This window comes from Aquarana catesbeiana, linkage group LG04 (assembly GCF_042186555.1).
Source record: "Aquarana catesbeiana isolate 2022-GZ linkage group LG04, ASM4218655v1, whole genome shotgun sequence".
Classification (NCBI taxonomy): Eukaryota; Metazoa; Chordata; class Amphibia; order Anura; family Ranidae; genus Aquarana; species Aquarana catesbeiana.
The window spans coordinates 100,081,307-100,153,395 of NC_133327.1; positions in this window are offsets into that span (position 1 = coordinate 100,081,307).

A 72,089-nucleotide genomic window follows, 5' to 3' on the forward strand; every position below is an offset into this window, starting at 1 on the left:
GATATTAAATTTTTTGTAGATTTGAGTATGCAGTTTACCACCCAGAAGGATACTCTGTATTCAGAGTCATTGGGTCCTTTTGCCTCAGCTCAAGAAGCAGAGCTCCATGTTTTAGCAAAGCCTGTGAGCTATAAAAAGAGTGTATATTTATATAGATAGTCGAGATATAGAGAGTTTTTGGTTCCATTTAAAGGGCCAGAAGTTTGTTTTTACTTCGGCAGGTAAACCAACCAAGCATGCCAAGTTAATTTGATCGGCTGTTTTCAGCCTTCCAGGTTCTTGCTGAGGTAGCCATATTAACTTTCACACATGGAAGCAGACCAGGTGACTAAGGATGCTGCATTTACAGCCCTGGACACTTGATGGGTCTGTGCAACTCACAGATTCCACCCTAGTTCTGGCCCAGTATAGCTGGGATTAATAATTCAACTTTAAGGACCCCAGAACGAGAAGAACAAGTGGTCCACAGGGGGCAACTTCTTATGAAACAGGACTTTGGAAAAGGTGATCATTTATGTCTGCCAGCTACTCTTTTCCCTCCAGCTTGACACATGGACCGTGTCATCAGTCACAAGAAGTTATGGCTGCCTTAGTAAATGAGCGTGGGATAGAGCCAGGGTTCCCCACAGTTGTTTTTATAACATACCACTTCTTGTTTTACCTGTTACCAAAGGTGTTACCAAAAGCTGAACATCCCTCCCAGAGATTACAAAAAGATATATCCAGATGCCCAAGTTAGGATCTTACGAGTATGCATTTTGTCTGTATGGACATGTTTTTTGGATGTCCAGTGGCAAATGCTACTGCAAAGGCCACAGTAAAAAGTGTTATCAGAAGTAGTTTGTAAGTACAGAGTGCCAGAAAGTACAGAGAGTAACAGAGGAAATCATTTTTTATAGGAGAGTCCTTACTAGAAGTTTTGAGGTTTTATTTTTACATCCCCTACTGTCTACAATGTAGCGGACAAAGTAGAGTAAGAAACTAGAAAACTTTTGCCTGAATGTTTTCTTATATTTTTTTCAAGCCTCTAAGGGGGATGTTGGACTCTCTCCCTATGGGATTTGGTTTGGGAGTGTGTTACTCACTTGCTAATATTTTGTCTCAGCAGCTGAAGTCCTCCATTCGGATCTCATAGAGAATGTTGCTGATCTTTTTTTTACAAACTCATTTATGTGTTTTCTCCCCAATTCCAGATCCTAAAAGTTTGGAAGGATCTAAAACTAAAGCCAGGTGACTTGTGGATTGTTAAGAGACATTTATATATAAGGAAATGTTTGGAGACTCAATACAGCATCTATTTCATGTAAAGTTTTTGCAAAACTTGAAGGAAAAGTCACCTGGATCCACACCAGACACTGCAAAAATGAAAATGAAAATTAAGAAAATCTCTGTGTTTGATTTGTTTCCCTCTTGTGATCACATTCTAGGGTACTTTTTGATTCAACTACTTTAATTGTAAGGTATATATATATTTGAAAAGTAGTTTAGCCATGTTGAAGTCATATTTGTCTTTTGTATGTCTTCCATTTTATGTAGAATTGTCTGTGTTTACATGTGCTGATAAGTCAGCATGCCCACAATTCAGCTAGAAGGCCATTCTGGCCACAGGAGTGTACAGCCAGTACTCTGTAAATATGTCTTATCAATCATTTGTTTTTCACAATGAAAAGTCATTTTGTAATGAAAAAGTTGCTCAGCTATTATTTTCTCCACAATGGAGTTTTTTGCCTCTTTGGCCAGGACTACCTCTACCTAAGCGTTTGGAGGTTCCAGGTTAAAGGTGATAGCAGGTATGGTTAGTGATCAAAATATTGATCAAAAGAGGGGAGACTGTAATGGAAATTTGTAAGTTCTGTATATAATTGTATTGTATTTTGTATGTATTGCACACTGCCCTCACTGTGCACACAGCACTAATAATGTTTTCAGTAAATGTTTACATTCTTTTGAGTCCTGATTAGAATTAGCCTGCCTATGTAACACCCCTTGTTACCATAAATGTACAATTGTAATATTAATGTGATACCTACGTAATCATGTGCATAAAAACCTTCAATTGCGTCATAATAAAGCAGAACAGTTATTTGGAAAGATGCTGAGCGTATCTTTTGTGTCTGTTCCCTACTGCAGTAGTTATTATTAATTTGGAACCACTAATCAATATGAGGATAGGAGTTGCCTATCATCAATTTAACCGAGTCAGCATGTATTTTCTCCTGAGAAAAGGAGATTAAGGGGGGATATGATCAACATGTATAAATACATAAGTGAGAACTAAAAAAGCGCACTAGGACTGTATTTGAAATTAAAAACATAGCAGCTAGCACAATACCATAATTCAGAGCATAATAAACATCACAAAACAATGCAGTGCTAAGATAAATTAAGTAGTATGTGCAATACAATAGTGCAATGCAAATATATCAAACTATTATGTGTCTCCACAAATTGAAATAATAAAACAAGGAAATCCAAATGTGAAGCCAAAAACTGTGAATTCAGTGATTCTTTGATTATGAGGAAAATAACAAATGTGGATATCAAACGCCACCAAACTTCCTAATGATAAACCACACAGCATCTCGGTGTACAACAGAGGGAGGCTTCCCAGAATTATACAGTATGACCCCCAATGAAGTGTGGTCAACCAGTGATTGTTTATCAATCCAAAATATCTGGCTTTCCTCAAAACCACATGTCAAACGATGGTACTGATGGTAATAGATCACTGTGCTTATATACTCAGTTGGACATAGTACCATGAAAAAGAAAAAGACACGCTCTCCATGGTGTAATCCCAATTAAAATACCAATTTAATGCAGTAAATGCACTTACAATGAAGAGATGACAACCAGGTATTTCATATCATATAAACAACTCATATTTGATGAAACAAGTAGGGCAGAGCCACCACACGCCACCACTACACATATGCGATCCTGCCACGGCCATCTTGGATTCTGGAATATGCGTTGTTTATATGATATGAAGTGCCTGTTTGTGCAAATTTGTTCCTCTAGGGAGGTTTCAACCACATGATAGCCTTTAAAAAGAATATTGTCCATTTAGAGTTTATCATGGCAAAGATAGCCGAGCATGGAACCTCAAAGATACTCAGGTTTAAACCTAGATCCTGGACCACCTGTAGAAAATCCAGTAGTTAAAGAGTCTGCAGATGGAAACGCTGAAAAGCTCTACCCGCTGCAAAGGCAACAAACTTCTCCAAAACTACATAATAAATCAAACTGGTAGATACTTTTCTGGCTCTGAGCAAGGTAAAGGCCACTAGAATAACACTCTAAGGCCTTAAGATGCAGTTCTGGGTGGGAGTGAAGAACGTGGCCCTGAACCAGCTCTGTTAGGGTTAACAGAGAGCAGTAATAAGAGAGCAGATGCTGAACTGGATGAGAAGGGAGAACCACATATTCAGATGCCAGTATGGAAAAATGGCCAAGACTTCTGCATTTTGAATAGGTGATGTACAAATTATCTCATTATTAGGGGCACTGAAGGAAACACAACCCAGGCAGAATGACTAGGGCTGGACAAAGGTGTCTGTTCTCACTGATGCTTGGTTCTAGTACTTGGAGAAGAACCAGGGAAGCTTGTTGTTGCAAGGGATCCACTTGAGGTTGACTCCACTGAGACAGATCTGGTTACTGCCCTGAGGGACCACTTGTTATTTATGAAGTGGCGGGATAGATAGATAGCTTGCTCTAACATTGTTGTAGGCTAGTACACAGATGGCTTCAGGTCTTCAAGATTTCTCTCTGCCCATTCCAGGATGGGGGGGCCACCTCCCTTAACAAACTTCGCCTTGGTGCTGTGCCTTAAACATGGGAGAAGGACCACCTCCCCCCTGAGATTTGGGGCAAAGGTACCCAGGTCTTCCGAAGCTTCTCTGAATTCCAAGATGTTGGAGCTTGTCCCAGTTCTTAGTGCCACCTTCTTTGTGCCATGAGGTCTTACAGATGGGCACCCAATTTGGTAGGCTGCTGGCATCTAAGAATGATCCACTGTAGGAAACCTAAAAAGTAACAGCAATAAAAATTCTGGGGGTTTGTCACCAACTAGCGACTCTTTTGCATAGCAGGAGACATACTAATGAGCTGATAGAGAAAGAGACTTGATCCTACTGGGCTAGAAATGCCCTGTGGAAAGGCCTCAGATGCTAGTGGGCCCACTTCACCATTGAGATGAGAACCAGAGAGTGCCTGTAAGCCTCAAGCATTGAGATGCTAAAAAAATATTGTTGGAGAGAGCTCTCTGAAGCTGACTTCGAACTCCTGTGATCTAGGCTTCAGCCAATAAGACTGTACCATTGTCAAATAGGGCACCTAGATAGATGAGCTGGGTCCAGTTGGCTCTTCTGCCAGTTTAGAAGCAAGCTACATTTCTGTAGACCTGAGATCAAGATCTGCCTGTGGAAAACAGCATCTTTATCCCTTGCTGGCAAAAGGATGTCATGCAGCTAGTGTGCCTAATCCCCATTCTCTCAGAACTTTGATAAATATTCTTGGGTATATTGACAGGCTGATGAGAAGGAAGATTAATTTCAGGAGGAGGAGGAGACCTCTCACTGCAAACTGAAGGAAACACTAAAAATCCTGAAAGATGTGAATGTATAGATGTGCATTAGGAGTGTTTATGGATTGCATCCAATCCTCCAACTGTACAGCAAGAAAGATGGAATGCAAATATTATTGTTTGAATTTCTTTAACTTGATTAGTGTGTTGAAAATCATTAGGTCTGTGACTGGCCTCCACCCTCCAGACTTTTTTTCTGCAAAGAAATATGGACATTAGTAGCCCATAAACTTTTCTGATAGAGGGACAGGGCACATTGCTTATTGGAGACAAAGGTGGTACTGAGGTACTGCCAGAGGATGCTAACTTTTTCCTTGGAGCTGGGAAGTGAAGTAGCATTGAAAAAAACAGTGAGTAGGGGGTTTCTTGAATGGCCAGTGATTTTTTGGGGTAATTGTGGCCAATCTTGCAATGCTGTGCTTTAAAGTAATATCTGCCACTCAGGACTTCTGTCAGAGAACTCTGTGACCCATGACTAACTGTAACATTGGCTTTGCTGAAACCCATCGCCTCCCTGATAAAATCAGAGAACACTCCAAGATCCTCCAGAGACTGCAGCAACTGGTCACTGCTAGCTCCTGCTACGTCCATCCACACATGAAGGACCCTGACCACCGAAGAAAAGGCAACTGAAGTTCTGTGTCAATATTTCTGTCAAGGACACTCCTAGAAGATACCAAATTTTCCATAGGGGGAGTTATATTCCTAGAGTATCACATTACAGTTTCCACAGTCAGGGGAAAGTAAAGAGATGATGATTCTGGATAAAGTTTAGAAAATTTAAACTCAAAAAGCCTGTAGCATACATGGAAAAGCTACTGAATGTCTCTCCAGTTGTGTGTAATAGTGGCTGGGTACTGAGGAGTTCACAGAGCATCCCTGATCCTGCCCTTCTCGGGTCCTTCGCTGTTGCTCCTGGCTCCTCCCCCTACCAAGTGCCCTCCATAGCAAGCTGCTTGCTATGGGAGCACTCATGCATGCTCGCTCCAAAGCCCTGCTCTGTTTGTCTATTGACACACAGAGTGGGTCTCAACCCAGCCCCATGCTCCCTCCTCGCTGGCTGTGATTGACAGCAGCGAGAGATAATGGTTGAACCTGGAAATGGCTGGCAAAAAACTTCAGACTGTGACAAAGTTGAGAACAAAAAATAGAATGAGAATACTCTGATGGAAACATTTATAATTATCACTAGACCTGTGGGTACACTTGGCAGGAGTTTTTATCTTTCCCTACTCTATTCAAAACAAAGTGACAAAAAAAGTTTTGTCTATACCAGGGGTCAGCAACCTCAGCCCTCCAGGTGTGGTGAAACTACAAGTCCCATGAGACATTGAAAGACCCTGACAATCACGGCATGACTCCTAGAGGCTGAGGCATAATAGGATTTGTAGTTTCACCACAGCTGGAGTGCCAAGGTTGCCTACCCCTGGTCTATACAGTAGATACATTGTAGCATTGATACACTGTAACAATTATTCAAAAAGTGAACAGTAGTTTCCCTTTAATAGAAATAAAAGAAGTTGCATCATATTCTGTTGTACATTACACAGCATCCTGTTTGCATATGTACTGGGGTTGTGCAGTTTTTGGGCACACTTCACAGATATCATTTGACAAGTGCCTTAGAGAGTATAGTGCTACTTTTGGCAATTGCTTTAAACTTGGCAGGATTGCAAATGGGCACTCATGCATGCTAAACCACAGTGCCATCCAGAATTAATTAATCCCAAAACATCTTATATAAAATCTGTATTTTTCTAACTATCGTATACTTATGCTAATGATCTGATTCCAGCCAAATTTTCTGCACGCTATTTTGTAAAACTACATAGATGGTAACGCGAACATTAATGTCTTCTCTTTCTTTTTAATGTTTCTCCTGTAGTATTTTTATGAATTGCTCATACATGAAAAATGCAGTCTGAACACCCAACAGAATTATATTAATTCAGTTAAACGTGAAAACTATTATCATTTAAACTCACAGGATACAGCCTAGTATATTCTACTTGGAAATTCCTGCAGCACGCATATTTACATTCTCAATTACCCTAATGGCCAAAAAACACCTTTTGCAATGCAGTACGTTGTAGTAATGCATGCATTACTGTAATGCACATTAACACGTGCACTAACACATGCACTAAGGAAATGCAGCTTTAGTGTACATGCTGCAATACACCACAATGCACAGTAATATGTTACCATGCATTGGCATGCGTGGTCGGAAAATTACTGCCTGTCCCTTTTTGGTCCGTTCTTTTGCCCATTTTTAATGGGCTGCCTTAACGCATCACACGTTGACACTTGATAGAACACATTAATGAGTGTGCATTGACCCAACACACAAAAGACACAAAAGTGTGACTAGGCCCATAAACTGCAAATAATAAACTACATGTTAATGGTAGACAACTCGCCCCTTTTGTACGACTCTGATGGTCTGATGGACAATCTGCTGTCAATTATCTATAAACAATTGAATTTGTCCCCAGAGAAGTATACCCCCCCCCCCATACATTTGGTGGGAAACAGACCTACAAGTCACTTTCACAAAACAGCATAGGGACTCTTGCAAACAAATCCTCCGTTGCTAACCATTTTCTGCAAAAGGATTACAAACGCTTCTCTAGATTGTACAGAGCCCCGGTGGCCCTTAATAAAATCTACTCTCAAGTCTCCAGGATGTGCTGACGATGAAAAAAGGAGCCCGGCACACTTGTACACATCTTCTGGCAGTGTCCTATGCTTATACAGTTTTGCACAGAGGTGAAGAACTTGATCTTACAATTGACCTCTGCCGATCGTGGCATGGACCCCTTGGGTTATCTTTTACACTTTAATCAGGTGCACCATTACAAAATGTAATTGGCAGTGCACCTATTAAGTGCAGCCCATGCATGCATCCAGGATCTATGGAAACAAACCTCTCGACCAAAATCTGCTAATCTCGTGTTAGTAGCAGTTTGGTGAGAGACGATTCGCGTATTTCAGCCTCGTGCTTTTCAGTTCGTTACTGCTCTTCAGTTTGTGCTTGTGGGTTTGTATCTGATTTTCAGTGCGTGTAGTCAGTTTGTATCTGTTTTTCAGTGCGTTCTTGTCCACTCGTTTCTGATTTTTAGCTCGCTCTTCTCAGGCCTTTCTGATTTTCAGTGCGTTCTGTTCGTTCATTCTGACCAGTCGACCGTTTTGAAGCCATGTTGCTTTTACGTACTCGTCATAGAGTTCGTGCTATGCAGGGGCTTGGTGTTGGGGTTCTTACTTTGACCCAAGCCCAGGCCATGAACAGGGGGAGGAGGGGTTCATGGACCAAGAATTGGTTGCTCCAGCGTGACCAGTTCCCGCACATGCCTTTGTTGAGAATAATCCTGATGATTTCAGGAATTATCTCCGGATGATGGACCCCGTGTTTCACTGTTTGTTGGCTTTGCTGTCCCCCTATATTACCAAGCAGGACACCTGCATGCGGCAAGCCATCACTCCGGAACAAAGTCTAGTTGCCACCTTGCGGTACTTGGCGACGGGGAGGAGTCTGCAGGACATCAAGTTCTCGACAGGCATCTCCACCCAGGCTCTGGGAATCATTATTCCAGAGACCTGTTCTGCCATCATACAGGTCCTACAGAAGGACTATATTAAGGTAAGTTTTATCCTTTAACATCACATTATATGTATTTAATGTTTGCTAATGTATTGGATTTATTTCATCATTCCCTAAATACCATGATTGTAATTTGCTGTGAATGTTCTCATTGCCCTCATGCATGCTGGAAGCTTTTAAAGCTCCTGTTTTGTCCTTCATGCAAATTTGCCTTCACTAACCTCCCCAGCATGCTATCCTAGGCCCATATACACCTAGCCTAGTCACATAACAATGTATTTTGTCAGTTCCATTGTAGTGCTTTACCCTAAACACCCCCTAAAATGTATACAAATGTTATTTTTGTCCTTAAATTCATGTATAGTGCAAAAGGCTTTTTTTTGGCGCCCAAACTCATTTGGAACCCTCCCTCCCCCCCAACCATTGCTGACTTTGCCAAACTCATACACACTATACCTACCTTTTTTGTGGTCAGATTTATGGATGAATTCATTAAAGCATGTAGTGCAAGGGCATGCCTGAATACTTTCAAATGGTACTGTTTAAAGTTTTGTTCTCCTATTATCTTGATATGTAAAATTGTACTTCAATTTGGACAGTGTGTATTCATATGTATGTATTATGACACTTCTTACCTGTCCAGTGGGCTGCCAATAGTATAAGTAAGGAGGGGCTGGCCAAAGTAATCCACATTATTTATGCATTCATCTCTCAATGAAGTGGAGACAGTTACCTGTCCAAAACATATCACACCCCCCCCCACCATAAAATTTTTACACTGGGCCATTAGAGGGGAGGAGGAATCTGATAAGTGGACCTTATACTTTTGTCTTTAAATACTCCTTAAAATAAATGTTATACTTATGTTGGCCAAGAATGTTTGTGTCTAATCTGCTTGCAATGTTTATGTGCAATAGTACTATTTTTTTTTCTTGTTTGACTCCACAGTTTCCTTCAACCCCACAGGAATTGCAGACTGTGGCATCCCACTTTGCCCAGCGGTGGGACTTTCCCAACTGCGGAGGGGCAATCAATGGGAAACATGTCCACATCGTCCCACCCCCCAACTTGGGGTCATACTATTATAATTACAAGGGATTTAATAGTATAGTGATGTTGGCGGTGGTGTCGGTGACATACGAGTTCTTGTATGTGGACGTGGGGAAGAATGGCCAGATGTCGGATGGTGGAGTCATCGATGGCTTGGGCTTGCCACCTGCATAAGACAACGTGGCTGGTCTTCCGTTTGTGTTCATCGCTGATGAAGTGTTTGGGCTAGGTGACCATCTCATGAGGCCATTCCTGATGAGGACCCTCACCCCGGACCAGAGGGTTTTTAACTACCAGCTGACCAGAGCCAGAAGAGTGGTGGAGAATGCATTCGGCATAATGGCCAGCCAGTTCCGCCTATTTCTAACACCCATACACATGGCGGAATATAAACTCAACCATATAGTGCTTGCCTGCTGCATTTTTTACAATTTCCTAAGGAAAAATGCTACGAACTATGTGGCCTCAGTTGGGCCTGAGGCCGGATTTCCAGATCAAGCAACCCTGAAGGCACTTGAAGCTGGCTGTCCTGGCTTCCCCCCCCAAAGCACCTGCAAAGTCAGACAAAAATATGTGGAGTACTTTACGGCTAGGGGGGCCATTGATATGCCAGCAAATGTATAAAACATTTTTCAAATACATTTTTATTTTAAAATGAACTAATATTTAATTTGATTTCCTGCTTGTGTTTCTTTTAGCTGTCTCCTAGGTTCTCCATTGGGCTTTTTTTTTGGACATTTTCTTCAATAGTAAATGTAATTTATTTGATACGAGAAGTGACAACCTCTTCTTCAGCTAACTATTATGTTGTGGGTCTGCTACACACACACACATTGTTTTTGTTGTTACTGTATGTAATGCATTAATGATAAAAATAAACATCCTTTTCAGCACCATGAATTAATTGTTTGGAGTCCCTAAAATGGCCTGATTGGAGCCAATTTTAGAGCACTGTGTGGGTTATATACTAAAGGCAAATCCACTTCGCACTACAAGTGCACTTGTAGTGCAAAGTGGATTTGCCTTTTGTAAATAACCCCCATTGTCACTGTAAACACAAACTTACTCCAAAAACTGGCATTGAGCATTGAAAGAAGAAGCCACACATTATTGAGTATAAAACATTTTACTCTGTACACATTCACATGTGCGTTAGAAAAGGGTTTTTGAACAAACCAACATCTTTGGTGTATAACATTTTTATGGTTGACATTATAAATATCCTTTTTTTTGGTTAAACAGGTATATTTAAAACCATAACATACACAACTCAGGAACTTACAAAGTTCAACTTTGAAAAAGTGAAGGCAATATCAGACATTAGTATGTTAAAACTGTGTTGATCTTGCCTTCATCAGATGGGGTGATGTCACCCCTGTAAAAGCCAAATTTTGAGCATGCACACAAATTGGGAGTGAAAATGTGGATTTCCCTCCTGATCTCATGCCTAATGTCAACATTCATGGGGGATCAATGGACGTGTTTCGGGGGGTGCAACCCCTTCCTCTCACCCACTTGAGTTGCGAGGAAGGGGTTGCACCCCCAAAACACATACCTTGATATCCCGTGATGGCAGATAGCACATGTTGACACACTGGGGGTTATTTACTAAAGGAAAATCCACTTTGCACTGCAAGTGCACTTGAAGTCGCTGTAGATCCGAGGGGGGACATGCAAGGAAAATAAAAAACAGCATTTTAGCTTGCACATGATTGGATGATAAAATCAGCAGAGCTTCCACTCATTTCAGATTTACCCCTTAGATTTAGAGCGACTGCACTTCCAAGTGCACTTTCAGTGCAAAGTGGATTTGCCTTTCGTAAATAACCCCCACTGTATGCATCTTCTAAATTTGGCTTTTAAAATACTTTAAAACTTGAATCAAAATAAAAAAGTCCTCAACAAAACGGTACAATTTTTGTGTGTTTTAGATTCTGCCTAAAACATCAATGATGTTCTTAATTTTTTGTTGAACATCATTGATGTTTTCCTTTATCTTTTCTAAATCCCGGAGGGGAGATTATGGTGTTCCACGGCCTCCTCCACGGCCTCCTCCTGGCTGAGACTTTCCACGCCCTCCTCCTGGCTGAGACTTTCCTGTGTAGGAAAATGGGACATAGTTTTAGTTTTTTGGTCATCAATCACACACAATTTTGAGCTCATGACTGTTGCAAATTGAATGTTAACAAATAGAAAAGATTATCCTTCTGACACCAGCATTTGTCATTCTTGTCCCAATCATTTTTGGCTACTACTGTCTATTGATATGTAAACCACTTTGTTAAATCAGAAATTAGTAATCAATAATACATCTAGTTAACATCATTAATTTTTGACAAGAAATATGTTGAACAAAGCTATACCTGGCTCAAGCTGGGCTCCTCCACATCTTCCTGGGTGGAAGACCCAGGTTGGACTTCTGAAGCCTCATCTGAGGTGGAAGGAAGAGTGGTAGGAAGAGTGGAAGGAAGGGTTGAGAGTGATGGCCTGATTTCAGTCCGGTCTGGCAAAAAACGCAGCCTGGGGACATAAATGTCATCTGCTGCTGCTCCTGATCTCATGGAATCCTGGACCTTTTTGCCCTCCCTATTATATGTGCTCCTCAGGCCACCAATTTTGCACTTCAAGTAGGGGATGGTTGCCGTGGGAATCACCGGCTTCACCAATTCCAGCAAGTGATACAGCGCTGCCTTTCTCTTTATTATAAAAAGGGTGTTTCACCTGCCACAGACAGGGCAGCTCCCTGTATTTACCAATGAAGTTGGGGAGGAAGTCATGTTCGTCGAATCTATCTATTTTATCTGCAAGACAAACCATAATGTCAGGCTAAACTCTCCTAATCTTGTCCCAATATAGGCCTCAATCTATAAGCTGTATAGGCCACTGATGCCCCAAGTTAAAATTGTATCTTCGTTAGCATGATCGATGCTTACGCTACTCTGTCCGCCGCTCACAGATCGTACGTACGACGCAGGCATATTACGCTTTATATACAAATATGGACCGTACAGAAACCAAAATGTGAGAAAGGCCAAAATCATGAGTAAAGTTGTGAAAGTCTGCAGGACACTCCACAGCTGTTTACACATCTGGACACAGGAGCACTAGTGTGGGACACCAGAACACCCTTTTTAGGGTGTCCCACACAGGTGTTCCAGTGGATACTAAGGGTGTCTCCATGTGGGAAACTTTACCAAAAAAGTTAAGTATTCTAGCTTGAAGAAAGGGAAAAAATCATGTCTTCAGCTTGGAACTCTGCCAAAACAGACAATTGCACAACACTTCAAATGATTTTTCATATTCATATTTCTTGCCTCAAATATCTGTGTGCTAAGTATACCTTTTTTTTATTCACATAGGGGAGAAAAGACTCGGGACAGTAGAAGAAAATCCTTTCACAAGTGCAAGTGCAATCCTGGACCGGATTGTGCTCCCTATTAAATGGACTCCTCAGGCTACCAATTTGGCCTGTCAAATAATTGATGTCTGCCCTGGGGTACAAAGGCTTCACCAATTTCAACAGTTTATCCAGCGTTGCCTTCCTCTTTATTTTGTTATGATCCCTAATAAATGTCTAGTTTTTTTCACAAATACTTGGCTATGTGTTTTAGTTCAAAAAGGACAGTTTGTTTGTGAGTAGGCAGGTACATTTCAAAAATACAATGTCAAATTAACAAGGGACACCAACCAATCTCCTTGAGGTTAACAAATATAACATAATAATGGTGTTGACACACAAAACGAAAAAAAATATTATGGAGATCACTAGAAAAAAACATTAAAAAAACAATCAGGAGATCATGATTAAAAAAGAAAAAAAGGAGATCACTATAAAAAAAACAGAAACATTATTCTGGAGATCTGGCGGAAAAAAAAAATAGATTATTCAGGAGATCACGAGAAATAATAAAGAAATCAGTGTGTCAGAACTCTGTGTGAATATCAGCAGCAAAACAACTTCATTATTCTAGCATTATAAAGAAGAAGAGAATGCGCTGCATTAAAAGATTAAAAAATATGCAGTGTGATGAATGTGCTATCTCCATTACGAACGCTAGTTTTACCAGACTGCGCGCTTCCATCTCGTACTTGATTCAGAGCATGCGTGGAATTTTGTGCATCGGAATTGTCTATACACGCTCGGAAGTTACGACAACGGATTTTGTTGTCAAAAAATTTGAGATCCAGCTCTCAAACATCTGTTGTCGGAAATTCCGACACAAATTGTCCAATGGAGCCGACACACGGTCGGAACTTCCGACAACAAGCTCACATCGAACATCTGTGGTCGGAAATTCCGATCATGTGTACGCGGCATTACCTGCTATGTTGCTCTTGGAACTTGTTTTGCACTAAATTTAAAAAAAATATTAAGGGTTCCCAGCACCACCCTCTGACTGTGAGCTGCAGCTCTACTGGCAATAAATTTTACATAGTTACATAGTAGGTGAGGTTGAAAAAAGATACAAGTCCATCAAGTCCAAACTATGTGTGATTATATGTCAGTATTACATTGTATATCCCTGTATGCTGCGGTCGTTCAGGTGCTCATCTAGTTTTTTAAAACTATCGATGCTCCCTGCTGAGACCACCGCCTGTGGAAGGGAATTCCACACCCTTGACGCTCTTACAGTAAAGAACCCTCTATGTTGTTTAGCGTTAAACCTCTTTTCTAATGAGTGGCCACGTTTCTCGTTAAACTCCCTTCCGCTAAAAAGTTTTATCCCTATTGTGGGGTCACCAGTATGGTATTTATAAATTGAAATCATATCCCCTCTCAAGCGTCTCTTCTCCAGGGAGAATAAGTTCAGTGCTTGCAACCTTTCTTCATAACTAATTTCCTCCAGACCCTTTATTAGCTTAGTTGCACTTCTTTGTACTCGCTCCATTTCCAGTACAGCCTTCCTGAGGACTGGTGCCCAGAACTGGACAGCATACTCTAGGTGTGGCCCAACCAGAGTCTTGTAGAGCGGGAGAATTATCATTTTATCTCTGGAGTTGATCCCCTTTTTAATGCATGCCAAAATTCTGTTTGCTTTGTGAGCAGCAGCTTGGCATTGCATGCCATTGCTGAGCCTATCTCCTAGGACCCCCGGGTCCTTTTCCATCCTAGATTCCCCCAGAGGTTCGCCACCCAGTGTATAGATCAAATTCATATTTTTGCCACCCAAATGCATTTTTTTACATTTTTCTACATTAAACCTCATTTGCCATGTAGTTGCCCACCTCATTCATTTTTTTGCAAGGTTTCCACATCCTGCAGGGAAGTGATTGCCCTGCTTAGCTTAGTATCATCCGCAAATACAGAGATTGAACTGTTTACCCCATTGTCCAGGTCATTTATGAACAAAATAAATAGGATTGGTCCCAGCATAGAACCCTGGGGGACCCCACTACCCACCTCTGACCATTCCGAGTACTCCCCATTTATCACCACCCTCTGAACTAGCCCTTGTAGCCAGTTTTCAATCTATATACTCACCCTATGGTCCATGCCATTTGACCTTATTTTGTACAGTAAACGTTTATGGTGAACTGTGTCAAATGCTTTTGCAAAATCCAGATACACCATGTCTACGGGCCTTCCTTTATCTAGATGGCAACTCACCTCCTCATAGAAGGTTAATAGATTGCTTTGGCAAGAACGATTCTTCATGAATCCATGCTGATTACTGCTAATGATACCGTTCTCGTTACTAAAATCTTGTATATCGTCTCTTATCATCCCCTCCAAAGCTTGCATACTATTGATGTTGGGCTAACTGGTCTGTAATACCCAGGGATGTATTTTGGGCCCTTTTGAAATATTGGTGCTACATTGGCTTTTCTCCAATCACCTGGTATCACTCCAGTCAGTAGACTGTCAGTAAAAATGAGGAACAATGGTCTGGCAATTACTTGACTGAGTTCCCTAAGTACCCTCCGATGCAAGCCATCTGGTCCCGGTGATTTATTAATGTTAAGTTTCCCTAGTTTAATTTTAGAGGTGCTTCCTGTGATGTGTCATAAGGATAAACACTGCAGTTTTGGTTACTAAAGCCCCCCGATTCTATTGTGAAGACTGATGAGAAGAATAAATTCAATACCTTCTCCATCTCCCCATCCTTTGTAACCAGTTGTCCTTCCTCATTCTTTATGGGGCCAAAATGGTCTGTCCTTTTTTTTTGTACTGTTTATATACTTAAAAAATTTCTTGGGATTTTTTTTTGCTCTCCTCTGCTATGTGTCTTTCGTGTTCTATCTCAGTTGCCCTAATTGCACCCTTACATTTTTTATTGCATTTTTACATTGGAGTTAAGCCATCCAGGACTTTTGTTCGCTCTTTTAAATGTATTACCCAATGAGATGCATTGGCTAATGCCCTTTTTTAATATGCTCTTAAAGCAAACCCATCTCTCATCCGTGTTCTTTGTTCCTAAGATTTTATCCCAGTTCATGCCTTCTAGCAAGGTTTGTAGTTTAGGGAAGTTGGTTCTTTTGAAATTCGGTGTCTTTGTATTCCCCTTATGTTTCCTATTTGTGTGATTTATATTGAAGCCAATTGACCTGTAATCACTGTTTCCTAAATTGCCCCATGAAAGTACAAATACTATCACAGCAACATGATCATGCTGGATCAAACAAAACTGTGTTTAATGACAAATGTGGAGTCTTCCCTGAAATTCAAAGACATTGTTTATTGTGATTGATATATATCTCCATCGCTGGATGACATGATTGATGGTGGAGTTACAGTACATTGTGGAACTTTTTAAGGGGCCTTTTTTTAATAACGGACAATGTCCTTCTAGTGTTCTTCGTAAAAAAAGGACTAAAACTCGAATGTGTGTTTACTGTCTTTTTTTGTGAAAGAGCAGGGGTACTATGTATTGTTGTTAAAGGGGACTTCCAGATTCCAATAAGTCTCCAGCCCACAGACCCACACAGCCACCATTAACATGGTGACAAAGTGTTTTGCCAAGAGGCTCCCCCCATGCTGAAAGTATGTGGCCTGTTATGGTTCAGTAGAAGGGGAGCATATGCTCATCCCCCCTTTCCTGGTCTTCCAGGTTGCATGCTTGGATAAGGGTCTGGTGTAGATTTTAAACAAGAGGGGCGCCTCTGGGAATTTATTGTAGAAACAATATCCACTCATCAAATTCTGTGAGCCACAATGATCTTATGCCTTGCTTGTGCTACCTCCAGCTGCATGCGCTAATCACGCTTCATATAACGTGCATAGGATAAATTTACAAGTTATGCGCTGCGCTTGGGTGACCCCAAAAACAAAATTAATAATAACCAACTCTGTGCTTACTAGTGCGATAATATTAAATACAAATAGTATGAATGTTGAATAAATAAACAAGGTGTGAAAAAACAAGTGCTTGTTACACCATAAATTAGTGCTTAATAGTGCTTGTTACACCATACATAGTGTCTTAATCAACATAAAAAGTGCTTAGTGCTCAATATAAAGTATACTGCTTTTTTAAATGAAAAAATTAATAAATAATGAAAAAAAGTTCTCTTTGGCACTCTAAATAGTGCGTGCAAATAATGTCCAGCAGTGATAATAAAACAATGCGCGCAGGTGGTGTTCAGCTGTGACAACAATCCAACATCATGCTGAAGATATCCTGAGTGCTGCAAAACATGCTCCTGTGCTCCTTCATGACCCCCTTAAGCTAATGTGCTCACCTCAGAGCGTGTGACTCAGCTACTACCCTGAGTCCAAATACGCTTTGGAGCCACCCCTGGGCTCAGTCTCAGTGTCTGCTGCATTCCTCCAGCTGGAAACAATGTGGCTCCATACATATAAATGAAAAGGAAACTATATAGTGTAATATAGTCAAAATATTTTATTAAAAGAAAATGCTCCCCACACCGGGGTACTCACATGGCACTGGTGCGTCAGTGCACCATACTATAAAGGCTTTCTATGCAAAATCACTAGATGTTTGGTGTGGTATGCTGTGCTGGGACAGCGCTGGTGTAAAGTCTGTGTCAGTCTCTCCGTCCTGGCCCCTCCCCTATGCGTCTTCAACACAGGGATCACGTGTCCCACGTGCGCTGTCCCAGCACAGCATACCGCACCAAACATCCAGTGATTTTGCATAGAAAGCTGTTATAGTATGGTGCACTGACGCACCAGTGCCATGTGAGTACCCCGGTGTGGGGAGCGTTTTCTTTTAATAAAAGTATTTTGACTATATTACACTATATAGTTTCCTTTTCATGTATATATGTATGGAGCCACATTGTTTCCAGCTGGAGGAGTGCAGCAGACACTGAGACTGAGCTCAGGGGTGGCTCCAAAGCGTATTTGGACTCAGGGTAGAAGCTGAGTCACATGCTCTGAGGTGAGCACATTAGCTTAAGGGGGTCATGAAGGAGCACAGGGGCATGTTTTGCAGCACTCAGGATATCTTCGGCATGATGTTGGATTGTTGTCACAGCTGAACACCACCTGCACGCATTGTTTTATTATCACTGCTGGACATTATTTGCACGCACTATTTAGAGTGCCAAAGAGAACTTTTTTCATTATTTATTAATTTTTTCATTTAAAAAAGCAGGATACTTTATATTGAGCACTAAGCACTTTTTATGTTGATTAAGACACTATGTATGGTGTAACAAGCACTATTAAGCACTAATTTATGGTGTAACAAGCACTTGTTTTTTCACACCTTGTTTATTTATTCAGCATTCATATTATTTGTATTTAATATTATCGCACTAGTAAGCACAGAGTTGGTTATTATTAATTTTGTTTTTGGGGTCACCCAAGCGCAGCGCATAACTTGTAAATTTAACAATATCCACTCACATGGAAATAAATGGCTTTGGGTACATCTCTGGGATGAGCAGGTGGGACTACAGGTAGCAGAGTCCTGGTGTAGGTTTTAGAGGGGGGTCACTTTTGACTTGAAGGGCCTGGTATGAATTTTTTTGAAAACCTACACTGGTTTCCTTGACATGTCGTTAACATGGCCAGGGATTCTCAGGCCAGTAAATGTATGTGGATAATGTCAACTGTTGCTAAGGACACAGAGTGTCCCTGCACCTGCTGCTTCCTATAATAACCGTGACAGAGGAGAAAGCTGTCATATATAGTATTAGGCAAAAAAAACACGCTAGTGTACCAGCATAAATAAATAATGAAACCTGGCTTCATGAATCGGATACTATTTCTCCTGCTTCCCTCTCCCATGGGGGCCTTCTCTGGACTCACTCCCCCAGACCAAGTGGACGGAAGGGAGGTGGAGTGGGAATCCTTCTAGCCCCATGCAGCACCTATCAGGTTCTTCACCCACCTCCCTCTCTGACACTCTCCTCTTTTGAGGCACACTGCATTCGTCTTTTCTCTCCCATTTCTCTAAGAATTGCTGTCATCTACCGGCCCCCTGGACCGGTATCAGCCTTTCTTGATGACTTCTCTGCCTGGCTACCCTACTTTCTCTCTTCTGAAATCCCCACAATTATTCTTGGGGACTTCAACATCCCTGTCAACACTAACACTACTATTACTTCTAAACTTCTCAGTCTAACCTCATCGCTTGACCTGAAGCAATGGATACAGGCTCCTACCCACTCCAATGGCAACACCCTTGACCTTGCCTTCTCCTATCTGTGCACTCCGTGCAACCTTTCCAACAATCCACTCCCACTCTCTGATCACCACCTTATTAGTTTTGCTCTCTCCTTGTCTTCCACCTCTTCTCCCTCCAACCGCCTAACAGTTACACGCAGAAACCTTCGCCACCTCAACCCTTCTCTTCTCTACTCTGCTACTGATCACCTCTATGACAAAATCTCCCCCCTGTCCTGCCCCAACCTAGCTACTTTCATTTACAACAGCTCACTGTCTTCCTCCCTAGACAAGCTGGCCCCCCTCACTACACGCAGAATTAGGCCCCGACTGCTACAACCCTGGCAAACAGATGACACCAGAAGTCTCAGAAAACGTAGCCGCGCTCTTGAGCGCCTGTGGCACAAGACTAAGACTCAGGAAGACTTCACACAATATAAATTTGCCCTCCTAAAATACTACTCCTGCCTTCACACTGCCAAACAGACCTACTTTATCACACTCATCAACACCTTCTCATCCAGTCCACGTCAACTCTTCTCTACCTTCAACACTCTACTCTGTCCTCCACTGCCTCCACCCACCAACTCACTCACTGCCCAGGAGATTGCCAATCACTTCAAAACTAAGATTGATACAATTCATGAGGAGATCGCCAATGTGCAAAAACCTCCCCCATGCAACACCCCATGTCCACAGATACAATCATTACTTCCCTCATTCAACCCTGCTACTACTACTGAGGTTGCTAAACTTTTATCTAGCACTCATCTAACCACTTGCCCCCTGGATCCTGTTCCCTCGCAAATGCTACACTCACCCTCTGACTCGATTCTACGCTCTCTAACTCACATTTTCAACCTCTCCCTCTCTTGTGGCATCTTCCCAAACTCTCTAAAACATGCGCTAGTCACCCCCATACTAAAAAAGCCCTCACTGGATCCCACCAATCTCAACAACTTACGTCCCATCTCCTTACTCTCCTTCTCCTCCAAACTTCTTGAAAGACTGGTCTACAACCGATTAAGCGACCATCTGACCATGAATAAACTTCTTGATCCCCTTCAGTCCGGTTTTCGCCCTCAACACTCCACGGAAACTGCTCTCCTTAAACTCTCAAATGACCTACTAATGGCTAAAGCCAATGGACACTATTCTGTACTACTTCTCCTGGATCTCTCTGCTGCCTTTGACACAGTGGACCACCCCCTCCTCCTCAAAAAACTCCACTCCTTTGGTCTCCGTGACTGTACTCTTCGCTGGTTCTCATCCTACCTATCCCACCGCTCCTTCATTGTCACTTACAACTCTACTTCCTCCTCTCCTCTTCCTTTTTCCGTTGGGGTCCCCCAAGGTTCTGTTCTCGGACCTCTCCTTTTCTCAATCTACACCACCTCCTTGGGTCAGTTGATTGCCTCCCACGGCTTTAAATATCATCTCTACGCTGATGACACCCAAATCTATCTCTCCACCCCCCAGCTCTCTCCATCTGTCTCCTCACGCATTACCAACTTATTAGCAGACATATCAGCCTGGATGTCACATCACTTTCTCAAACTCAACCTATCCAAAACCGAGCTCATGATATTTCCTCCCTCAGGTGCCACTTCCCCTGATCTCCCTGTCAAGATCAACGGCTCAACTATCAACCCATCTCCCCACGCCAAGGTCCTAGGTGTAATCCTGGACTCTGAACTAACCTTTCGACCCCACATTCTATCACTATCCAAAGCTTGCCGCCTCTGTCTTCGCAACATCTCCAAGATACGCCCCTTCCTAACCAATGACACCACAAAGCTTCTAATCCACTCCCTGGTCATCTCCCGCCTTGACTACTGCAACTCCCTCCTCATTGGTTTACCTTTAAATAGGCTATCCCCACTTCAGTCCATCATGAACGCTGCGGCCAGGCTCATCCACCACACAAACCGCTCAGCGTCTGCTACACCCCTCTGCCAATCCCTCCATTGGCTGCCACTCAGTCACCGAATTAAATACTAACTATAACCTACAAAGCCATCCACAACCTGGCCCCTAGCTACATCTCTAACCTAGTCACAAAATACCAACCTAATCGTTCTCTTCGCTCCTCCCAAGATCTCCTGCTCTCAAACTCCCTTGTCACCTCATCCCATGCTCGCCTTCAGGACTTCTCCAGAGCCTCCCCCATCCTCTGGAATGCTCTACCCCAATCCGTCCGATTTTCTCCTACTTTATCCACTTTCAGACGATCCCTGAAAACTCATCTCTTCAGAGAAGCCTATCTGGCCCCCACCTAACAACTGTACATTTATCTTCTCAATCAGCACATCACCCACAGTTATTACCTCTTGTATCTCTTGACCTTCCCTCTTAGATTGTAAGCTCTAAGGAGCAGGGCCCTCTGATTCCTACTGTATCAAATTGTATTGTATTTGTACTGTCTACCCTCAAGTTGTAAAGCGCTACGTAAACTGTTGGCGCTATATAAATACTGTATAATAATAATAATAATAATAATAATAATAATAAACAAAGCCGCAGCTTGAAGTGAGATACACACAATAATAGATAGAAAATGAGAGAAGCTGTGCAGCTTCTCTCATTTTCTGTCATATGTAGTAACAGGAGAAAAACCCACTTCTATATATGATATTCGGCTCCTGCTGGATGGGTTGAAAGGCTGATGTTCAGACAAACACCCAAACAAGCAAATTTCAGTCCAAACATGTGTTGGGACCAAACCAGGAGTCTAATGACGGTAAGATCATATGCACTGTAGGCACACCTTCACATGCACTCCTTTGAGAACAAGGACATTTATAAACAGCCTCAGAACTGTTATGCTCTCTACACACATGAGTGGAATGTCCGACAGAAAAAGTCAGACGGGAGCTTTTCATTGTATATTCTGATTGTGTGTATGCCCCATCAGACTTTTTACATCGAAAATTCTGATGGACCTAGAAAGAGAACATGTTCTAAATTTTTCCGACGGAACCAATTCCTATAGGGAAAACCGATCGTCTGTATGCTGTTCCGACATACCAAAAATGATGCATGCTTTGAAGCAAGTACGAGACGGAAACTATTGGCTACTGGCTATTGAACTTCCATTTTCTAGTCCTGTTGTATGTGTTGTACGTCACCGTGTTCTGGACGGTTGGAATTTGGTGTGACCATGTGTATGCAAGACAGCTTGAGCAGAATTCCGTCGGAACTCCGTTGGAAAAACCTTCAGAGTTTATTCCGACGGGAAAACCGGTCATGCATACAGGGCCTTACACCTACATTTTAAGTACACTGAGCAAAATTATAAACACAACACTTTTGTGTTTGCCCCATCTATCATGAGCTGAACTCAAAGATTTATGACTTTTTCTATGTACACAAATGGCCTATTTATCTCAAATATTGTTCACAAATCTGTCTAAATCTGTGTTAGTGAGCACTTCTCCTTTGCCGAGATAATCCATCCACCTCACAGGTGTGGCATATCAAGATGCTGATTAGACAGCATGATTATTGCACAGGTGTGCTTTAGGCATGCCACAATATCCAGCAACTTTGCACAGGCCACAATCAACAAAATGATCAACTCTATGCGAAGGGGATGTGCTGCACTGCGTGAGGCAAATGGTGGTCACACCAGATACTGACTGGTTTTCGGACCCCCCAATACAGTAAAGCTGCACATTTTAGAGTGGCCTTTTATTGTGGTCAGCCTAAGGCACACCTGTGCAATAATCATGCTGTCTAATCAGCATCCTGATATTCCACACCTGTGAGGTGGATGGATTATCTCGGCAAAGGAGAAGTGCTCACTAACACAGATTTAGACAGATTTGTGAACAATACTTGAGAGAAATAGGCCTTTTTTGTACATAGAAAAAGTCGTAGATCTTTAAGTTCAGCTCATGATAAATAGGGGCAAACACAAAAGTGTTGCATTTTATAATTTTGCTCAGTGTATAATGGCCAGTCAAGAGGTGATAAAATGATGCTGTGTTTTTTGGGCTGTAAAAAACAGCAAACAATAAAACAGTTGTACAAACCCACAGATTTTGAGTTTCATAAGTTGTCATTTTCTACAATTCAATGTCATTTTCTAACACCATTCAAAAGTTGGCGTTTGTTTCTTTCTTTTTATTTATTTATTTATTTATTTTTTTTACTGTGCTTATTTTAAAACCACTATGTAAATAGTAAATACCCAAATGTGAAAACAATCTTTTTATACTATACTCTATACTTAAAAAGTTTACACTTTTTGTGCAGAAAATATATCTTCTTTCCTTGCTGAACAAAGGAATGTCAGGCTTTATTGAGCATGTCAGTAACAATGTATCCCGCGTTAAACGTTCTATTTTGTAACTGTTGCTGTATATTTTGCTGTGATTATCACCCTTTAGATCTACATCCTATAAAAAGATTTTATTCTGTTTGCTTAATTATAAAGCTCCTTATGAACAGGCTTGGCTGTAAATAGCTTGTTGCAGCTGAAATAGAAATATAATTATAACGAAAGCAGATGTTTGTGATCCACTTTTCATGAAACTTGATTTGAATTTACCAAGTGAAAAGTGTTTTTGTGCAGCCAACTGTTTCTCTCTTCTGTCGAAGAGGGTGATATTTATCCCTGTGACCTTCTGCGTACTGTGGAATGATTAAAGAAGCGACAAAAAGCATAGTGAATCAGATTAAATAAAAAAAATAAAATAGGACAAATAAGCTTACAAAGAATGTTTCAGTGACAGTTAATTTAGAAAGGAAGAAAATGTTACTTGCTTTTTTTCTTAATTATTGGCATAAAGGTCAAAAAAAGAACTTTGACCAGTTAGAAAAGTAGAATATTTTTTTAAAATAGGGATAACTGATTTAGAGCTAGTTGAAAAACCTAAGTGGTATTAAACACAAAAACAAAAATTTTTTTGTAACACATTGCAGCTTACCAATAAATAGGTGTAGTGGCTATTTTTTTCCCCTTTATTTCCCCTGGTGATCCTACCAGTAACACACCTTCTGTATTGAGGTGTCTGCATTCTGAATGAAGTAGTCAAGCAAACACCTTTGGACAGCAGCATGGTCAGTCTGGGAAGAGGGTAGTGTTATATGTTCTAGAATATTTAGATAGACTTAACTAACAAATTGAAGTTGAACTCCAGCTAACACTTTATAAGCAGTTACAGCAAACAGGTTTTTTCTTTTTAGGATAAAGGTTTTTCCTAAATAAATAAAAGATGACTTCTGTAAGCACCCCAGTCCATGTTAAATGGTTTGTCTCAACCATCTAAATGCCACTTTGCCTGGACAGCTTGGTCTGGTAAAGTAAGTGGAAAAATAACAGACTTACTGGCCAGCTCACCAGTTGAAAAAAAAAGGTTAAAAAAAGAAAAAAAATGCAGCCATCATATCTGAAAATTGGTGAGCTGTAATGTATACATTTTGGGTTTTGAGTTTAATACCACTTTAAAATATGACTAAAGGCAAAACTTTTTTCAGTTTTGGATAAAGTGTAGAGGTAACACCTATTAGACTTTTACTGCCATCAGTTGCCCAGATCCTTTCTATTTGGCCTGTTTACCATTTTTACCAAAAGTGAAAGTAAAAGAAAATCCCAAATTTTGAGTTGCCCCCAGAACAGTAATAGAGGTCAAGCTGTTCTGGTGACCCTGGTGATCACCTGAAATTCTCTCACATTGGCCGTTTTTTTAGCTCACTTCTTGTTTTAGCTATTGCAAAAGAAAACACCTAGTTCCGAAGGCACAGTGAACCCCTCAGGGACTGTTAAATAGACCGACCAGGTAAGTAAAAAAATACAAATTTTATTGAAACATCATAAAAATAAATGACAAATTGTACCAAAAAAACAAAACAAAAAGACATGTACTGTATAGTATAACATCAGATAAAAATCAAATGTGAGTGCGATACAAAGTACCCAAAAATCATCATGTATGTCAGAGAGTGGTTGCCCTCGTGGAGCTAACGGGCTAGCCTAAGCGCACACAGGCATGGACACCTTACATGTTTCAGACCATTGTAAGTCCTTCTTCAGAGAGTTTTAAGTTGCATGGGTAATAGATTCCACAATGTAAATATATACTATTAGTATCATAGCAACATAAAGAACAAGAAACCATATATATATATATATATATATATATATATATATATATATATATATATATATATGTTACTTCACTTGTTACTTGTTACTTGTTACAGCTATGGAACAGAAAGTGAAGGAAAATCTCCCCAATAGGACTAAAAATAGGACTAAAAACTATAACAGAGGTTATAACTATCCCTTACTCTATGCAAAATTAAAAAAATAGGTTAGTTATTAGTTCTATTTTAAAGTATATCTACATCTAAATCTAGAACAAGAAAGTAATACTGTATATTGCTGCATTTTGGTCCTTAAATGCGGTACCTTCATTAGTTTTCTTTTTTAGGTTAAGTATATTTGATGCAAGTACAGAAATTACCTGTTGATCTTGCTAGACTTCCAGTGTTCTTCTAACTTACTGTGTACAAAACTGAAATCTTAGATAATGTTGTCAGCTTTCCTAGCTAGCGTCACAACCCCTCCTCTCTATGTAATGGAGATGAGGACAAAAAGGAAGTGTTTGTAGTCAAAATCAGGAGTGAATCCCAGGTTGACAACATTGCTTTTCCATAGATAGAATCAGGGCTTTTTTTTCTCAGAGAATAGGTGCAGGAACTCCCCCCTTCTGAGTCCCCCCTTGTCTCCGCCCCCTTCCCACCTCCAAGCACTGTCCCTTGATTCCACCCCCTACCCACCTCCCAGTACTGCCCCAAGTATCATTTGCTAAATAATTTGTATGGAATTTGTTCTTGTCTAATAACAAGAAAAGCAGTAAAAAATAGATGCACTGGAGCCAGCAACAGTAATAATAGATCCTCCCAAGAAACAATAGATTCCCCTCCCACCAATAATAGACCCCACCCCAACAACAATAGGTCCTCCCAAGCAACAAAAATTCCCCTCCCAGCAATAATAGACCCCACCCCATCAACAATAGCTCCCTCACTCAACAATAGACTACCCCAGCAACAATGGACTCCAAGCCAACAACAATAGGTTCCCCTCCCAGCAACAATAGAGCCCTCACCCAACAATAGACTCCCCCAGCAACAATGGTCCCCACCCCAGTAACAATAGTTCCCCCCAGCAACAATAGACCCCACCCCAGAAACAATAGTTCTCCACACAACAATAGACCCCCCACACAGAAACAATGGACCATCCACAACAAAATACCACACTTAGAAACATTAGAACCCCCCCAGCAGTATCAACAGATCTCCCAGCGGTCAGCATTAATAGACCAGCCAGCAACAATAGACCTCTCCCTCAACAGTAGATCCCTACAAACACCCCTCTCCAGCAACAACAGATCCCCCACAAGCAATAATAGACCATCACACAAAAACAGATCCCCACCAATGACCATAAATCCCCCAGCAGACAGCATCAATAGACCCTCCTGCACACCCCTTGCTATTACATACATTTGGTGCTGGAGGTGCAGGAACTGCGTTCCAAGCCCTGGATAGCATACAGTAAATGAGTGCTGACACCCTAACACAGAAAGTGTGTTACTAACCGTTTCACTGAGTAAAAAGAAAGAAAAATTATGCTGCCTCCAAATCCAATATATATTGGATTTTTGTTTTTTGGGTTTAGATAAGCTCTAAAGGCTAAAAAAAATATTTCCTTTCCTAAGGAACTGTTTACCTTAAACAACTGACAAATAAAATACTTGTTTTCACCTTTTTTTATCCTCTGTTGCATTTCAGCTCTTCTGATCTCCTGCAGTCTCTTTGAAGACACTTCCAGAATACATATTTGCTCTTCAGTGATGGCTGCATGGCATTTCTAGGGTGGGATTTTCCAACAATAACAGAGGTGGACCATGTCTGCTCAATGTGTGTTGGCATTTGCATTTTCCATTGGGGTATTGTGTCAAGGTGGTATCGCAAGAGAATTATTAGGTGAATTATTGTAGAAATAAAAAATATTGAAAATCACTTTTGAAATTAATGTGTTAAAGTTTTTTTTAACCTGGACTGTAGTTAAAAACTGATGTGGAACGTCTTCCTTTGCTGCTGCTGTATTATCCTCCTGCAGTGTGTACAGGGTTAAACTGAATATTCATTAATGCAGAAGTGCAGCTGCTATCTTTAAGGAGACCACTTTGCAATGCTCATCTGTAAAGTTCCCCCAATGCAGGGGCCAGCCATAGTGGCTGGGTTTGGAGCAGATTGGAAGACAGTGATTGGCTGATGCAACAGAGCAAAGATAAATTGTTTGCAGGCTGCTGTGGAATGTAATGTCTAGAGCAGCATAGCCCTACATCACCCAGAGGAGTGAGGGGACTGGTGTGCTCAATTGAAGAGGACTTGGGGAAGGGGGGCAGTGGTGTGTGGACAGAGTTTGCTGGATATATCTACTGTTGTGCTGGTCAGGATTAGAGGGCTGACCAGAGACTGCTGCTGCCATTATACTCTGTGCAGTACTACACTTACAGTATATGAAAGTTAAGTTATTGGTTTTACATATACTTTAAAGTGTATGCATAGCCCAAACTTTATTTCCTAATTTTGGATAGAGTAGAAAAAAGTTTAAACTTCTGCCACACTGTTTTTTGCTGTCTGTATATCATTGGCGAGATTTCCTTTCACCTCTTTTCCCAGAGACGCAACAGGAAGTCTCCCAAAGTAAGGGGAATTCTTCTATTAGACAGTTGCCCCGAAACAGATATCACCGCTGGAAGATTTCCCTTTACCTCTTGTTCTGGGGACAGCTGTAACATTCTGGATTTCCACTCAATTTCTGTCTTGGCAACAATAGTCATCAGGACAGGGTTGTGAATCTCCCTAATGGGGATGTAAACATAGCCGGATCAGATCTAGCCTGTCTGATGAGGGGGTGCAATAAAAAATGTCAGGGGGGCAGGGTATGGAAGTTCAGCAGAGCAGTGTACAGGGGGTCAACAGGGCAGAGGATAGGGCCAGCCATTTGTAGGACAGTGTACAGAGGACATTAGTTTGTAGGGCAGTGTACAGGGGTCAGCAGGGCAGCATACAGGGGGTCAGCAGGGTAAAGGATGAGAAGTCAGCAGGAGCATGTATACAGGAATCAGTACAGCAGTGTACAGAAGGTCAGAAGACAAGGGTCAATAGGACAGAGTATGGGGGTCAGCAGGGTGGAGGACAGGGATAAGCAAGGTGGAGGATAGGGGTCAGCAGGGTGGAACACAGGGGTCAGCAGGGCAGAGGACAGGGATCATCAGCAGGTCAGAGGACAGGGGTCAGCAGGGTGGAGAACGGAGTAGGCAGGGCAATGGACAATAGTCAGCAGGGTGGAGGGCAGGGGTCAGCAGAGTAGAGGACAGTGGACAGCAGGGTGGAGGATGGGGTCAGCAAGGTAGTGTACAGGGAGTCAGCATAGCGGTATAAAGGGTTCAGCAGAGCTGAGGACAGGGGTCAGCAGGGCAAAGGACAGGGGTCAGCAGGATGTAGGACAGGGGCTAGCAGGGCAGTTTACAGGGAGTCAGCAGGGCAGTGCACAGGGGTCAGCAGTGCAAGTTTGAGAGGTTGGTGGGAGAGTGTACAGGAATCAGTAGGACAGTGTACAGGGGGTCAATAGGGCAGAGGACAGAGGTCAGAATGCCAGTGTATGGGTCAGCAGAGTGGAGGACAGGGGTCAGAACAGCATTGCATGGGGTCTGCAGAGTGGAGGACAGGGGTCAGCAGGGCAATGTACAGGAGTTAGCAGAGCTGAGGATAGGGGTCATCAGAGTCAGCATACTATGGCTTTGGGGAGGGGTGCACAAATCAAATCTGGGAGGGTGCATCCCTCTCCAGCATCCCTCTAGATCCAGTCATGGCTGCAAACAGCAATAAAACCTGACAGGCTGACAGCGGCCGTAAATATGTGCATAGGCAACGATTACCTGTGGGGTAGGGACAGAAGATCATGGATGGTTGCAGTCTGCAGCAAGTAACTACTGGCTGTGCAAACAGTCACAAATAAGTACGAACATCATTAGCCTGTCATTGCAATGTATGGGCTGAGTGGATATAGTTCTTTGCACATACTTGTCATTTCAGCTACATGAATCTGCCAATTCTTGTCCCTGGAAATCGCAGGGTGTTTTTATCCCCCCCCCCCCCCCCCCCCTGTGAATTTAGCCTTAAGAATTTGAGCAATATATTGTTATCTGTGATTCTTTGCAAACTCCACCCACAATTTAACACCCCTACACACCCACATGACTAGTTCTCTGCAAGGATTGTTGGGACAAGTATTTCATGAAATAGCACTGCCACCAAATGCAGGAGCTGGGTGCATTTTTTAAAACTGTGCAGCTGATGCATTGCATCATATGAATCAAACTTTGTAAATGCAATTAAACCACTAATATACACATTAAAATATTCCTACATATTAGTCTCAGCTCACAAAGCTTTAACACAAGCATGAGGATCTGTGTTCAGCCAATGTACATATGTTCAAAACCTCATTGGCTCTCGGTTAAAAATGGCTGTAATTTTGTGAAAATAAAGAGTTGAGCATTAATGATGTAAAGAAAATGTATATTAGTTGAGGAGACCAGACTGCTCTTATACAGCTGCTGCTGAATATGGTGTGTTATTTATTGTGCTCACACATTTTACATTTACCATGCACAACACTTAATGTATACATACTGTACATGTTAATGAATAAAATGTGTTATTCCACTCTAGCTGTCGGTTTCTCAATATGGTACATAACTAGCTGTCTCAGTATATATATCAAGAAATAGGTATTTTATGACATGTTAAATCCTGTTGGAGCTGGTTGATCAATACTGTTCTTTAAGAGCACATACCTGTGTTAAAGTGGATATCTAGCACGTTTCCAATGGTGAGCATTCCTTGGTATTTGGGACCAAACAGTGCCAAAAGGATTCACAATATATGTACGCTCAGTTAAACTGGCTTCTTGATACTATACAAAAAAATTCCTATATGAGATTTAGTGCACTATAGACCAACACTAATACAACAAATTTTCTCATTTTAGCAGCAGCTGAAAAAAATCTCAGTTATGAAATCGGCACTAGCTTTTAATGTCTTTCACTTGAAAATCCACAAAATGTCCTTCCAAGGATCTTCAACACCTAGTATAATATGTTTTTAACTCTGTATGTACATAAACTGCATTCCTATAATGTGCTTACATTTATAATGAATCAAAAGATACCTCCATGAAGATGTATTTTCTTATTTGTACCCTTACCTTCTAAATGATAAAAGTCAGCCTTCCACTTGATTCCAATGAGCCTCTTCTCCTAGAAAGGACACAAGTCTATAGAAGAAGAGGCTCACTGGAATCACACGGAATGCTGACTTTTATAATTTAGAGGGTAAGGGTGCATATAAGAAAATGCATCTCCATGGAGTTATCTAGAGTTGGACCGTACAACCCCCTGTTCAGTTTGTACCAAAACTTTCGAACATCGAGAAAGTTCAGAACCAAATAACAAACCCCATTGAAGTCTATGGGACCCGAACTAGAAAAATCAAAAGTGCCCATTTTGAAGTAATTGGGCATACAATCCGGGTACTGCCCTGGCATGTATCAATGAAAAAATAAAAAAGTAAGAGATTACTGTGCTTCCCAATATACTGAGCTGCAGTTCTAATTGTAGGCAACAAAAATACATATATCAAAATAATCAAAAGAACCGCGCTAACAGATAAATAATATGAATGAGAATAAACCACAAACTGCCACAATTAATAAAAACTAATCATTAAAAGTACAACACAGTTTGTAAATGAAAAACACATAGTGTAATATATAGTCCAAACCAAATTGTGATAAGTGAAAACCATTAGTGACTTAAAATAAAAAAATGAAAAAAATGAATAAAAATTAAATAACGATGACCATGAGAAGGAAAATCCTTGAAATCAAATAAATATACGGATGGTGATTGAAAAGTTCATCAGCAAGCACCCAGTGAAAAATCCGCCACCTATAAAAATGCACGCTTACCAAAGGCAAGCTTTAAACCAGCCTCTATGTGGAAATCCACTCAGTGGGGACAACACCATCAATCTCTTCACAGAGGGAGGGCACCAGGAACTCTCCGTCAAATGAAACCGAATGGTCAACAAGGAGAACCCAAGGAAATAAAAAATACATTCTCCATAGTGTGAATCAGTATGAACTATTTATTAAAATAAAGGGATAATTACACTTACATCAGAAAGCACGATTTAAAGCGTATAAAATAGGAACAGCCGGCCGGCCTGCATTGAGATAGAAACGATGACGTCAGCGCGTCTGCCTTCCGACGTACGTTTCCTATGGTTTCCTATGGTTCCTATGACAACGTCCAATAGGACGAAACGCACGTCAGAAGGCAGACGCGCTGACTTCATCGTTTCTATCTCACTGTGAACGGGTGAATGCAGGCCAGCCGGCTGTTCCTATTTTATACGCTTTTGATTGTGCTTTCTGATGTAAGTGCAATTATCCCTTTATTTTAATAAATAGTTCATACTAATTCACACTATGGAGAATGTATTTTTTATTTCCTTGGGTTCTCCTTGTTGACCATTCGGTTTCATTTGACGGAGAGTTCCTGGTGCCCTCCCTCTGTGAAGAGATTGATGGTGTTGTCCCCACTGAGTGGATTTCCACACAGAGGCTGGTTTAAAGCTTGCCTTTGGTAAGCGTGCATTTTTATAGGTGGCAGATTTTTCACTGGGTGCTTGCTGATGAACTTTTCAATCACCATCTGTATATTTATTTGATTTCAAGGATTTTCCTTCTCATAGTCATCGTTATTTAATTTTTATTCATTTTTTTCATTTTTTTATTTTATGTCACTAATGGTTTTCACTTATCACAATTTGGTTTGGACTATATATTACACTATGTGTTTTTCATTTACAAACTGTGTTATACTTTTAATGATTAGTTTTTATTAATTGTGGCAGTTTGTGGTTTATTCTCATTCATATTATTTATCTGTTAGCGCGGTTCTTTTGATTATTTTGATCAATGAAAAAATAGTTTGTAAAAAACTTCATTTTTTAATGAGCAGTGATTTATTGATGCCTAAAGAGAAAGCATAAAAATGAAAATTTCCCTTAGTCTACCTGTAAAGTGGCACATCTGTACTGTGTATAGAAGCTGCTGCAGCAATAATTGCATTTATAAAGCCAAAAAAATGACATTTTCCCTGCAAGCTTTCTTTATTTTGTAAGCAACGGCCTGGGGGGCCAGTCTGTATGATGAGGCCACAATGTAGTGCACTGGGAACAAGATTAGAGATTTTTTAGATAAATTCTGGTGTCTCTTCCACAGACTTTGGATAGAAGTAACGGGTGCGGAGAAATTGGTCTTTGGGTGTCCGTAATTTTGACTAAAGCAAGAATTGGCCTTGCTGTCAAAAATTTCAATATGCACTTGTCAAACAGGTGTGGAAAAATTGGCCTTTGGGTGTTAATTGTGCCCATGAAACCTACACAAAAAACATTCTTCCAGATGAAATCAACACCCACAGCGCTCGGCAGCCTAGAAGTCCCGCAGAGATTCCACATCTCAAAAACAGTTAATCAGCAACATCGGTGACCTGGGGCCACCTTACTACCACCTGCAGCTTTCACTACCTCCTGGGGTACAGTGTGGGTGGGCCCTCTGACTTTCAGATTCACATACAAGCCAGCCCATCACTTTCACCTGCCAGCTCAAAGTGTGGTCTGCATGCCCCTACCTTGTGTACACGTGCCCGGTTGAGCCAGGTTGGGTAGGACAAGGAGGGGGTCAGCAAGTAAGGGAAACAACACTGAAGAAATGGCTGCACTCCAAGATCCATCAAAATTCTTATTTAATAAAGGAACATCCCAAGTGTTACAAACAGTTCAAATGGTAGCATTTCACACACTAACAAGTGCACTTATTCATTACCAGGAAGGGACACAATCTACCCGTCACCTGCACACAATCAATTGGTAGATCGTGATCGACAGGTTGACGACCCCCCCTTGTGTAAAACGCAATGTAACAAGAAGGCCGCAAAAATACAAGCTCTGATTAGCGATGTAATTGGAAAGTCTCAAATCCAAATTTTGGTGGGGTTCCCCATCTAATGTTAGACGCCACATTGGGAAAAACATATACAGAGCCTAAAATAATACAGTGGGATATCTAACCAGTGCTATATTTTTATGCGTAGGGCTTTTTTCAGTGGGAATATGAATGTATGTACTGGCAAGAGGTATTGGAGTGTGCTGGAGGGTCTATTGATGCTAGCTGCTGGGTATCTATTGTAGCTGGGGAGGGGGCCTATTGTTTCTGGTTGTTGGAGGATCTATTGTCGCTGAGGACAGGGGGGAATTCATGGTGGTGGGGGATGCTTTGCGTCATTAAATTTTAGTCTCATCTGACCACCTTAAACGCACCTTGAAGATTCTAAGGCCACAAGGAAAAAGGTGTTATGGTCAAATAAGACCAAAATGTAATTGTTTGGCCTAAATACCAAATAATATGTCTGGTGGAAATCCAATACTCCTCACCATCCAAATAATACATTAGAAGGAAAATGGATGTGGCAAAATTCCATCAATTCCTGAGGAAAATCTGCTGCCCTCTCCTAGAAAGCTGTCAATGGGAAGAAGGTTTACCTTCCAACACGACAATGACCCAAAGAACACAACAAAAATGACCACATGGCCTAGTCAGAGCTCAGGCTTAAACACCATTAAAAAAATCTGTGGAATGAGTTGAGGACTGCAGTCCACAAACTGTCACCATCAAATTTAACTGAACTTGAGCAGTTCTGCAAAGAAGAGTGGGCAAATATTGCAAAGTCTAGATGTGCAAAGTTAGTAGAGACATATCCCAACAGACTAAAGGCTGTAATTTAAAGCAAAAGCTGGTTCAACGAAATACTGACACAATGCAGGTGATCCTTTTTCCAACTCAGTGATTCTGTCTTTATTTTTTTTTTTCTGATGTTATATCTCCACTTACCGACCGACTCCTGTACATATACTTCGGCACATTGAAGATGGATATCTCGGTAACGGCAGCAGCTGCTGCCACAACCGAGGTATCCATCTCTTCAGGAGCCGGTTGTGTTTATGATAATGGTGGTCTCTGCAGTGGATTCGCTGTAAGATCACCGTTATCCGCGGTGGGAGAGGTGCCACCCCCTTCCCGCCGCTCTCCCGCGCCCTCCGCCACTTACCGGAGCCGTCGGCGGAGGCGATCGGGACCTGTCGGTGGCCGGGTATGAAGACAAGCGAGGGGAAGATGGCCCTGAACCATCTCCATACCATAGCAGGGCTGGGGGCAACGTCATAACATCACTTCCGCCCATATGTCTTAAAGGGCCATTGTTTCAAAGTCATTTTTTCAAATGACAATTTTTTTTTTTTTTTTTATTGCATTTTAGTCCAAATATGAGATCTGAGGACTTTTTGACCCCAGATCTCATATTTAAGAGGACCTGTCATGCTTTTTTATAAAGAATAAAGGTGGCCCAATTTAAAAAAAAAAAAAAAAAAACAGTGAAAAAATAAATAAAATCAAGTAAAATAAATAAGAAAAACATTTTTTTTAAAGTGCCCCGTCCCAATGAGCTTGCGCGCAGAATCCAACGCATACGTGGGTAGCGCCCGCATATTAAAACGATAGTCAAACCACACATGTGAGGTATCGCCGCAATCGGTAGAGCGAGAGCAATAATTCTAGCCCTAGATCTCCTCTGTAACTCAAAACATGCAACTTATACAATTTTTTAAACGTCACCTATGGAGATTTTTAAGAGTAAAAGTTTGACGCCATTCCTCGAGCAGGCGCAACTTTGAAGCGTGACATGTTGGGTATCAATTTACTTGGCGTAATATTATCTTTCACAATATAAAAAAAATTGGGCTAACTTTACTGTTGTCTTATTTTTGTATTCAAAAAAGTGTGCTTGTAAGATCGTTGTGCAAATACGGTGTGAAAAAAAGTATTGCAATGACCGCCATTTTAATCTCTAGGGTGTTAGAAAAAAACAATATATAATGTTTGGGGGTTCTAAGTAATTTTCTAGCAAAAAAAACCTGTTTTAAACACCAAAATCTCAAAACAAGGCTAGTCCTTAAGTGGTTAACGTGAATGTTAAAAGTTGCACTAGCTAATACAGCTGGATAAAACAAAAACTGTATCTGTTCTTACTGCAGGCTGCAAAGCAATAAAATGTGATTATTTTAAAGGGGGGAGTGATTCCTTTCTATACCCACTGGATATTACTTTCCCAGGGCTGCTGACCCATATTCTGAACCATATGTCATAACTGGGCTTTTTATTGTACCACAACACACTTTTTTTACCAGCACCCCCTGGCACTGATCCTGTACTGTAAAATTTATATTCAGTATCAGTGTCAGTGGCATCTACTGCTGATAAATGTGACAGCTCCCCCTAAGGCGCCTTTCACACGGACGGCTATTCTGCCGCAGTTAAAAGCATGTTTTTTTTCCTGTGGAGTTCAAGACTCCAGGCACTGCGATCAGCTGCATTTGCACAGTGCAATTAGCTGCGGTCGCGTTTGGCTGCGGTTTGCCGTTTCCATGGCAACCCGACAGGGTGCAGACTCGCTCTGTTTGGCATGAATCTTGAGGGGGAACTCCACGCCAAATTTTAAATAAAAAAATGGCGTGGGTTCCCCCTCAGGGGCATACCAGGCCCTTCGGTCTGGTATGAATTTTAAGAGGAACCCCTACGCCGAAAAAAGGGGGCTCCCGGATTCCAATAAGCCCTCCACCCGCAGACCCCGACAACCAACGGCCAGGGTTGTCGGGAAGAGGCCCTTGTCCTCATCAACATGGGGACAAGGTGCTTTGGGGTGGGGGCCCCGCAGGGTGCCCCCTCCCCCAAAGCACCCACCCCCATGTTGAGGGCATGCGGCCTGGTATGGTTCAGGAGGGGGGCCACTCGCCCGTCCCCACCCCCTTTCCTGACCGACCGGGCTGCGTGCTCGGATAAGGGTCTGGTATGGCTTTTGGGGGGACCCCACGCTGTTTTTTCGGCGTAGGGGTTCCTCTTAAAATCCGTACCAGACCTAAGGACCTGGTATGCCCCTGGGGGGGAACCCACGCCAGTTTTTTATTTAAAATTGGCGTGGAGTTCCCCCTCAAGATTCATACCAAACAGTGCCGGGCATTGGCGGGGATCCGGGTCGGATCCCCGTGCTTGTCGCTCATCGGGAAAGGAAAAATCATTTTTCCTTTCCCGATGAGCAGCTTGGCGCTGTTATCCGCAGCTGACACAGTGCACTGCGATTACCTGCGGTTATGTGCAGATAGCTGCGCTAAATCGCTCCTGGACGCAGTCAATTCTATTTTTTCTATCCGCACAGAACCGCAGGTATCTAATTTGCAGCTAAACACAGTGTGCGAATGGGGCCATAGGAAAGCATTGTGTGATTTTAGCTGCGGTAGAAAATTAGAAAATCCGCAGCTAAAAGCACCATTCTATCCGTCCGTGTGAAAGGGGCCTAAGGCTGGTTGTTAGAAAGCTTGCAACCATGAGTCATCCCCAGGGATTCCTGAGACATCACTGACTAAATATGGTCATGTCGATATTTGGTCATTGGTGTCACAGAGGAGATCCCACCACTTTGTTTGCTTTTAGACATCCCTCGGTGGGAGTAAGCGATTGGGAGTGAATTGCGTTGGTAGTATTTTCTTCTTTCGACAAGTGTCAGGCAACGTTCATTGTGACTGACATGGATCTGCATTGCTGGGCGACGTGATTGCCGGTGCATTTAGATTGTCTGGCTTTTCTTTTTATTTAATAAAGGACTTATCAGAACGTTTCATTATGTTTATTTAATGTTTATTTTGGGGCCTTCCCTACTATTAAGGGAATTTCCAAATTCCAATAAAATCCTCCCTCACAGACCCCCACAACCACCAGGCTGGAGTTGTGATGAAAATGTTTTTGTCTTTAGTCATATATAGTCTTATCTACATGGAGACAAGGTGCTTTTCCAGGGGGGTCCCCTGTAGCAAGGTACCCCCCCATGTTGAGGATATGTGGCCTGGCAAGGTTTGGAACGGGGAGCTGCATGCTCATCCCACCCCTTTCCTGGCCATCCAGGCTGCATGCTTGGATAAGAGTCTGGTATGAATTTTTTGGGGTTCCCCCTTTAAAATGAATTCTTTATGAAATTTGGGGTGACCCCAGAGCAATTTTTGTTGTGTGGGCTGTCCCTTGACATTCATACCAGACCCTCATCAAGGATAATGGCCCGGTATGTGTTCTTAGGAGGCATTCTATTCCATTTTTGGGGGTCCCCCATTAATATCTGTACCAGACCTTCATCTTATCTTATATGATGGTTCTGTATAGATAAAGGGAATCCCTAGCCGCAATGTTTACAAACGGAAGTAAGTGGCCAGGACCTGTCATTTACTGGCAATGAAAACAGCAACTTTTTCATTGGAAATGTTGGTTTTGCTGTAGTATGTTGCATACATACAGATGTACCACTTTAAGGGCGGGTCCAGGGCATCTCCCAGGCATGGTATTAAAAGAAAATGAGCATTTTTAATGTTTCATTTAAGAATTATTAAAATTCCTGCTCTCTGCAAAAAAAAAGAGTTTTTCTTTATTTGATTGATTTAGTACAAGTTCCCAGGGCAGTGCCCAGCCCTGTCCTTTCTTCTATGCCTTTGCATCATCTACTCCACTCCTTGTTATCAGTGGATTTGCAGGGGTGAGAGCAAACTCAAATTGTAACTCCACTTCTGTTGAGAAAAAAACAGTCCTCTCTGGGTGGATCTATGTACATTGCAAGGATTTTATCAAACTTTGTTGCAGATTCCTACCTTTTGTTATTCTGAAGAAATCTTGGGGTGTTTTTCTGTGTCCATGTGGAAAAGTGAGTCTATTTGGAGTGGTTTCATAATTATAAATCAGCTGCAGCAGCTGCAGGGCTCTAATGATCAAAGCCGCTGGTCTTGCATCCCTTTAGACATGTTCCTATTGGGAGTATTTCACCGAAAATTAAATTTTGTTGCAGGGGATGCCTGAAATCTGACTTGTATCTTAGTACAGACTTCTGGGAAATCAGTGAGCCAATTACGAAAGCAAGAAATTATGTTTCTGGGGGGCGTTCTGTACACATTCTTTGTACAGAACACCTCCAGGTAGCCATATTGAATTGCATTTTCAGAAAATTACAGCGTCTGCAGATTGAAAAGGAAAAGTAATTTTTAATACCATTTAACTTGTTCAGATCTGCGCTATAGCCGAATGACGGCTACAGTGCGGATCTGTTTTGCTGGACGTCCTCCCCTTTGCAAGCTGGCCACGCCCTCCTGAAGGAGGCACGTGCTGTTATCACCCGAGTCAATGAGATCCCAGCCCCTTACCATGTGATCAGCTGTCAGCCAATGACAGCTGATCACATGATGTAAACAGAAGATCGGTAATCAGTTCTTTTTTCTTCTCATGCTGACAGCCTGAGAAGAAAAAAAAAGCCGATCGCCTGCTTCTGTTTGAAGGGACATCGGTCCCAAAGAGGAAGGGAGGAAGCCACCACATACATGCCCACAAGTACTGCCTGCCAGTGCCACCTGCCAGTGCCACAATTCAGTGCCCACAGTGCCACCAATCAGTGCCCACAGTGCCCACAGTACTAAGTACCAGCAATCAGTACTACCTATCAGTGCCCACAAGTGCCACCTATCAATGCCCATTAGTGGTGCCAATCAGTGCCTCATCAGTACCACCTAGCAGTGCTGCCTATCAGTGTCACCTACCAGTGCCGATCAGTGCCCATCACTACCACCCATCAGTGCCCATCACTGCCACCCATCAGTGCCAGCTATCAATTCCCTTCAGTGCCGCCCATCAGTGCCCACAGATGCCACCTCATCAGTGCCCACCAATACCACCTCATCAGTGCCGCCTATTAGTGCCCATCAGTGCCATCTTATCAGTGCCCATCAATCCAGCCTATTAGTGCCCATCAGTGCAGCCTATTAGTGCCCATCAGTGCAGCCTATCAGTGTCCATCAGTGTAGCCTCATCAGCGTACATCAATGAAGGAGAAAAATTACCTGTTTGCAAAATTTATTAACAAAATATAAAACGGTTTAGTATTTTTTTTTAAATCTGTCCTTTTTAATTTTTTTAACAAAAAAATAAAAAAACCTAGAGGTGATCAAATACCACCAAAAGAAAGCTCTATTTGTGGGAAAAAAATGATAAAAATTTCATTTGGGTACAGTTTTGTATGACCGCACATTTGTCATTCAAAGAGTGACAGCGCTAAAAGCTGAAAATTGGTCTGGGCAGGAGGGGGGTTTAGGTTCTCAGTAAGCAAGTGGTTAATTACAATATGACTTGTGTCGCAATTGTATATGCTATATTATTTTTCTTTATTTTATTTTTTTTTCCCCACAAAAGTGGAGTTACCCTTTAAGCTTGCCATAAATTTGGCATTTGAAATTTCTGTTCACTTCTCTAAGGGTTAGTATGGGTTAATTAATGATCGATTCAATCACAGTGATGAGGAAAATCAAAGGAGAAGAATAAAAAAATGTTACTTTTTCTTATCTGACCAAATAAGGTAAAGCTGTGCTGACTTCATCCAGTCATGTGTGTCATTTTGTTTTTTCATGATTGCACATGATTGAGTATTCCTTGCAAAGTATATTTTTTCACATAACTTTACTGATTTTTCACTTTGCATATTGAAAAGTGTTCAAAGTATATATGCTCTACTGCTTTAGTAAATCACTTCATGTGATTCAATAATGAGGTTATACCAACAACACCAACAAAGATAATTACAAGTGAAACTGACATTTATGTACCTCTGCATTAAAAATAAATAAAGCATAAAGGTAAAAAAAACATGACAATTGTTTAAGATTTTTCTAAACTCAATATAAGTTCAAAATAAAAAACAAAGTAACAAGTATATGCCCCTTAGCGTCATTGATTTGATTAAAAATGAGTTTGACAAACTGGTCCTTGGTGAAATACATTGCATTTCCAGGGAAATGAATCCATTCAGCAGGATAAAACCTACACAATTTAATTGCAAGAGACAATAAAAGCAGTGTATTTGAGCTGATCACTGCTCTTTTAGCTTTTAAAGGGTGTAATGATGAGATGGCAGAAATGTGATCAAAAGTGCTTCTATGTAATTTTGTGAAACATCTAATTTATTTTCTCGGCATGCTTAATTTAATTTTGCCAGCATTACTTTACATTACGAGTCTATTTGATACTTAATTTACCAAACCTCTAGCTTAACACAGCCAACTATTTAAATAAGCGTTTGATCAGATTTTAATGGGTATTTTTTCAGCTACATATTAAACACATACTATTTCAGTTATTTAACTTAGAAAATAATATAGTTGTACAGCCCAGCCTGCAAATTATAGTAATATTGATGCTTAGTTTAATGCAGAAATGTTAGAAGCTGTTTTTCAGGAACATACGTTGGTTTCATGTAGTTGAGCATTTTTTTAAATAGTTTGTGGCAAGAGAGTTTATACCCGAAGCAACATTTATAATTCTTCCATGACATGAGGCCATCTATTTACAACGCCAAATACTAGTTTCAGGGCTCTTATTGAACAGCTTCCACTTTACTGGTAATAACAAACCAGTCAAAAATTGCTCTCCAGTTTGAGTAGTCTAGACTGGACCCAATTAATTGCAGAAGTCATCTATGAATTTGTTTTTTTTAGGGATGAAAAAAAAAATTGATCAACAAAGTAGTTTGTGGGCCAAGCAGACATTCCCTTCTAAAGGGCACATTTAAATTATATCTAATGTAAGGTATCAACCAATCAGCTTCCAGTTTTTGTTTGTCAAAGCTTAATTGAACAAGCCAAAATTAGAAGATGATTGGCTACCACATCTGCACCAGATTTTGCACTCTCCAGTTTTAGTAAATCAACCCCTTTGTCTGCATGATGGGGTCGCTCCATCTTGACTGCTGCTCCACCAGATTTTGTAATCAAACTCACCACTACCAGACTTCTACGTAAAATGCTTCATGAGAAGTAACCTTTGGCATCTGGGGCTTACCTTACCTAGTTGTAGAAGATAAGCTAGCACTGCTGGTTCACTTCTTCTGCATATTTTGTATCTTTGTTTATTTTGATCAGGACTATAAAAAATACCATTTGGAAACTTACGTTTTTTTAAGCACTTGACCTCAATTTCAATTGCAGTCATGCAACATTGTACCCAAATTGAATGTATACAATTTTTTCACACAAATCAAGCTTTCTTTTGGTGGTATTTGATCACTGCTGTTTTATTTATTTATTTATTTATTTTTTAAAGTTTTGAAAAAAAACATATCCAATAAAAAAATTGTAATTTCTTCATAAATTGAGGCCAAAATGTATTCTGCTACATTTCTTTGGTAAAAAAAAAAAAAACCCAGTAAGTGTATATTAATTGGTTTGTGGGAAAGTTATAGTGTGTACAAACTATGGTATATATAGTGCAATTAACCCACTTAGCAAGATGCTGCAAGCTTAAAACAGAGTTCCAGCCATTTCTGTGTTTATTAAAAGTCAGCAGCTACAAAAAGTGTAACTGCTGACTTTTATAAAACATACACTCACCTGTCCCACGATCCAGCGATGCGGCCGCCCAAAGCCTCGGTTCTCTCCCCCGCCTCTCCGCGGAGCCAGCATCACTAATGTGGGCACCCGGCTGTGACAGCTCCCAGCTTCACAGCCGGGTGCGCACTGCACATGCGTGAGACGAGCTGTGCGTCCTGAATGGCCTGGCAATCTTCTGGGCCCTGTGAAGTGTCCCAGAAGATTACAGGGAGGGAGGGGCTGCCCAGGCAGCCCGAGTGGAAGCGGGAGCTGGGTACCTGTCAAAACTAGGTACCCGGCCCCCCCCAAAAAAATGACATACCAAATGTGGCATGTCAGGGGTCCTTAAAGCAGAAGTTCCAATTTTGGGTGGAACTCCGCTTTAATCCAGGTCTTAACATCTTAATTAAACAGCACTCAATATATGGCTTTGTCAGTTTTCAGTGGTAAAAGTTCAAGATCAAAATAGAGAACATAATAAATATTCCCGCGCTACCAAAGATGAACAGTATAAGGTATTTGGTTGCAGCAAGCACCGAACAGGTCAAACGTCACCCAGCAAATATAATCCAAATAAACCAAAATATGGTGCTGCGCTCCAAATTAAAGTGCTAACATGACAAATAAAGTGCTAAGTGTATAAATTCATAAACATACAAGTACATGTGAAAATGAGCATTGATTTCATACATCAAACTTACTACATAGTAGATAACATTCACTGTGCAAAAAAAATAAAATAAAATTCATAAAATATGCTACATTCTATGAATCTACACATAATAGAGTGCAAGTGATGACGGCTTCACAATACTAAAAGTTCAAAAGTGAATAGTGTCTTCAGCGAAAGTGCCAGTGATTAAGTTGCTGAATTCACTTTTGAACTTTTAGTATTGTGAAGCCTTCACCACTTGCACTCTTTTATGTATAGATTCATAGAATGTAACATATTTTATGAATTTTGATTTTAATTTTCTTTTTTGCACAATGAATGTTATCTACTATGTAGTGAGTTCGATGTATGAAATCAATGATCATTTTCAGATGTACTTGTATGTTTATGAATTCATATCAATTTATCAAGATCAATTCCATTCCAGAAAGTAATATCCAACTAGTTGCTTAGGTAAGCACCACTGCTGTGCCCCTTTATCTTCCAGAGGACCTTGCGCCCAAATGCAAGGTCCGTTTATTAAATATTGTGCCCTAGCCAGCCTGCCATAGGAAAACGCTGTAGTCAGGAAAAAAAAACTGTGAAGAAAAATGTGTAGCAAGATCCCAGGCCTCCTTTAGTCTAATGAGACCCTTAAGGGCCAAGAGCTGCTGACATCTGTGTAGAGTGGGTTAAAAGGCATAGTGGGTGTAATGGAAGATAGATTCATGGGCGCCAGACACTTCTTCAATGCAAAGAGATTTTATTTCTCTTGAACAGAACTGTGGGAGAGAGGGTTTAGGGCCAGGACACCCTTAGGTAGTTGCAATGTTAATTGGCAAACTCCGAGACTTCTAAAGGCAGACAGCCATGCAGGGAAAGGCATCCATAGGCGTCTCCAATGGCAAAAGTCTTATAACAGTTCCGAACGCAAGTTATAATGAATTCCTTTACTTTTCTACAATCACTTCTTGCAGGTTCTCAACCCACTGAGCTCCCAATCTCTCTCTTTATAGACTTGCTGATTCACTGCCACTGAATCCCATGAGCTCTTCCAATCTTCACTTTAGTATATTCCTCAAGCATCACCCCCGCTTCTCTGCTGGGTCCCTAGCTTGGCACTCCAGATACTTCTCAAGCTTCACCCTACTGGCCTGCTCAGTCCCCAGTTTGACACACAAGGCTGCTCTGAAAGCGTCACCTCTGCTGGCTGGGTACCTGGCTTGACACCTGCTGAAGTTTCCCAATTCTTCACCATCCCCGGTTGGTGAGAATACTGTTCTGGTACTTGCTTCAGCTACTCACTGTGGTCCTTGGTAATAAGGTCCCTTAGTGGCGACAGGGGGGGGAACCCTACCTCCGACCACAACAGGTTCTCTGGCCGTCAGAACCGTCACTTCTGGTGGACTGCTCTCTTGCTTCTGGATAGGCCCTCAGACAGCCTGGCAGCCAGATGTGCCCAGGATAGGCCCAAACTCCGGCCTAGCAGCCCAGGCAGTACAACACACGTCCACCCAGACAGCCGTCCAGTTGGCACAGAACAGTGATCACCTGACTCCACCCAAATATATAGGTTCTCCGAGCAGGCCAAGGGATTTAAGAAAATCCCTGCCAATTGGCTGAGGTACCCCATATACTCCTAATCTCTCCTTTCTTTGCCCTTGTCTTATCTAATGTCACCAGGTACCTGGCCACCTAGCCGGAGAAGAGAGAAGTGCAGCAATTCCAGACTTAGGGTGAACTCAATTGATCCTTTACAATGAGCCAAGGCAGTGGCGTCGCTAGGGGTGGCTTTTGGGGCTATAGCCCCGAATCTGGGGCTCATAGCCCCGAGTCTCTCAGACACGGCCGTGGCCTCTCTGCAGCTGGGCCGCAAGGGTGGCGGGCACACCGGAGAGCAGGCAGGCAGCACGGGAGAGCTGGGCGGGCAAGAGAGCAGAGAGATGACATAATCTCTCACCACCCACCCTGCATCACTGCTGTTACAATCTCACTGTGCAGCCGTGGGCAGTAGAGAGATGACATCATCTCTCACTGCCCGCCCTCTCTCTGGTGACCCTGATGTAAGGAGCGGCTCTCTGAGGACTCTGAGGTAAGGAGGGGCTCTCTGGGGACCCTGGTGTAAGTATGGGGGGCTTTCTGGGGATCCTGATGTAAGTGGGGGGCTCTCTGGGGACCCTGATGTAAGTGGGGGGATCTCTGGGGACCCTGATGTAAGTGGAGGGGCTCTCTGGGAACCCTGATGTAAGGGGGAGGCTCACTGGGGACCCTGATGTAAAGAAGGAGCTCTCTGGGGACCCTGATGTAAGTAGGGGCGTCTACCTGGGGACCCTGATGTAAGGAAGGGGCTCTCTTGGGACCCTGATGTAAGGGGGAGGCTCTCTGGGGACCCTGATGTAAGGGGGAGGCTCTCTGGGGACCCTGATTTAGGGGGGACTCTTTTGGGACCCCGATGTAAGTGGGGGGCTCTCTGGGGACCCTGATGCAAGGGGAAGGCTCTCTAGGGACTCTGATATAAGGGGGAGGCTCTCTGGGGACCCTGGTGTAAGTGGGAGGCTTTTTGGGGACCCTGATGTAAGTAAGGGGGCTCTCTGGGGACCCTGATGTAAGGGGGGCTTTCTGGGGACCCTGATGTAATGATAATATATATATATATATATAATAGTGTATGACTTTCTTTACTTCACTGCTATGGGCTCTAGCCCCAGATCTTTTGTAGACATAGCAACGCCCCTGAGCCAAAGTAACTACACCTGGCAGGTAAATTTAGGAGCAACCCTGTCTAAACATCAGGGTGCGCTACCAATGTAAAAACACACTTACCTTACACAGGCTTATTCACAGAAGAAGGTGACAACATTAATCTTCAAGCAAGATTCTGCTAACAATAAGTATCATAAAACTTGTGGAAAGATGTACCAGCACCAAACAGGAGCATCTGCTAACCTGATTTGGAATACTCAGAATTTGTAGAATCTTGTTGGAAGGATCATGACATTATCTTCTTCTGTGAGAAGTCAGGTGTTGAGTAAGTATGTTTTTTTAGATTCTGTGTTTTTTTGTGTTTTTTTTTTTTTAGGTAATCGGTAACAAATGGACCTTGCAATAATTTGGGAGCAAGGTCTGCCTTAACATATCTGAGCATTAGATTACAAAGATTCATTTGAAAATGTCTAAACTCCTTTGACTTTAATAAAAGCTCCGGAACAATTTAATCTGTCACATTGACTGAGACAGATGTCACATGGCATATGTGCCTTTGGCATATTCGAGGTGACATCACGGTGCCAGAATCGCTGTGAGGTTTTGGTTCTGTGACATGACTTTTCTTAACACAGCACGGACTAGGAAAGAAGTGTCAAACATTTGGTGTGCAAAGTTCTGGCAGATTTTCCATTAACTTATTTTCATATGATTTTTTTTTTCATTTTTGTGATTCTTTAAATAAATATTAGCATTCTAAAATTCAGATGTCTCCATATTTCTATGTAATTGCCAATTTTACAGTGAGTATCTATTTTCTGTTAAATGATTACATCCAGTTACAGCTATAAGCTTTACTTTACTCATTTAAAGAGCACTAACAAAATCTGCGGCACTTCACTGAATGCAAAGAATCATTGCTACTTACCGTTGTCTCTAAAGTTTATGAATACCTACAGTATTAATAGACACAAACACACTAGTAGGCTTGTGTAGCAAACAAAGAAAGAGCATAGACAGGAGAGAAAATTATTATTATTATACAGAATTTATATAGTGCCAACAGTTTGCGCAGCGCTTTACAACATGGGGGCTGACAGTACAGTTACAATACAATTCAATACATGAGGAATCAGAGGGCCCTGCTCATTAGAGCTTACAATCTAGGAGGGAGGGAAATGATACAATGGGTAATAAGTGTGGGGGAATTAAAAATCTAATTGCAAGTTTTTTTTTGTTATTAAGAGTGGGGAATAATTAATTCTGTCGGGTTTTGATTTTTGTCCCCGATCCCAATAGGAAGATTTTTGCTTACTTCCTCTACTTGAGACACTCCTATTGTCAAAGGGACAGTTCTCGCCAGTGACATATTTTCTAGTGTGGCATGGACCTAAGCATTGGTGAAAAGCAGGAGTAGATATGGTGCTGCCCTTATGGAGTTAGAAGGATTTTTTTCCCATAGTGAACTATTCTTCTATATGTTGCATGGTATACATAATACCTATAAAACTAGAGTTTTACTTCTAAATGGTAAACCATAAATAAGAAAAAAACTTATATGTGCCAAAAATTATGACTAAAATCTGTGACTAGTGTTAGATTATTAGTAGTCTCATTATAATAAAGGTGAAATTGCAAAATAAAGTGCCTCAATTATTTCAACAGAGTGCTTTGGTGCAAAAACAGTGCTATAAATGCAATAAAGTGACTAGTGCTGAATCATACAACAAATCATACACAATATCAAACATAAAAACATAAAAAGTGACTGGTGTGTTTTTAACCAGTGTTATTGGATATGAAAAATTCCATTAGTTGTGAAAAAAAAGTTCTTTTGAAGTGTTTTAAGGTGTCCAATCTCTAGGAAGCAAATTTCTGTAGGAAAACTTCTTATCCAGGTGCTGGCTCTTTATTAGTGCCTTATCTGCATGTTCTGATACTGTTTGCACTCACCGGATTTTCTTTCCCCTGCAGGGGTGCAGGCAGTCACAGTATCTGCCACTGTGTAGCATTCATGGATGTTTCCCGACTTTGCTTTACATGTTGTTTTGATGTGTTACATATGAAAGAAAGGAGGGATGCCCATAGCGTAAAACGGTATAGTAACCTTTATCAAAGCTTAGTAAAAGATTGTACTCACATTTGAAATGATAAAAACGAGCATGAGAAAAATAGCTTTGCTAGAGGTGCTGCAAGACGTCCGTGAGCCCGCCCTACGTGCGTTTCGTCATCAGACTTCTACTGGGGCGTTCATCTTGCTACACCTCCTGTCTTCAGTTTAAATAGTGTGCCCTGTAATAGGTGCGGTTGCGTGCTATTTGCTTCGGCGGCCATTTTTGTGAAGATTTTGAGGACCGGAGCCTAGTAGGTTTACCTACTAGACTGTTTTAGCGGCCATTTGTGTGGAGATGTTAAAGACCGAATCCTAAATTGCACGCCTGCGCATTCATTTTAGTAAGGGAAGACGGGGTCCGAGCTGTCAGCAAAGGACATCACCTGTCAGCGCTCGGCCACGCTACCTCTTCCCCTACTTCCTGCTGGAATCTAAGCCAGCATCCGGGTCGGTGACATACCCGAAGTGCTGCTAATTAGTTTTTTAAAAGGATTTCTGTGTATACATATACTGGCCACACTTTTAAACTGTGCTATAAAGGTACAACATGTAAATTATAAAAATCTAGATAATTTAAAATTACAGATACAGATAATGACAAAAAGATTTTAAAATAAATAAAATAAAATACAAAGGAGGTATTTTATAAAATGTTTGCGTGGGGTCCTGCATACTCTGATCCAAAAAGTGTCCTTGTACCACAAATCCATCAGTGTTTATTTATGTGTATAAAAACTGGTACTAGTATATTATGCTGGTATAAAACTTTGATTTTAGGGGAGGACCAATAGTGTGTGTCCTCTGGCTAAATTCAGTGATCAGAGTCACCGTTGAGTGTTCTAGTAAAAAAAATTTTATATTTTATGGTAGGGGGACCTTAACATCCAATCCTATGTATATATATTCCTGAATGACCATTCTCTTGATTTAAAATTGATCTAGAATTAAAATAAATTTAAAATAAGGTAAATCAATACATTTTAATGAAATAAATAAGTTTTCCTGGGGGTATTTGGAAAAACGGGGTGCATTTTTTCGCTATGGAGTAATTTCGTATTAATATGAATATTAATGTGGTGTATTTATACTTTTTCTTTCCAATCTTAGGACTTGTGAGATGGTAGATATTTAAAATATATTTGGGCTTGGGATTGGTTGCTTGCTTGTGGCTCTTAAAAATTTGTAAGGAAACAATTTAAATCAACGTCTATGTTCATTCCTGCTGGTTGGAGGGTGTCCAGTAGGAAGATCCATTTGGTCTCATTTTGTGAGATTTTAATTTTCTTGTTCTCTCCCCTCCAGTGTCCTTTAATTTTGTCAATCTCGTAGAAGACCATACAGGATGGATCTTTATTATGGTAGTCTTTAACCACTTGCCGACCGCCTAACGCAGATATACTGCGGCAGAATGGCACGGGCAGGCAAAATCACGTACCTGGTACGTGATTGCCTTCCCGCGGGCGGTGGGTCCCGAGGCGGTCGGCTTTGGTCTGGCAGCGATCAGAGATGAGGGGGAGGCCATCCAATCAGGCCCCCCTCCCTCGCGATCGCTCCCAGCCAATGAGAATCGTCCCCTGCCTCTGTGTAGTACACAGAGGCAGGGGATGTGATGTCATCTCTCCTCGGCTCGGCAGTTTCCGTTCCGGCGCCGAGGAGAGAAGACATCTGAGTGAGTGCACAACACTACACCTCACAGTAGAACATGCCAGGCATACTTTACACCCCCGATCCCCCCCCCCATCGCCCCCCAATCACCCCCCAATCACCCCTCCCCCGTCACACTGACACCAAGCAGTTTTTTTTGTTTTTTTCTGATTACTGCATGGTGTCAGTTTGTGACAGTTAGTGTGGTGGGGCAGTTAGTGTTAGCCCCCTTTAGGTCTAGGATACCCCCCTAACCCCCCCTAATAAAGATTTAACCCCTTTATCACCCCCCGTCACCAGTTTCGCTAAGCGATCATTTTTCTGATCGCTGTATTAGTGTCACTTGTGACGCTAGTTAGGGAGGTAAATATTTAGGTTCGCCGTCAGCATTTTATAGCGACAGGGACCCCCATATACTACCTAATAAATGTTTTAACCCCTTGATTGCCCCCTAGTTAACCCCTTCACCACTGATCACCGTATAACCATTACGGGTGACGCTGGTTAGTTCGTTTATTTTTTATAGTGTTAGGGCACCCGCCGTTTATTACCGAATACAGGTTTAGCCCCCTGATCGCCCGCCGGTGATATGCGTCGCTCCAGGCAGCGTCAGATTAGCGCCAGTACCGCTAACACCCACGCATGCAGCATACGCCTCTCTTAGTGGTATAGTATCTGAACGGATCAATATCTGATCCGATCAGATCTATACTAGCGTCCCCAGCAGTTTAGGGTTCCAAAAACGCAGTGTTAGTGGGATCAGCCCAGATACCTGCTAGCACCTGCGTTTTGCCCCTCCACCCAGCCCAGCCCAGCCCACCCAAGTGCAATATCGATCGATCACTGTCACTTACAAAACACTAAACGCATAACTGCAGCGTTCGCAGAGTCAGGCCTGATCCCTGCGATCGCTAACAGTTTTTTTGGTAGCGTTTTGCTGAACTGGCAAGCACCAGCCCCAAGCAGCATCAGGTTAGCGCCAGTACCGCTAACACCCACGCACGCAGCATACGCCTCCCTTAGTGGTATAGTATCTGAACGGATCAATATCTGATCCGATCAGATCTATACTAGCGTCCCCAGCAGTTTAGGCTTCCCAAAAACGCAGTGTTAGCGGGATCAGCCCAGATACCTGCTAGCATCTGCGTTTTGCCCCTCCGCCCAGCCCAGCCCACCCAAGTGCAGTATCGATTGATCACTGTCACTTACAAAACACTAAATGCATAACTGCAGCGTTCGCAGAGTCAGGCCTGATCCCTACGATCGCTAACAGTTTTTTTGGTAGCGTTTTGGTCAACTGGCAAGCGCCAGCGGCCTAGTACACCCCGGTCGTAGTCAAACCAGCACTGCAGTAACACTTGGTGACGTGGCGAGTCCCATAAATGCAGTTCAAGCTGGTGAGGTGGCAAGCACAAGTAGTGTCCCGCTGCCACCAACAAGAAGACAAACACAGGCCCGTCGTGCCCATAATGCCCTTCCTGCTGCATTTGCCAATCCTAATTGGGAACCCACCACTTCTGCAGCGCCCGTACTTTCCCCATTCACATCCCCAACCAAATGCAGTCGGCTGCATGAGAGGCATTTTCTTTATGTCCTCCCGAGTACCCCTACCCAACGAACCCCCCCAAAAAAGATGTCATGTCTGCAGCAAGCGCGGATATAGGCGTGACACCCGCTATTATTGTCCCTCCTGTCCTGACAATCCTGGTCTTTGCATTGGTGAATGTTTTGAACGCTACCATTCACTAGTTGAGTATTAGCGTAGGGTACAGCATTGCACAGACTAGGGCACACTTTCACAGGGTCTCCCAAGATGCCATCGCATTTTGAGAGACCCGAACCTGGAACCGGTTACAGTTATAAAAGTTACAGTTACAAAAAAAAGTGTAAAAAAAAAACACAAACACAAACAAAACACAAACAAAAATATAAAATAAAAAAAAAATAGTTGGCGTTTTATTGTTCTCTCTCTCTCTATTCTCTCTCTATTGTTCTGCTCTTTTTTACTGTATTCTATTCTGCAATGTTTTATTGTTATTATGTTTTATCATGTTTGCTTTTCAGGTATGCAATTTTTTATACTTTACCGTTTACTGTGCTTTATTGTTAACCATTTTTTTGTCTTCAGGTACACCATTCACGACTTTGAGTGGTTATACCAGAATGATGCCTGCAGGTTTAGGTATCATCTTGGTATCATTCTTTTCAGCCAGCGGTCGGCTTTCATGTAAAAGCAATCCTAGCAGCTAATTAGGCTCTAGACTGCTTTTACAAGCAGTGGGAGGGAATGCCCCCCCCCCCACCGTCTTCCATGTTTTTCTCTGGCTGAGAATGCAGCCAGTAATTCAGCCAGCTGACCATAGAGCTGATCAGAGACCAGAGTGGCTCCAAACATCTCTATGGCCTAAGAAACCGGATTTCGCCGGATGTAAACAGCGCCATTGGGAAATTGGGGAAGCATTTTATCACACCGATCTTGGTGTGGTCAGATGCTTTGAGGGCAGAGGAGAAATCTAGGGTCTAATAGACCCCAATTTTTTCAAAAAAGAGTACCTGTCACTACCTATTGCTATCATAGGGGATATTTACATTCCCTGAGATAACAATAAAAATGATTAAAAAAAATTAAAGGAACAGTTTAAAAATAAGATAAAAAAGCAAAAAAATAATAAAGAAAAAAAAAAAAAAAGCACCCCTGTCCCCCCTGCTCTCGCGCTAAGGCGAACGCAAGCGTCGGTCTGGCGTCAAATGTAAACAGCAATTGCACCATGTATGTGAGGTATCACCGCGAAAGTCAGATCGAGGGCAGTAATTTTAGCAATAGACCTCCTCTGTAAATCTAAAGTGGTAACCTGTAAAGGCTTTTAAAGGCTTTTAAAAATGTATTAATTTTGTTGCCACTGCACGTTTGTGCGCAATTTTAAAGCATGTCATGTTTGGTATCCATGTACTCGGTCTAAGATCATCTTTTTTATTTCATAAAACATTTGGGCAATATAGTGTGTTTTAGTGCATTAAAATGTAAAAAAGTGTGTTTTTTCCCCAAAAAATGCGTTTGAAAAATCGCTGCGCAAATACTGTGTGAAAAAAAAATGAAACACCCACCATTTTAATCTGTAGGGCATTTGCTTTAAAAAAATATATAATGTTTGGGGGTTCAAAGTAATTTTTTTGCAAAAAAAAATAACTTTTTCATGTAATCAAAAAGTGTCAGAAAGGGCTTTGTCTTCAAGTGGTTAGAAGAGTGGGTGATGTGTGACATAAGCTTCTAAATGTTGTGCATAAAATGCCAGGACAGTTCAAAACCCCCCCAAATGACCCCATTTTGGAAAGTAGACACCCCAAGCTATTTGCTGAGAGGCATGTCGAGTCCATGGAATATTTTATATTGTGACACAAGTTGTGGGAAAGAGACAATTTTTTTTTTTTTTTTGCACAAAGTTGTCACTAAATGATATATTGCTCAAACATGCCATGGGAATATGTGAAATTACACCCCAAAATACATTCTGTTGCTTCTCCTGAGTATGGGGATACCACATGTGTGAGACTTTTTGGGAGCATAGCCGCGTACGGGACCCCGAAAACCAAGCACCGCCTTCAGGCTTTCTAAGGGCATAAATTTTTGATTTCACTCTTCACTGCCTATCACAGTTTCGGAGGCCATGGAATGCCCAGGTGGCAACCCCCCCCCCCCCAAATGACCACATTTTGGAAAGTAGACACCCCAAGCTATTTGCTGAGAGGTATAGTGAGTATTTTGCAGACCTCACTTTTTGTCACAAAGTTTTGAAAATTGAAAAAAGAAAAAAAAATGTTTTTCTTGTCTTTCTTCATTTTCAAAAACAAATGAGAGCTGCAAAATACTCACCATGCCTCTCAGCAAATAGCTTGGGGTGTCTACTTTACAAAATGGGGTCATTTCGGGGGGTTTGTGCCACCTGGGCATTCCATGGCCTCCGAAACTGTGATAGGCAGTGAAGAGTGAAATCAAAAATTTACACCCTTAGAAATCCTGAAGGCGGTGATTGGTTTTCGGGGCCCTGTACGCAGCTAGGCTCCTAAAAAGTCCCACACATGTGGTATCCCCATACTCAGGAGAAGCAGCTAAATGTATTTTGGGGTGCAATTCCACATATGCCCATGGCCTGTGTGAGCAATATATCATTTAGTGACAACTTTGTGCAAAAAAAAAAAAAAAAAATGTGTCACTTTCCCGCAACATGTGTCAAAATATAAAATATTACATGGACTCAACATGCCTCAAAGCAAATAGCTTGGGGTGTCTACTTTCCAAAATTGGGTCATTTGGGGGGGTTTTATGCCATCTGGGCATTTTATGGCCTTCAAAACTGTAGGCTCCCAAAAAGTCCCACACATGTGGTATCCCCGTACTCAGGAGAAGCAGCTGAATATATTTTGGGGTGCAATTCCACATATGCCCATGGCCTGTGTGAGCAATATATCATTTAGTGACAACTTTTTGTAATTTTTTTTTTTTTTGTCATTATTCAATCACTTGGGACAAAAAAAATGAATATTCAATGGGCTCAACATGCCTCTCAGCAATTTCCTTGGGGTGTCTACTTTCCAAAATGGGGTCATTTGTGGGGGTTTTGTACTGCCCTGCCATTTTAGCACCTCAAGAAATGACATAGGCAGTCATAAATTAAAGGCTGTGTAAATTCCAGAAAATGTACCCTAGTTTGTAGGCGCTATAACTTTTGCGCAAACCAATAAATGTACACTTATTGACATTTTTTTTTACCAAAGACATGTGACCGAATACATTTTGGCCTAAATGTATGACTAAAATTGAGTTTATTGGATTTTTTTAATAACAAAAAGTAGAAAATATCATTTTTTTAAAAAATTTTCGGTCTTTTTCCGTGTATAACGCAAAAAATAAAAATGGCAGAGGTGATCAAATACCATCAAAAGAAAGCTCTATTTGTGGGAAGAAAAGGGCGCAAGTTTTGTTTGGGTACAGCATTGCATGAAGTGACGCAGTGCCAAATTGTAAAAAGTGCTCTGGTCAGGAAGGGGGTAAATCCTTCCAGGGCTGAAGTGGTTAAAATGCCTTGAGATGCTGTGCTTATGATATCCATTTTTGAAATATTTGTTATGTGTTCCCTGATTCTGACATGTAACTGTCTTGTCGTCCTGCCCACATATTGTATGTGGCATGGACATTCCAGAACATAAGTCACATGGGTACTGTTGCAGGTTATGAGCTCTTTAATCTTGTATTCTTTTCCATTATTTGCTGATCTAAATGTTGTTATTTTCCTGTTAGTTTTACTCATAGCTGGATTACATTTTCCTGGTGTGCGGCTGTCCGGATTTTCTCGTTTGCTCACAGTATGTTTAAATGTACTAGGCCTGCAATTCCTCTTTATGCCTTGTACACACGGCTGGACTTTTCAACCAAACTTGTCTGACGGAACAAATCCGTCAGACAATTCGACCGTGTGTGGGCTTCATCGGACCTGCAGCAAACCTTTTCTGTCGAAAATGTGACGGACTTTAGATTTAGAACATGCTTCAAATCTTTCCGATTAACTCGAGTCCGGTTGAAAAATCCATTCGTCTGTATGCTAGTCCGACGGACGAAAACTGATGCTAGGGCAGCTATTGGCTACTGGCTATCAACTTCCTTATTCTAGTCCGGTCGTATGTCATCACGGTCGAATCCGTCGGACTTTGGTGTGATTGTGTGTAGGCAAGTCCAATTCGACGGAAGTCTGTCAAAAAGTCAGTTGAAAGTCCATCGAAAAGTCAGTCGGAAGTCCGGTTGTGTGTACACAGCATTAGAGTGTATCTGAAGCCAAAACCTTTTTTTTTAATTATTTCTTTATTTATTTTCAGTTTTGGATAGATTAGAGTAGGGCTAAGCTAAACCTGTAAGTTTTTTGCCATTTGTGTACTATTATCAAGGATGGTACTTTAAGGATTTCCCTTTGCTTCCTGTCCTAGAGAGATGATACAACCAGATCAGGTGTCCCCATTGGGAGTTTTGCCCTCACCTACATTTTTGGTGATAGCTATAAAATGTTGGATTTGCTATTACTGTCTGGTGACAGTGGCCAAGGGGATAGATACACATACCTCCAAACTTTCTGAGATGGGGGACACCTATCATCAAACGTATGTAGGCATAGGACATAGCCCCCTGCCACACCACCCTTAAAGGAGAAGAATACAAAAAATGATTGGTTAAACCCACAAGTGCTTTTTTTTTACCACTACTATTCCTTTATATCGGCTTTTGGAATTTACAAATGCAGGAATTTAGAAATAGGATGACAGGTTTAGCACTTTAAAACACTTTAGATCAATAGTGCGTTTTATATACAACTATATAAATCAGACCAAAAATGAGGGACAAAGTGGGACTTTATTCCAAATGAGGGACCGTCCCTCGAAATCAGGAACTGTTGGGAGCTATGGATAGAGAGGGTGACTCTCCCAACAGGGACACAGACAACAATAAAAACCTTAACTGCAAAGAAAAAAACTTTAGGATGTAAATGCACTTTGATAACTTCTGTGTGTTACATACTTATTATTTCTTGCAAGGAAAATAATTAACAAGATTGCACATTTTGATCAAAGTGTAAAATCTTCCCACTTTTCAGCCTGCGTGTATTTTAAAATGTCCCTTGATGTCAGACCTCACAAGCTCAATACAAGTAAGAACTTGCATACAGCAGAGCTGCACAGTCTCTCCAGCCGTGAACGAAAGCCGCAACTTGAATGTGGCAGCAGTGTCATTTTATGGCCTTTTATGTCCTTGGTTTTTATATTTCAAGCTAAGTCCACTGTCATCTGGTAGAAATATTTACCATTTGGATCAAAATAGACCGAGAAATAGTGAGAACACATCTGGAGTCTAGACTGAGCGGCTCTATGGGCAGGGTCATATCTCTGTGCTACATCAGGCCTAGTGCTTATTTCTGTTTACATAGGTGGTATGCCGCATCATCTGTTTCAGCTGTCAGACATGCTGGGCCCATTACATCCATTTTTGCTGGAAAGCCACCAGTGAATAGGCCTCCTCCCATTCTCACTAGCCTGAAATCCCAATAGTACCAGGCCCATGTTCAGGCTACACAGGTCTTCTGGCACACACACACACACACACACACCAGCAATAACACAACGCTATAAACTTTAAATCACCGCTTCACATCAAAGCTTGAGCAACACATGTCATTAATTTAAAGTGGAATCTTACACGATTGCTGATTGCTATAAATGAATTGGCTTATAATGTACACACACTTAAGTGGGAAAGTAGCTGAAACATGGGAAAGCATTTCAGAAATGATGGACTGTGAGAAAGTACACGCATACCAAGCTGAAAACTCTTCTGACCTACAAAATGCTGAAGTGATAAATGTAATTTCTAGATTTATGCCATTTATATATCTCACAGAGAACTGTGCAGGGTGGCAATAAGCATTCCAAATATGACTAGCAATGAAAAAGAGACCGGTAATTTGTCATGTAAATCTGGTGCAGCTGTGCATAGTAACCAATCAGTTTCTAGGTTTAAGGCCCCTTTCACACTGAGGCGCTTATAAACTAGCAGTTTTGAAGAGCTTTTCAGGCGCTTTTGAAGCGCTTTCCATTTCAATGGAGAGGGGCGTTTTTTCACCACCCTGCCAGCGCACTGCTCCAGTGAAAAAGCGTTCATTGATTTGAATGAAAATAGGTTTTTGTGAGCTTTTCAGGTGTTTTTTTTTAGCGTGAAAGTGCCTGAAAAGCGCCTCAGTGTGAAAGGGGTCTTATTGTCAAAGTTTAACTGCTTGCCGACCAACCTGCGGCAGGTGGGCACGGCGGCACAAATCGCAGTAGCTGTACGTCGGCCGCTTTAATCAATGAATGCTTTCACACTGGGGCAGTGCTCTGGAAGGACGGTAAAAAAACGCCCCTTTCCATTGAAATGAATGGAAAGCTCTTCAAAAGCGCCTGAAAAGCTCTTCAAAAGCATTCAGTGGTTTACTGGCAGTTTAGAAGCGCCTCAGTGTGAAAGGAGCCTAAGAGCAATAGCAGGCGGCGCCACGCCGGAGCCAGTGGCCACAATGTCTGCCAGCCACCCATGATCGCTCCACTGAGAGCCAGAATGGGGATCTGTCAATGTAAACAAACAGATCCCCATTCTGACAGGGAAGTAGCGAGAGATCGTAGTGATCAGGAACAGCAATCTCTCTCTACTCCCTGTCAGTCCACTCCCTCCACAGTCAGAAACACTTCCCTAGGGAACACTTAACCCCTTGATCACCCCCTAGTAATCAGTGGCTATTTTTAGCACCGATCGCTGTATAAATGTCACTGGTCCCAAAAAAGTGTCAAAAGTGTCCGATCTTTCTGCCAATGTCACAGTCCCGCTAAAAATTTGCTAATCACCGCCATTAGTAGTAATAAAAAAAAAATATTTATAAAAATGCCATAAATATATCCCCTATTTTCTAGACGCTATAACTTTTGCGCAAACTAATCAATATACACTTATAGCGATTTTAATTTTTTACCAAAAATATGTAGAAGAATTCGTATTGGCCTAAACTGATAAAGAAATTCTTTTTTTTTTTAAATTGGGATATTTATTATAGCAAAAAAAAAATATTGTTTTTTTTAAATTGTCGTTTTGTTTTTTTTTTAAATTGTCGGTCTGTTTTTGTTTATAGCTCAAAAAATAAAAACTGCAGAGGTGATCAAATATCACCAAAAGAAAGCTCTATTTGTGGGGAAAAAGGACATAAATTTTGTTTGTGTACAGCGTTCCATGACCACGCAATTGTCAGTTAAATCGACGTAGTGTCGTATCGCAAAAAATGGCCTGGTCATTAAGGGGGTAAATCCTTCCAGGGCTGCAGTGGTTAAAGAGTAACTCCACTTTTGTTGAGAAAAAAACACTCCCCTCTGGGTGAGCTATGCACATTACAAGGATTTTACCAAACTTTGTTGCAGATTCCTACTTTTTGTTATTCTGAAGAAATCCCTGTGTGTTTGTCTGTGTCCATGTGGAAAGTGAATCTAATGGGAGTGGTTTCGTAATTATCAATCAGCTGCTGCACTTGCAGGGCTCTAATAAGGAAAATTGCAGGGTCTGCCATCCCTTTAGACATGATTTACTATTGGGAGTATCTCACCAAAAATTACATTTTTGTTGCAGGGGAAACCAAAAATCTGACTGAAATCTGTATCTTAGTGTAGACCAGTGTTTCTCAACTCCAGTCCTCAAGGTGCCCCAACAGGTCATGTTTTCAAGCTTACCATTATTTTGCACAGATTTGATCTGTTTCACTGCCTTAGTAATTACCACAGCTGTTTAATCTGAGGGAAATCCTGAAAACATGACCTGTAGGGGTGCCTTGAGGACTGAAGTTGAGAAACACTGGTGTAGACTCCTGGGAAAATCAGTGAGCCAATCACACAAGCAGGAAATTATGTTTTCAGGGAGCGTTCTGTACACATTCTGTGTACAGAACACCCCCAGGTAGCCATATTGCATTTTACAGAAAATTACAGAGCTGAAGATTGAAAAGGAAAGGTATTTTTATTAACATTGAATTACAATATGATTTGTGTCGTATATGTTATATTATTTATTTATTTGCTTTTTTTCCCATGAAAGTGGAATTGACCTTTTTTTGAACAGGCTAAAGTTAGAAGCTGATTAGTTACTATGCCCAGCTGCACCAGATTCTGCTCCAGTTTTAGTAAATAACGCCCCCCCCCCCCCCACACCCATAGTGTCATATTATAAGTAAGGATTAATACAGGCAGAGGTGTTGGTGACTTGCAAAGTATGAACATTTAAGGTCCAAGCTCATATTACCTCAGCTCTGGCTGCAATACTCACTTCCTCTCTGAAGTTGCCACCCATAGTAATTCCTTCAACACGTAAAATTGTGAGAGCAGGGCATCATAGAGTGCAGAGCGCTGGAGAAGAGGCAAAGAGGACCCCGTGTGTCACATGACACACTGAAAAAGTCATTACAAAATAAAAAAAATAAAATAAACACTTGGGGGCCTCCTGAATAGGGGAGGGGGACAGTTGTGGAGACAGGGGATGGGGGGCAGATCCCGAAATTGGACACTGACCACTTCAATTCCAGAGTCATTTATTTCATTATTTGCATACGTGTTAAAGTGATTGTAAAGGTTCTTTAACCGATTGCCGACCGTATAACCCGGTACTCCCAGATAGGGTGTGCACGTGCGCTGGCGACACGGCTCTGCTGTGATATTGTACAGCAGATGTCGATCAACGGGTGCCAGCTAATAGTTTACCACCGTCACCCATTGATCATCCGGAACACACACAGGACAGGTCTCTGCCTATGTAAACAAGGCAGAGCTTTGTCCTGTCAGTGGGGAAGTAATACATTTACGTTCCCTGCAAAGCAGGGAATGAAATTGATTAATTCCCCAAGTAAAAGCACAACAAACAGTACACATAAACACTGACTAGGCACACAATTAACCCTTTGATCACCCTAGATGTTTAACCCCTTCCCAGCCAGTGTCATTAGTACAGTGACAGTGCATATTTTTAGCACTGATCACTGTATTAGTGTCGCTGGTTCCCAAATAGTGTCAAAAATGGCAGTTAGTGTCAGAATATCCTCCGCAATATCGCAGTCCCGCTATAAGTCGCTAATCGCCACCATTACTAGTAAAAATAAATTACTAGTAAAAATAAATGAAAAAAGAAATAAAAACATCCCATAAATTGTAGACGCTATAACTTTTGCACAAACCAATCAATATACACTTATTGGGATTTTCTATTTTTCTATCAAAAATATGTAGAAGAATACATATTGACCTAAATTTATGAAGACATTAGATTTTTTCTTTTTTTATTGGATATTGGATTTTATGACAGAAAGTAACAAATCTTTTGCGACCACGCAACTGCCAGTTAAAGTAACGTAGTGCAGTATAGCAAAAATGGCCTGGTCATTAAGGGGGGGTAAATCTTCTGAGGGTCATGTGGTTAAAAAAAAATTAAAATACAAACATGTTATACTTACCTGCTCTGTGCAATAGTTTTAAACAGAGTGGCCCGATCCCCCTCTTCTGGGGTTCCCCACAGGCACTCTAGGTTCCTACTCTTCTTAGTATGCCACCATAGGAAGATGCCACCTATGGTGGCACACATGCAGGCTCGATCCCAAGCCACGCTGTGTGCATCTATTGACTATTGACACACACACAGTGTGCCATGGCCCCACCCCCTGATCCCTCACCGATGGCTCCTGCTGCTCTCTCTGAACCCAGTGAGGAGGGAGAGAGAGATCAGCACTGCTGCTCTCAGGCATAGCGCTGGATCAAGATCAAGCTCAGGTAAGTATTTAGGGAGGGCTGGGGGGAGCTGCACATAAAATGTTTTTTACCTTAATGCAGAGAATGCCATAAAACTGGTTGTAAAGGCTTCCATTTTTTTTTACCTTAATATAGAGAATGCTTTAAGTTAAAAAAAACTGAAGTCTTTACAATCACTTTAAATGGACATTTTAGACCTGAAGATAATGCAGTCAAGTACCTCGGTAGATTTAAAAAAAACGATACATTGAAAGCAGGAGATTATGGAACACAGGCCACTGCCATTTTTAGTTGAAGCATATCTGAAATCAAATACAAAAAAGCTGAGGCATCTTCCCAGAGGATTTGGGATCTGACGGGATATACTTGTACAGCTTGGGCCTTAACGGCTTCAGATCCAGGATATCGGTAATTAATCTGTAGGGCGGTCCGAGACCGTGTGCCTGAACTCTTGACCTTCCATAAAATATGTCGCTGGGGGCGGAGCTCATGACCCAGTACCAACCACATGATCATGAATTAAGCTTGGGCCCCCAAGACTCCACAGAGTAGTAGACCATAGTGGTAGAACCCAAATAAGTCAACCACCATCTAAATGTTAACTCTACTGCACCATTCAGCCCCATCAAGCCTCAGTAGATTTTAGCTTCTCACTGTGTTTTACAGGCTGCTGACAGCCGGGCTGGATGGTGCACTTGTGCCTTTCACTCAGTGTGCAGGAGGCATTACTCACATTGGTACACTCCAAGAGAAATAGAGCCCATCTCTTAGTTTTCTTCCTGTTGGCAGCAACCAACACAACCCCACCCTTCTGACCTTTTACACAATAAAATAAACAACTAAAATGGACAAAAAGCGCTGCCCAGCAAGTACAAGGCCAGACATTTCCTAAAAGGCCTCTTCACAAGGACAAAAACAAAGATGAGTGGGGGTTTCTAGGTCCGACTTTTCCTAAAAGGGCCCTTCACAAGGATAAAAAAAAAGATGAATGAGACTATCCAGTAGCGTCAGTGACAATCACAATTTAATTTTCGCTAAAGAAGTAACAATGGAGCCCTAGACCCTGTAACAGGGTAATCAAGGCTAGGAGAAGGCCCAGTCATGTCAGCCTCACTTAGGGAGCAGCCAAAAGCTTTTTTTCTTCCAATTGTTTTTCTTCAGCCTAGCATTTTTTATGCATCTAAGTGACTGCCTAATAAGCAGACTTTGCGTTCCACGGTCTGCTTTATCTGGTAAACAAGGTGGAACACAGGTCTAGGGGGGCTTTAAACATGACATATTGAAAATAAACTTCAATGCTGGAAGATTAGTTACAGCGTCTGCCCAACATTTCACATTACAGCGTTTTGTTTATAATTATTCTACACTTAATGAGTTAAGTAATGAGATGTTTGCCCCCATATTATACATACATTAAGGGCCTGTTTATACAGCTGCTTTGCAATTATGTAATATGCATTGGTGCACTGCAGTGCCATTCATTTTGAATGGTACCCCAGCGCACCTCCATAGTGCAACTGGGTTGCCGTATACTGCAACGCATTGTAATGCACAATTTGTTACATTTAATTGCTATAACCAAGATCTAGGTACTGTATATTGTAAATGTTAATGTGGGACCAAACAAAAAATAAAAGGCATGGTAGTCCACCCTAAAAATACATACCAGATCTTTATCCTTGATGAAGATCTAGTATCATGACTAACAATTCCCGGGTAGTAACTAAATAGCGTAAAAAGGGTTGAAATTGAAGCGTCACACCACTGCTAGGAGGTCCAGATACAACTTTATTCCATTAAATGTAGGGCATCAATTCAAAAGATAGCTAACGTGTTTTGGGGTTCCAAGTGCCCTCTTCATCAGGCCTTGATTGGCAACAAAGCGAACAAACCAGAAGTAGACTGGACCTACAATATTATTTTCTCTGACGTGGATTCAAAGCACAGGCCTAGTCAGCAGCTTGTTTGGCAGCCTAACAAAGCCTACTCAGCAGCTTGTTTGTCAGTAGAGCTGAGCAAACTTGCACTGAAAAATATATGTGGACTGCTTCTCTCCTTTGGAAAATGCTAGTTGCCTGATTGTTGTGTTCGTCTAATGGCTGCAATACTTTCTGAGTCAATGAAACAGAACAAGCATGGACATCTGAGGCTCTGACTTTACTATGTGGTTTCTTGTTCTGGCTCAGTGATTCAGAAAGTGAGGTCAAGGACCATTAGGAAGCTGGTATTATCAGAAGGGGTCAGCAATGTCTTTTACTGCAGATTCCCTTTAAAGGAAATCTATGTTCACAGAATACACCTTCACTGTATAACATGAATATTGTAATAACAATACTAAGAATAGTTAATTTTACTAATCCAATGTAAGCTTATTTAAACAATCTCCTTTCATGTTGTAAGTGATGTTTGTCTGCAGGCCACCTCTTTCCACAACTTCCTGAAGTCCCTGCATGCTTTGCAACTCTGTTGTTTACTTTCAGGTTCTAAGGGCAGTAATTCCTGTACTGACTCCTCCTTTGAGTATCTCTGTATTTCAGAAGGCAGGCTTTGTGAAACGTGTGATACAGCAGTGACTACTCACCGGCACAGTAAACAGAATTCAAGGAAGTAAATCTCCACAAAGTAAGTTTATAAACTTCAAGATCATTCAGTTTAAGAGGAGTAGCCTAGAAATAATTAAAATACAACATGGAGACGATGCTCCAATCGAGGTGACACTCGACAACCTTGATCTCCCTCCTCACCCATAATTTCTGCCTCCACAAGGGTACGCGGCAAGGATGCCCACTATCCCTGCTCCTATTTAATATTGCACTAGAACCCCTATCCAGATATTTAGCCCAATCAGCCCCCCTTCATGGCATTAAAGTTGGTAAACACAACTTATGCACTTCCCTTTTTGTAGACCATGTCCTTATATTCTCAGCTAATCCCTCCTCAGACATGTCCACTATCAAAAAGATATTTGATAAATTTAGATCCTGCTCAGGCCTCCATATCAACTATAGTAAGAGCGAAATCCTTCCCATAGGTACTCTCTCCACTCCACCCTGGGCCCAACACTCACACACTATTTTTTTAGTAGCCAAGTCCCACATCACCTATCTAGGAATCAAAATAGGGAAACTACCCTCCTCTTTATACAACCTCAACTATCCCCCGCTGATCACTAAAATATCTCAGGAACTAGTCAATTGGATGGATCGGCCCCTCTAGTTCCTGGGAAGATGTCACCTGGTAAAAATGGTCAGTTTTGCGAGATTACTATACCCTCTGCAACACAAAGATATCAAACTTCTAAATTCAGCCTTTTCAAAATTCCTATGGCAAAACAAAAGACCGCGTTTAGCCTTAAAGAAATTACATCTTCCCAGATGCGAGGGGGGAGTTAGCCTCCCAAATGTTAGAACTTATAACTTGGCATGTCTATTGAGAACTAACCTGGACTGGATATCACAATCTTCCTGTTATTCCAATTACTCCATGGAAACCGAAATGGCCCAACCTTATTCTTTAGTGGCCCTTCTCCACTGCAAATGGAAATCAATCCCCCCTCCATACCAACACAACCTACTGCTGAGAGACACCGCTATTGCCTGGAGAGAAGTCAGTAAAATCCTCCTTTCCTGTCTATCCACCTACCAATTCAAGGGAACCCTAGTTTCCCTCCTGGTCTGAAACACAAACCTTTCATCGTCTGGCAGGAAAAAGGCCTCACGAAATTCTCCTCCCTATGTGAAAAGTAAACAGGGCATCCTCTACCCTTCTCGACCATAGCTGAATCCTTCTCACTTCCCCAAGCCCATGCCTTCCACTTTAAACAATGCATCGCATTCTTAAAGGCCACATGCAAAGATGACCAGAAGAGATTTACACCAAATATCACAGACCAAATGCTCCTGGACAACTCCTATAAAATCCCCGACATCTATAAACCTCTTCTACGAGAGACCACCCCTCCTCTGGCCTCTTCATCAGTAGCCAACTGGGGAAAAGACTTCCTGGATTCAGACCTGGTGGAAAAAATTCTTCAAGGCCTCAATAAAGTACAACAATTAACTCCCAATGAAATATGGAGAGAAACTCAACTAAAGATCACACATCGAGCCCACATACCCTTCCTATATTTCAAAACAGAACAGAGCAAGGCCTGATGCCCCTTCTGTAACCAACTGAGGCCATCCCTGACCCATCGCTTCTGGACATGTTCCTTTATATCTACCTTCTGGGACCAGGTCTTATCTTACATCTTCAAAGTAACCCTACTAAAGCTACCTAAGGATCCGCTGCTTCTCATCTTCGGTCATTGGGATCCCCAATTTGCTGCCATGGTCCCAAACTACAATTACAAACACCACTGGAATCCATAACAAACCCCCCTCCCACAAAGATTGGTCGTTGATCTGTCTTCTAATTGCACGGAGAACCATATTGAAACACTGGACTTCATCGCTTCCTCCTACTATCACTCAAATCAAACGAGAGCTCCTTCTCTTACTATTTAAAGGCCGACTTAATACTGACTTCAAACAGGAAACATCCAGCACTCGCTTCTATACCAAGTGGCAAACCTTTATGCTCTCAGCACTTCCTCCAGAAGAACTAGCCAACCTCGACCAATACACGTTCTCTTATTTTGGAACTCCACCTTCAACTCCGGGGGATACGGTCCCCCCCAACGAAAACCCCACAACCAGCGGAATTTAGCTCCCTCTGGTTACAACCGGCACCACAAGCTCCCCCCACAGGTTCTCAACTCAATAGCTCCATCCCTCTTCATCATCAGACTGAACAAAACCAAACCCTCATGGAGCCCCCCCTCCCCTTTTTATTCCTACTACAAGGATGATTTCGCACCACCTTTTCTACCTCCCTCCCCTCTACTCACACCAACCACCTCACCCACCTCCTGTTGTTCTCATTTGCTGTTTCTTGCAAACCTAGGAGTTTATGATAAACAGATCCATCCAGGTAATCTCTTATTGTTGATAACTATTGCCCGGTTGTGTTATGGACATCTCCTTTAGTTATCCCATTCTGGTATGTATGTCTACAACCCCTAGAATATTATGTTACCTTGCTTACCTAAAATATTCTGTAAAATGTTCTTACAAATGCTGTTGTCAATATTTTCGGTCTTTATATCTTAATAAAAACTCTTTAAAAAAAATACAACATGGAAATGAATAATCTCTTAAACAATCAGAAGTCAATGCAATTGTTTTTTCTTTCATCTGCTTGTGATTGGATTCTGTTAGTATGGGTGCTGTTGTGTAGCACAGCAGTTCTGTGAGTGCAGGTAATGGCTTAAGTGTAAGTAAACCCCCCTATCGTTTTCAGCCAAGGAAGCTGCCATCTTTGCCTCTGTTTAACCACTTCAATACCAGGCACTTAGACACCTTCCCGCCCAGACCAATTTTCAGCTTTCAGCGCTGTCGCAATTTGAATGACAATTGCGCGGTCATGTTACACTGTACCCAAACAAATTTTTTATCATTTTGTTCCCACAAATAGAGCTTTCTTTTGGTGGTATTTGATCACCTCTGCGGTTTTTATTTTTTGCGCAACAAATAAAAAAAGACCGAAAATTTAAAAAAAAAACAAGTTTTTCTTTGTTTCTGTTAAAACTTTTCTGTAAATAAGTACGTTTTCTTCTTCAATGACGGGCACTGATATGGCTGCACTGACGGGCACTGACGGGCACTGATACGGCGGCACTGATGGGCACCGATGAGGTGGCACCAATGAGGTGGCACTGATGAGGTGGCACTGACGGGCACTGATGATGGGCACTGATAGGCAGCACTGATGGGCACTGATAGGCGGCACTGATGGGCACTGATAGGTGGCACTGGTATGCGGCACTGATGGGCACTCATAGGTGGCACAGATGGGCACTTATAGGCGGCACTGATGGGCACTCATAGGTGGCATTGATGGGCACTCATAGGTGGCATTGATGGTTACTTATGGGTGGCACTGATAGTTGGCACAGATGGGCATGGATGGGCACTGATTAATGGGCACAGATGGGCACTGACAGGTGGCATGAATGGACACTGATGGGTGGCACTGATGGCACTGCTTTTTTGCAGTGATGCCCGGCCCCTAAGGGTGGCATTGCTGGGCATCACTTCAACATAATGGTGCCAATCAGTGCCCATTTGTGGGCACTGATTGGCACAGATTTGGCACACTGGGCACATGTGGATGGCCATGGGGTACATACCTGGCCATCCACATGTTGCCCCTTCCCTGGTGGTCCTAGTGGCGATCCCTGGTGGTCCAGTGTGGTGATCTGAGGGGGGGCTGCACTGATAAACAATCAGCGCAGACCCCCCCTGCCAGGAAAGCCGCCGATCGGCTCTCCTCTAATCGCGTCTGTCAGACGCGAGTGAGGAAGAGCCGATCAACGGCTCTTCCTATTGACAGCGTGATCAGCCGTGATTGGACACGGCTGATCACGTGGTAAAGAGCCTCCGGCGGAGGCTTTTTACCAAGATCAGTGTAGCGGTGTGTCAGACTGACACACCGCTCCACCGATCGCCGCGATGCGCGCCCCCGGGGGCGCGCTGCGGCATGTTATCCTGCTGGACGTCATATGACGTCCAGTCAGGATAACAGAACCACTTCCCGGACGTCAATCCGCTATAGGGCGGGCGGGAAGTGGTTAAGCTACAACTGCCATGATGCTGCACATGTGATCAGTTTAGACACCAGCCATTGGATGGTTTGACAGTTTGGTTGAGCACACAACCAGTGGGAGTGTTACATTTCCGGCACATGCCGGAAATTAAACTGTTTTATGGATGAGTTTACTTCCGCTTTACTGAGTGTCTGTTCTAAATGTTTTTTTTCTCTAGTTCCTTATATTGTACTGATTACTGGTCACTGAGGCCTAAAACAGTAGGTGTCGTGGAGCTAGATGAGGCCCTCAGTTCACAGTTTAAAAAAACACTACCACGATTTGTGATACTAAATGATTTAGTAAGAGGAATTCCTCTTACCCAATTTAGTGTACAGAGCCAGGGCGTTTTTCCTCAGCAAGCACGTTTAGAGAGAGACCCTGGATGAGATCTATGGTGAAGGAGCCTGGAGCGGTACCTCCTGTGTTTTTTAAATTAATTAGCTCCTAAATAATTGTGGTTCTAAGTGATTATATAGCATTGATACTTTCCTTTCCTGTCACCACTGAACACCACACACACAGTAGGAAACCAAAACTTCTGTGAGTGTCGATCTATATGGTCCCCTGCAGCTCTCACTGGTTCCTCCTGCTGTTTTCCATGTCATGCAGTGACATGGAAAACAATCGAGAGCTGTGAGGCATCACAGAGATCATCACTCCCAGAAGTGTGGGTTTCTGAGAGTACGTCAAGGGGACAAGTGGCTTTCAACAATACAGTTGACGGAAGGGCGGGGGGTATATATAGTCTTATTTTAGAGCTAGCCCTGACCTGGGATAGTTTAGTGTAGCTCCAGGGTCATTTTAAACTTTTGCCACCACATAACACATACAAGCAATGGCAAAAAGGGTGGGCTTTAATGCCCACATGCTGCACATATGTTCCCATGGGCAGCTGAGGTTTCTGTGCTCAGAGCACACTCACTGTGTGCTCCCATAGACAGCTCCCAGTATCTAGTAGTGACTGCCCATCTGCCAATCGTGTGACCACTGTGACAGCCAAGCACTGTGGTCTCATTAATGGGCAGTCCTCCTCGTCTCATGGGCGCAAAGACTCTGTTAAAGGGAAACCAGAGCTGTATGAAAAGGGGTTAAACATTCAATGGCTTTACAAACAGGATTTGTTCTTTGTAAACAAACAATGCTTTAGAATCCCAAATGTGAATGTACAACAATTATTAAAGTGTAGGCCATAATGTTTTAATTACCTTCATCTGACAGAATGCTTGACGATGGTACTCTGGGGTTAAATGATTGGAAAAGGCATATGTTCCACCATCCTTTTTTTTTTTTTTTTTTTTTGTAGGCAAAGAATAAAAGTTGTATATCAAACAGATCCTGGGTTTGGCGCACACTACAGCTTTTATTGGCCAATTTAACTGGAGTCTTTATTTCTGGAGATAAATGGTAACTTAAGTAAGCATCACAAAAACCAGAAGCATAGCTCAAAACAAATAATAATTATGGTCAAAGCTCCAGTCAGGGAACAATACATTTCAAATTAGTAGTAATATTCTTCTTTAAAGCATACCCAGTGTCTATTGTGGAGAACTGAGAGTTTTCAGATGACAGAAAAAAAGTTCAAATGCAGTCGTGCATTTAATACAAACACAAGTGTGGAGCACATGGAGCTTAAGATTCAATCAAACCTAAAGGCAACAGGGATTATTACACATTTAATGTTTTACAATCCCAGCAGGACTGCAAAAATGTATCTGGGGTGAAGATGTTCTAAGATCTGGTTTTGGTTTTCCACTAGAGAAAAGCTCATAGGTATGTGCTCAATAACTACTGTATATACAAGCATGGATTAATTATGGCACCATGAGCTTCCTCACAAGGAGATTTTCATATTTTTTTAGGTGGGCCTTCCAGTATTTTACATGTTTTCATGAATGCATTCCTGACTTGGCACAATATACAGTAACAATATCTTAAAAGCAATCTTTTAGCTCCAGTTAAGTGATTTTGCCTAGGCTGAGTTGATTAGTCTTGATGCAGGCATGAGGAAGAATTTCCTTGGTTTCCTCCCCCTATGATGATCATGACATCTCTGAGCCACCATCTAGGAAGTAGTAGCTAACCCTGAATGATACCTGAGCAAATATGGATTCATCCTTGCGGAGACAAGTCAGTCATTGTTAGGGGGAGTACTGAGATCTCAGTAAGAGATTACGCATACCTGTCAGTGTTATAATTACACATAACTTAGCATGCAGGCATTTATAGCAGAACTAAGGGGTTAATACCTTTCCAATGATCCCTTGCCAGTGCAAGGTCTTCTGGCATTGTCTTCTGTGTGGCATTCTTCATCCGTCTTTGTTGTCTGGTGCGAGAAAACGTCACTCCTGCGCATGTGCAGGAGACCATCATTCTGGCGCACAGAGGAGGACCCAGCACTGTAGAAAAAAGCTGTGCAAAAAAAATAAATATATATATACAGGGTGGCACAGTGGTGTAGTGGATAGCACGTTTGCCTAGCAGGAAAAAGGTTCACTGGTTTGAATCCCAACCATGACACTACCTGCCTGGATTTTGCATGTTCTCCCTGTGCCTGCGTGGGTTTCCTCCGGGTACTCCACTTTCCTCCCACACTCCAATGACATGCTGGTGGGTTAAATGGATCCTGTCTAAATTGGCCCTACTATACATGAATGTGAGTTAGGGACTTTAGATTGTAAGCTCCTTGAGGGTAGGGACTGACGTGAATGTATAATATATATGTAAAGCGCTGCGTAAATTGACGGTGCTATATAAGTTTCTTGAAATAATAATAATAATAATAATAATAATACAGCTGTACATATATATATTCCAAAAGACTGAGCGGCACTCACGGGTCTTGAGAGGTGAATGAACAGTGAAGATTTTATTTTGACGAGGCACACGCTCATCTTACTCAATCTGTGCCTCATCGATATGTCAAAATTAAATCTTCACTGTGCGTTCACCTCTCAAGACCCATGAGTGCTAATCTCTTTTGGGTTGTTTGTACTGTAGTCTTTGCTGTGCGCCCGGGCCGATTTTTTTATCTCTGATGTGTGTGCAGTGGCAACCACTGGACTATATATATCTATATATAGAAATATATATATCTATAGATATATATAGATATATAACTGTTATGCTATTAGGGGCCCTTGTTAACCTGAATTTTATTTTAATGATAGCCCAACAATTTTGGTTAATATTTGTGTCACAATGTGGCATTGAAAGGGGAATAAATCTCTCCTAAAGTAAAATGCATACATTTAATTTGAGCCTTACATTCCACTATGTTACATAAAGGTCAAATGTTTTAATCAACAGATTAATTGTTATTTACATTTTGTGGTAAATATATGGGGTGCACAAAGTAAAAATTTGTATTTTCTTTACTATTTATTCCAAAATAAACCATTGAAATAAAAATACATGTATCCAAATTTACTACCAAATGAATGGCTTACCTGTCCTGAAAAAAACAATATATAATACCTTAGGCTGACCATACATGTTTAGTTTTCTTGTACAATTTTCCTTTAAATTTACTAAAACAATATAATTTGAGGTCAAAACCAAACAACTTCCAACTGTATCCAATTAGGCAGGCCTTACATGGCATAGTTTAAGGTAAATCTAAAGGAAAATTGTACAAGAGCATTGAACATGTATGGCCAGCCTTAAGAAAGATTAGAAACATTAATGTGCAAAACTGAGACATTGCCAAAAAAATGCTCAAGGACCCAAGGTGATAAGGGCCCCTTTCCCACGGGCGGACCGTTTAGGTCCGTCTGTCAGTTTTTTAGGCGGACCTGAACGGATGCTCCATACAGGTCTATGGAGCGACGAATGTCAGCGGTGACATGTCCGCTGACATCCGACCCGCTCCGATCCGCTAAAGTATGACAGATGGAAACCCTACTTTTCCATCCGTCTAGCGGATTGAATGAAAACGGACTCTACGGTCCGTCTTTATCTGATCCCACATAGAGGAGAGCGGCGCTCTGACAGGTCCATGTGTGCAGTGTGCAGAGACAGACCTGTCATCTGCCTGCTCAGCGGGGATCGACGGAGCGATCCCCTGCTGAGCAAAGCGGGGCCCGTACACGGACACGTCCATGTGAAAGGGCCCTTAGGGAGACAAAGGCTGGAGACTCAAGTGGCCAATACGCTTCTCCTGATAAAATAATTTAGATATTTTTGAACAGCCAAGCTCTTCCGCAAATTAGGCATTCCATTTTTTCCTACTGGATAGGTCTTAGACCCCTTTCATACTGGTGGCAATTGAGTCCGCCTGAAAAACTGACAGGTGAACCCGAACTGTCTGTCAGTGTGAAAGAGACCTTACTGTCAATGTTGATTTCATCCTGATTAGTATAAGCAGCTGGCTTTGCTGTTTCTCCTTAGCACAAAATGAAACATACGTAGCTTGCATTCAATTTATTAGCTGTGCTTGATGGGGGACTTATCAGCCAGGCTTTTTCTCACTCTTCTGTTTTAGCAGATGAGTAAAGAAACTGCAATTGATGGATCTGCATTCATCCATTCACTGATGTGAGCCAACATTTCATATTGACCTTTTTTTTGTAGCTAATTCTCTCTGCTCGTATGAATTTTATTTATTTAAACATAAAGATAAGTCTAAGATCACTGAATGGACACAGCTTGGAAGACAGGCAGTCTACCACTCTTCTGACTGATGCTGATTATGCAGTGAAATTCGCAGAATTCAATCTGCAGACATTTTTTGGAAAATTGCCCAATTTTTTTGTCAGAATTTTGCCTTTTGGTAAAATTCATTGGAGTTAAAGTACCTGTATTGTACATTTATAAAGTATGAAAGTGTCTGTAATTAAGCTAATCCTATTCACTGAAATCTGAAAAGGATAAGTGACTAGATATAGATGGCTAGATATGGATCAAACTTTGGGGGGGATTAGCAGAAACCGCCCGAATTTTGATTCATGTGTGGGCAGGGTGGTTGTACAGAAGTTGATCTGTCCATCAACTTCCGTACAACCAGCCCATTGCTTTTTTGGATCTTTTATATGATCACTGGTGCTGGCTATAGCCAGCACCAGTGGACATTGTATTTTGATGGCGGGGAAACCTCTTGCAGTAGTGCAGTGGGAGGGATTCTCCCATCAACACTGTGTTGATGGGGGAATTGAGCAATTTTCTTCTCTTCAGACCCTGGTTGAAGGAAAGAAAATTGCATAATATATGGCCTCCCTAATGCTGGCCATACACTATACGAAAAATCAGCCAAACCCATTTTCAAAAAACAAACATTCAGGCGTGAGAGCAAACGATAGTGTCATCATGCAATGACCGATAAATCGTTCAGTGGACATAAATTAATCAATTTTTTGTTTGTTATTTTTTACATATACCTAGTGCAAACAGTTCGGACGGGAAGCACATTAAACTTTCAATTTATCGTTCGTTTGGCAGAAAACTTCCAAACTTGTCCTTCGTTTTTTCAGCTCAAAAACGTCCCAGCGATT